This window comes from Saimiri boliviensis, chromosome 2 (genome assembly GCF_048565385.1).
Source record: "Saimiri boliviensis isolate mSaiBol1 chromosome 2, mSaiBol1.pri, whole genome shotgun sequence".
NCBI lineage: Eukaryota > Metazoa > Chordata > Mammalia > Primates > Cebidae > Saimiri > Saimiri boliviensis.
The window spans coordinates 87259234-87331322 of record NC_133450.1 but is presented as its reverse complement, the minus strand read 5'-3'; the positions used below and the strand labels follow the sequence as shown (position 1 = coordinate 87331322).

At 39.2% G+C, this 72089-nt stretch overlaps 2 protein-coding genes across 3 annotated transcripts; both read left to right on the top strand.

The window, feature by feature from the left end:
• Window positions 1–22207: 22207 nt before the first annotated feature.
• On the top strand, window positions 22208–50400 carry BNIP2 (BCL2 interacting protein 2). 2 transcript variants are annotated; one of them, XM_010339624.3, is made up of 11 exons: window positions 22208–22391; window positions 29638–29744; window positions 32228–32295; window positions 32761–32937; window positions 34639–34815; window positions 38183–38285; window positions 39625–39756; window positions 41208–41294; window positions 41630–41728; window positions 42471–42506; window positions 46646–50400. In XM_010339624.3, the coding sequence occupies exons 2-11, from the start codon at window positions 29695–29697 to the stop codon at window positions 46695–46697; spliced, it is 981 nt and encodes a 326-aa protein (XP_010337926.2). In that variant the 5' UTR covers window positions 22208–22391; window positions 29638–29694; the 3' UTR covers window positions 46698–50400. The 2 variants fall into 2 exon arrangements, with proteins under 2 accessions (XP_010337926.2, XP_003929040.2); XM_003928991.4 differs by lacking the exon at window positions 42471–42506 and having other exon boundaries at window positions 22210–22391.
• Window positions 50401–51744: 1344 nt separating this feature from the next.
• Window positions 51745–70780, top strand: GTF2A2 (general transcription factor IIA subunit 2). Its single transcript, XM_003928992.3, has 5 exons — window positions 51745–52437; window positions 58557–58677; window positions 59778–59882; window positions 68104–68230; window positions 70494–70780. The coding sequence occupies exons 2-5, from the start codon at window positions 58606–58608 to the stop codon at window positions 70517–70519; spliced, it is 330 nt and encodes a 109-aa protein (XP_003929041.1). The 5' UTR covers window positions 51745–52437; window positions 58557–58605; the 3' UTR covers window positions 70520–70780.
• The last annotated feature ends 1309 nt before the right edge of the window (window positions 70781–72089 follow it).

Here is a 72089-nt window from a genome sequence, read left to right as displayed (position 1 = left end):
TGTGACCCAAGTAGCTGGGCAGGCTGATAAGACCAGACAAATTGAGCTGTTTTGCAGAATAATAAACTCCTTTTAGACTAAAATTGCTTGGGCTGGGCACAGTGGCTCATGCCTGTCATCCCAGCACTTTGGGAGGCCAAGGTGGGTGGATCACCTGAGGTCAGGAGTTCGAGACCAGCCTAACCAACATGGTAAAACCCCATTTTTACTAAATATGAAAAATTAGCCAGGAATTACAGGAGGCACGCACCTGTAATCCCAGCTACTCAGAAGGCTGATGCAGGAGAATCACTTGAACCCGGGAGGTGGAGATTACAGTGAGCAGAGATTGCACCATTGCACTCTAGCCTGGGCAACAAGAGTGAAACTGCATCTCAAACCATCTCAGTTGAGGGCAACTATGGGGGGCGGGGAGGAGCAGACAAGCAGGTGTTGGCTATCCAAATAGGGGCCTAGTATATCGTGTTTCTTCTGTAGTTTGCTGACCTAAGCCAATCTAAGGCACCTTGTCTTGAAAATGGACTACTGTATACATTATTTCCTTCACCCTGGAGTGTGGATAAAATCTGTGAATATGATGGGATATCACAATGATGATTAGATTATTGAATAGTTGACTCTAAGAGATTATCCTGGGTGGACATGACCTAGCCAGTAAGTCTTTAAATGGGATTTGGCTCTCCTCAATGTACTAAGAGAGAGATTGGAAGCATGAGAAAAATTATATGTGAGAAAGACTTTCCACTGCTGCCTTTGAAGATGAAAGAGATCATGTGTCACAGAACAAAGGTGACCTCAAGAAACTAAGAGTGTGTCTTAGTCGATGGCCAGTAAGAAACAGGAATCTCGGTCCTTAAACCACAATGAATTAAATTCTGCCACAACCACATAAACTTGGAAAAGAGTCCCAAGTTCCAGATAGGACCCCAGCCCTGTCAACATCTTGATTTTAGCTTTGTGAGACCCTTAGCGGAGAATGCGGCCACACTGCACAGTCTTCTGACCTACAGAGCTGTCAACAGATAAATGAGTATTGTCTTAAGCCACTATGCCGGTGCTAATTTGTTATGTAACAACAGAAAACTGTCTTAAATAGATTTGTTTAATGGCTATAATCAGGACCACTTGTAGTAGAAAGAATCTAGCAGACCTAAAATCAGTTAAAAATTGCTATAGTAATTTAGGATGAGATGATCAAGGTCTGAACTGAGGTACTGACAGCAGAATATAAAAAGAAAAAAGACGTAACGGATTATAAAGGAAGAGTCCATTAGAGTTGATGTTCACAAAAAATACAGGGGACAGTGATGAACTATGACTAACTTAATCATTGCCATAACAATGATTAACATAATTCCATAGAAATCAATCACGTACTTTCACTGATATCTTTCTTTTGTTTGTTTGTTTGTTTGTTTGTTTTTCGAGATGGAGTCTCACTCTGTCCCCCAGGCTGGAGTACCGTGGCACAATCTCGGTTCACTGCAACCTCTGCCTCCTGGGTTCAAGTGATTCTCCTGCCTCGGCCTCCCAAGTAGCTGGGATTGCAGATGCCCACAGCCGTGCCAGCTGATTTTTGTATTTTAAGTAGAGATGGGGTTTCACCATGTTGGTAAGGCTGGTCTCGAACTTCTGACCTAGTGATCCACCCGCCTTGGCCTCCCAAAGTGCTGGGATTACAGGCATGAGCCACTTCACCACCCAGCCTTTTCTGGTATCTTTGTTGCTACCATCTTGGACTACTATTGAAATATTCCATTTGACTTTTGTGTGTATTTGTATTCTTTTTTCAACTAGAAAACAAGCTCCTTGTGTACAGAATTACTTTAATTTCTTTAAATTCCCCATGGAATCAAGTGTCATACATGTAAAACGATTAAAGTACAACCTACCTTACTGCATATCTATTAGACTGCTTCGAGTGAAAACAAACTGACAATATTAAGTGCTGACAAGGATGCAGAGCAACTGGAAATGTTACTCATTGCAGAGGGAATACAAAAATGGGATAGTCACTTTGGAAAACATTTTGACCGTTTTCCAAAGGAAATAGGATTTAAATATATACCTAGCATACAATTCAGAAATTTCACTCGTAGGTATTTACCAAAGAAAAGCAAAGACATAGATACACACAAAACTCTGTACTTAAATTTTTATAGGAGCTTTATTCATAATCATCAAAAACTTAACCCAACTCTATGTCTATTAATGGGTAAATTATGATACATCCATACAATGGCATACTATCAATAAAACAGAATCAACTACTAATGCATGCAACAACATGTGTCTCAAAAAGCATCATGCTAAGTAGAAAAGTCCACATTAAAAAGACTACATGCTGTATGGTTTCAGTTGTATATTGTCAAAATGGCAAAACTGTAAGAACAAAGAGTAGATCAGTGGTTGCCGGGGGCTGAGGGTAGGTGACGGGTAAAAGGATTCTTGGGACAATAGACATATTCCCTTTCTTGATTGTAATGGTGATTACAAGACTGCATACGTTTGTCAATCATGGAACTGTATGTCCAAACAGGGTGAATTTAATAGATATAAAGTATACCTTGATGTCTGACTTAAGACAAAAAAAAAAAAAAAAAAAAAGAACTGGCTGGGCATGGTGGCTCACACTTGGAATCCCAGCACTTTGGGAGGTTGAGGCAGGTGGATCACCTAATGTCAGGACTTTGAGACTAGCCTGGCCAACAAGACCAAACTTCGTCTCTACTAAATTAGCCGGGCATGGTGGTGGGTGCTATAATCCTAGCTACTTGGGAGGCTGAAGGAGGAGAATCACTTGAATCAGGAAGGCAGAGGTTGCAGTGAGTCGAGATTGTGCCATTGCACTTCAGCCTTGGCAACAAAAGGGAAACTCCATTTCAAAATAATAGTAATAATAATATAATACGTCAATGAGCACTCTGTAGTAGTTTTAGTATCTGTCTAGTGAAACAGATCTCTATCTAGATCCTTAGGGCTTTCCAAGGGTGGAGTCACAACATAGTATGTAATATCCTCCCTTCTCCTACCTCCCAACCCCCAGCCTTTGACAGAAATATATATGTATTGAATTAAGTAAAATAATTTATTTTTACACAGAGAAATCTAACAAAACAACAACAGTGGTTGTTCTAAACAGGAAAAGAACAAGAGGAATGTTTCTTTTTTTATTTTTGAGATGGAATCTCACTCTGTCTCCAGGCTGGAGTGCAGTGGCAGGATCTCAGCTCACTGAAACCTCCAATTCCCAGGTTCAAGCAATTCTCTTGCCTCAGCCTCCAGAGTAGCTGGGATTACAGGCGCACACCACCACGCACGCCTAATTTTGTATTTTTAGTAGAGACAGGGTTTCACCATGTTGACCAGGCTGGTCTCGAACTCCTGACCTCAAGTGATCTGCCAGCCTCAGCCTCCCAAAGGGCTGAGATTACAGGCATGAGCCACTGCACCTGGCTGGAAATATTTCAAAAGGCCATGTTCAGGATGATGATGAGGTCTGCAGTAAGGAGGGCTTGCCAAGCCCATACAACATATTTATGCAGCTGTGCACCAGGGCTTCCAGTTTGGTTTTGGCGCCAACCGATAGCATCTTTTACTCATCCACTGTCTTTGATGCCATGTAGCAGCCCACTGCTTAAGTTCTGAAAAGTTTAGAACTCCAAACACAGAACTCTGGGCAATTTTATACCTTTTTTTCACATCCTAGAGAGGTTCTTGCCAATAGGTTAACATGGGTACCTGTGACAGGCCAAGCCTTAAGGTCTGTGGCAGCATTCCCATGGTCATCTTCTACTGATATAAAATTCACATACAACCAGTGATTTCATATTTATGTTTGACCTGACTTGAATGTTCTCTCTGCATAAACAGAGGGAGTAAACTATTGTAAGACCTGTCTCTAACCTTAAGGGAAAAGGGAAGGATTTACCCCATTCTTTTCTTGCAATTTCGTACAGAAGCAATACAAACTTCCTGAGACACCCACACGACACAGTTTAGAAAATAATGTCAAATGAGAGAAGTAGGTGTCATGGTGAAACAGAAAGGAACAGTAAAAATAGTAGTAGTGTTCAGCCGGGCACGGTGGCTGATGCCTGTAATCCCAGCACTTTGAGAGGCCAAGGCGGGCGGATCATGAGGTGAAGAGATCAAGACCGTCCTGACCAACATGGTGAAACCCCGTCTCTACTAAAAATACAAAAATTAGCTGGGTATGGTGGCGCACCTGTAGTCCCGACTACTTGGGAGGCTGAGACAGGAGAATTGCTTGAACCCGGGAGGCAGAGGTTGCAGTGAGCCGAGATCACGCCCCTGCACTCCAGACTGGCAACAGAGCGAGACTCTATCTCAAAAAAATAATAAGACTAGTAGTAGTGTTCGTGAAGGCATTCATACTGAGAGAACATTAGAAATTAAAGGTAAAAGAGTTCTATTTTAAACTGATGGCATTTTGTAAGTTCTGATTTACTCTATTGCTTGCGTTTCTTGAGTTTTACTTTTAAATTCAAGGAAGGTATACAATTTTTTTTTAATGGTTAAGCACTGCTCCCTTTGAGAATAAAAAAATTTGAGTTTTAAATTAATATTTTCAATATGTTGAAAGTGAACTACATCCTATATTCAATATTTTCTTTAAAAATGATTGTATATAACCAGCCATTCTGAAGTATAATAAATGATGTCTTCTAAATTCTAATAATGGTTGGAATTAGTTATGACCCTTTCTGTAGCAATAGGCAATAAAAAGGATCATATTTTCAGTATATACATATCATTTTGAAGACCCAAACGTTCAGAAGTGAGTCAATTTATTTAATTTATAGGTATATGAAAACCATTCTAGGAATAACATTTTATGATTCTACTCTCATCAATATCTGATACTCTAAATTTTCTTTTTAAGCATCTCCATTTTCCATTGTCATGTCTGAATTACCTTTATTATTGTATTTTACCTATTTCAATGTCTACTTTTTTCTTTTACAAATGAATTCACCAGTTGAAGTCAAAATGAGCCAAAAAGCCCTTAAGATTTAAGACACACTTTAGTTACCGTATATCATGCTATTAAGAAACATCAGATGTAGCGCCCTGTCTGGTAAGAATTATGTTTACATTCATCTTATCATTAAACAGGACTTCTTAAAAATTATCTTTTAACAGCAATAAAAATGGAAGTACATACTAAAATTGACTTTCTTCTTATCTTATTATTTTTTAATTTTGAAACAATGTGAATCTGAGGGACTGTGTTAAGGAAAACCGAGTCCACAAAGGGCGTGGTTTCAAAGGCAAGAACTTCCCAGCGCCAGGCCTCCATCCGCCCCCCATCCAGGAACGTAAAGTTCTTTGTCTAACATTTTCCAGTGGGCTAGGTAAAATTCTAGGTGTGCTCCTTTGTTCAAAAGGAGCAAAAAGCTCTGGGAGGAAGGGCCTCTGCTGTGGGCCTGGCAGCCAATCCAGCATCAGAGTCAAAAATCAGTCACACCAGAGGAAATCTGAAAAAACTCTTGTTTGGACGAGAGCATGAGTGGGGCAGGAATAATTCCAGGGTTAAAATCCACATGCGCCTTACCTGTGTGGATTTCTCCCTTGGATCCCCTCCCACGGCAGCATAAGAGTCTCTCTCTCTCTCTCTCTTTCTCTCTCTCTCTCTCTCTCTCTCTCTCTCTCTGCCTCTCTCTCTCTCTGCCTCTCTCCAGTTCGTTATATTCTAGCCATTGTGAGTGTTTATGATATCTTCTTTAACCTTTACATTGTAAAAGATCTAGACATTTGCCTTCAGTTTGAGTAGGTATTGATAAAAATGAGAAAGAAATACGATTTTATTTCATAAAGACTGAAAATTATCTAAAAAGTTCATTTATTGTCCATGGTTAAATATTTGACACATAAATTGCATATGTTTTTAATCACTTCATATTATTAATTGTGTTAAACCTTTTTTCACTCCTATAATTTCAGTTCTCACCCATCTCTTCAATGAATTTTTCCCTTTGACTAGTTTATTTTCACTATCATGTTCATTTTTCTCAAACCGAATTTTATATTTTCCATTATAGAATGAATAGAATTATCCTTGCTCTAATAACCTAAATCTTTTGCTAGTGTAGATATTATTCAGTGTGTTACAATATTTTGAGGATTATTAAATAACACAGAAATTGATTCCAGGTTTTAAACATTTTATTGGAAGGTTTGTGACACTGTACTCTGGTCTCAACCTACAATTTTAAAACTTGGAGCAAAATAACTCAGTATATAGATCAATAAATAAATCACCACATCTGACATAAATGCCTTATTTCTTATGAACACGTCTCATCTCCCATTAGATAATCCCGTTAGATAATCAGCCTCTTCGGGACACAGCCTAAGTAATACCTACAGCACCTAGCATATGCCTCATACATATTAGGAAATAGATGTGGGCAGGCGTGGTGGCTCGTGCCTGTAATCCAAGCACTTTGGAGGCCAAAGTGGGAAGATCACCTGAGGTCAGGAATTCAAGACCAGCCTGACCAACGTGGTGAAACCCTGTCTTTAAAAAAAAAAAAAAAAAAGCATTTAAAAGGAAATAAATGTTAGTTGGCTTTGTAAAACCAATGAATCTTTGCATTACATATTTATTTATCCCAAAATGAAAATGTTCTATCATTTAAGATGCACCGCTGCAAGGTTATTTGCACATCTTATGAGCTTTGCACAAGTCTAACAAACCAATTAAATTCACTTTCTATTGGGAGTTCCTGAGTTTACATTTCTTTGGTACATCCCTCATGAGGGACAGCGGGTCACTGCCCTTTTCTTATATTGCATGTCAGACTTCACAACATTGCACAAAGCAGAATGCATTTTTAGAAAATAATTTTTATTCTTTAATCATTTTGCTTTTGACATTGTTTAGACATTTCATGCTGGTAGAAAAAAATAAAATTATCTTAAATGTGTAAATGAATTAAAGGCCAACAAAAAAACTGTTCTCTATATTAGATAATAGGGTTTTAATGTATTTCTGCTGTCAGATTGGTGTATTTATGTGATAATTTTATGTGACAGTGTAATTAAATTGTAAAACAATTCACATTTCCTATGTATTTTATCTATTTATCATCATTTATTTCTTTACCTTCTTTTTCTGCAGTAAATATTATTGTAAGGAGAGTTAAATAAGTTAAACCAATGCAATTACTTTTACAGATTGAAATTAACTTCATATATCAATTTGTACACATTTATACAAAGTACCTACAACTTGCCTAGTATAAATAAATGTGTTTATTGGAGTATATTTATGATGTCACTGTGGTTTCCATGTTTGCCTTCCTTTTGAGTAATGATCTATATGTTTAAACTTGACATTTTAACAGTATTTTCAAACAATTTCATTCATTATCAAATAACCATTTACTACACTGTGGCAATTTCATACCATTTACTGAACCCTTTAGACACTCCTAAACAATGATTTATCAACCAATATACAGATTTTAATGCTTATCACAGCAAATGTAGAAAGTAACATTAAATAGTGACTTGACAAGAGATAAGTAAATTATCTTTTAAAAAAAATCTTGATGAGTCATGTTAGTAATAGCCAGTATGTCTTTATAGCTGCGCTGATATTAAAAGAAGTATATTAGATTGTTATATTCCTTATGTATTAAGTTGATTCATTTTAAAACCTATATGAACACCAGTTATATAACCTCAAGTGTTGATTTTAATGGAAAGAAAGAAGAAAGCATGTTTTAAATATTTTAGATATTGGCCTGCTTGATAGATTTTTGTATCTTGGCTTCCGCATAGGAGGGAAAATAGTCCAGCTCAAAAACTCGTCTCTGGGTTGATAAAATCGGGGATGATCCAGATGGACCGTGTTGTATGAGACAAAGGGCTACTTAAAATAATCCTATCTGCTTGCTGCACACGAGACATATCCAGATCATTTTAATCCTCATGAGGTCTGCTCATATCCTCCTTGCTGGAGCAACCGGCAGAAGTTACATGGTTGTGAACTTTTATGGAGGGGGGGAATTGAATTTCTCTGTGCAAAGAAGTCAAATCAGCGGCAGAATGTGTTATCTTTATGGGATCAATGCAGTTGATCCAGTGAATGGTACTGTAGTCCTGAGAAAATGCTAAGAGAAGGTTTAGGTTTATAAACAATTAACAAGGACAGAAAGGGAGGCGGGAGAAACAAGACAACTTCCTTTCAAGTAGGATCATTTACATAAAACATTAAACCTGATGAAGGTGTCTGTCAGTGTGTGGGAGGGTCTGTATTTCTTCAGTTATTCACATCCAGAATGAATTAACTTGACACTAATTGCAGAAGGATTAAATTTATTCAATCTTTATAGACTACTCCTTGACTATTAAAATTAAATGAAGATAAAAATGAATTATTCTTTCCCAGATCAAAAATGAAATACTACACCAATTTATAAGGGTGTGGGAGAAGAAGGGCAGTGAAGACCACAACCTGTGACTTTAAAAATAAATAAATAAACAAACTTAGGAAGCTTCATTTTGAATAGATTTATTAGTTTAACAAGAAGGTTCCTGTACTTAGGAGGCCCCTAGGACAGCTTTGGAAATATATTGTACCCTACCTAGAAGAACCTAAAAATATACGCATTTTTATTAATACTTTATATATAGCTGAGCCAAGAAATTCATTTGCTAGGGAATTTTTTTTAACAGTCAAAACACAAAAAAGAATTATTAAAATGAAAAAAGAAAAAAAAAGTAAGTTTCGAGTGATTACATTTCAGCATGTGTCCTCCAGGTTGGGTAGGGAACTGAGGCAAAAAGTCTTTTTTTTTTTTTTTTTGTCCGAGACGGAGTTTCGCTATTGTTACCCAGGCTGGAGTGCAATGGCGCGATCTCGGCTCACCGCAACCTCCGCCTCCTGGGTTCAGGCAATTCTCCTGCCTCAGCCTCCAGAGTAGCTGGGACTACACGCGTGCGCCACCATGCCCAGCTAATTTTTGAATTTTTTTTAGTAGAGGGGGGGTTTCACCATGTTGACCAGGATGGTCTCGATCCTTGACCTTGTGATCCACCCACCTCGGCCTCTCAAAGCGCTGGGATTATAGGCGTGAGCCACTGTGCCTGGCCAAAAACTCTTACAAGAAGAGTCAGTCTTGGCTGGACGAGCTGGTTCACGCCTGTAATTCCAGCATTTTGGGAGACTGAGGCGGGCGGATCGCTGGAGGCAAGGAGTCCAAGACCAGCCTGGACAACATGGTGAAACTCCGTCTCTATTAAAAATATAAAAATTAGCCAGGCGTGGTGGCTTGTGCCTGTAGTCCTAAGTGCTCGGGAGGCTGAGGTAGGAGAATTGATTGAACCCAGGAGGCAGAGGCTGCAGTGAGCAGAGATCACACCATTGCACTCCAGACTGGGTGACAAAGTGAGAATCCGTCTAAAAAAAAAAGAGGCAGCCTTATCGATGAAACTTTGAAGAAATTCCACGTTTTTTGGAATGGGCCTTAAAAATTAACAATTCGAGGCAATGCCTGAAACTGTCATCTGTTTCTTCATGTACTGTTGTCTGGTTTCTAGTCTTAGATAAGGTAGGTGGGAATCATGTGGGAGGGAGTAGGGGTAGGAGGATCTACAGATTTAATGCTCAAATTGAAATTTTAAAGAAAATTTGCTGATTCTGAGTTCAGGGCTCTATCACCTATACTGTGCAAACCTGAAAACTATAAATACCAACATACCTTGTAAACACTCAGATTTTTTAAGTATCTTTCCTTATTACCTAGCATGGAATTATGCATGTATTTGGATGGTCTTGTGCTATGCCGTTTTTTTGAAAAGGCGGAATATAGATATGTAAAATATAATTTTCAGATGCTTGTACTTAAATATCCACATCACATTTTGGTGAATTTCTAAAATTTAAGGAAATAATCATCCCAGATTTAGGCAAAATGCTAAATTAGATAAAATGAGTCTTAGGTATGTCAAAAATTACTGAAAAGGAAACAGAATGTCAGGGGAAACTAGGTAACTTGCCCAAGATCACAGAGATTGTAGAAAAATAAGGACTAAAATACTCCTCCTAACCCCAACCAAGTTCTCATGCCTTCCATTTTAGCATAAGGTTTATGTGTTAAGCCCTTCTATGAAAAAGAATCTAATTTTAACATGGATCAGTGTCATAAGCTAATTAAGGAAAAACTAATAATGTAATTTCAGGCATTAGTCATCTTACTGATTCACATCCCGCCCCCGTACCTCAAACTACACACAAGGCATATTAGATACAATTTTGTAAATAGTGCCTGGGTAAGACATTGTTAGATGGAATGGCATCTCATTCATATATGTGTGTGTGTATGTCTTATATTAAAATCATTCCTATTGAATGAGTAATCTGCTAAGAAATGAGTAAAGAAAATCTACATGTTAGAGATTAAGGATCTTTTAAAGATGATAATTCATACTAAACTTCTCATTTTATTTCTCCCTATTATGTATATACCTGAAATTGGAAAGTTTTCTTCTTTTTCCTATTAAGTATAATTTGGTGTTTTAGCAATTATATGAGGAGAAGGTGTTTCCCTTCTTTATCATTAGGGAACCATATATATGAGAAATAATGTTACAGTATTAATATTTTCTTCTCATTGTGATGAAATTCATTTTTAAAACTAAGTTAATACATTTTTATCAATTTATAGAGTTCCCATGTTTTAAAATACAAATAATCACCTAGTTTCTCTCAGCTCAGTAAGTTACTTTTAGAATGTAAACTAATTATTTTTGGAAATATACTTGTAGAACAATTTACCCATTGCAACAGTGAATTGGATGATGCCACCTTTTAATTTTTATGTTTGTATTATATAAAAATGAGTGTGTCTTAATACAGCTGTATCAGTGCTTTGTTTTGTTAAATATAATAAAATTTCCAGTTGACCCAGCAGTTACTTGTGTATTTTGAAATGCATTTGTTTTCTCTAAACAAATAAGATTGTGCTTGGACTCTAAAGATATAGAATGAATGATTAATGCTTTGATGAACAACAGTGTCATGTCATATTTTGTGTTATTGTGGATGAGGAGACTGAAATTGACTGCAAAATAGTTAGCTTTTGTCAATTCTCACTTCTACTTGCCCACCCAAAAAAGACTTTAGGAAATATTATCACTAAAACAATTATCAATCAAACAAACTGCTTTTTTCTAATTGAAGGCTATTGCTTATTCACGTTTTTCTAAATATAGATAACCATAGTGTTACTAACATTTCATATCCTGAAGAACAGAAGAAAGAGTGAAATCTACTTCCCTTGTCAAGATTAATCTTTATTTTAATTATAAACTGAGCATGCATATACTACGTATTAATTACTTTTGCATGAACATTAATTATTTAAGTGAAGAATAATTTTTGTAATGACCACTATTTAGTGTAGATGATCTTGTATACTACTCAGTATAGAGGATTCAGTGTACATGCATCTCTGTCCATCAGCTACCTTCCAAATGGCAACCATAATAGTAACCAAATGGTTGCCATGATTTTGCCAAAGTTTATTATTTTATATTATAAAATATATATCCTCAGGTAATTTTAAACTCATATTTGTAAGTTTTTATGATCACAAAAATATTCTCACAGAGGACTTGAATATGGACTCTAAGATTTCTTCACAATAGCCAGGCACAGTGGCTCACACCTGTAATACCAGCACTTTGGGAGGCCAAGGTGGGTAGATCACCTGAGGTCAGGATTTCAAGACCAACCTGGCCAATGTGGTAAAACCCTCTCTCTACTAAAAATTCAAAAATTAGCCAGATGCAGCAGCACACGTTTATAGTCCCAATTACTCAGGAAGCTGAGCCACCAGGAGAATTGCTTGAACGCAGGAAGCAGAGGTTGCAGTGGGCCAAGATTGTGCTATTGCACTCCAACCTGGGTGACAGAGCGAGACTGTCTCAAAAAAAAAAAAAAAGGTTTCTTCACATTGTTGGTTTTGATGAGTCATCTAAGCTAGTGTCAGCCTTTCCCAACTTCTATTGGATGAAATGCACACCCCTCCTCCTCAGCAAACCCAACTATGCAACTATGTCCAGATCCGAACTCTTAGTCTCGCTTCACGGCCTAGTTCGTTGAATGAGTTGAATCTCTAAAATCCTGTACAATAAAATCCTCCAAAAAATAAGCCTAGTTTTTCCCTTGAATAGTTATAATCTAACTGCATATGGAAGTATTTCATAGACATATATATTGCTGCTTCTCTCTTGCACACTCTGGGATGTGGAAGCATTGCACAACAGTGTTGTGTAATTGTGGACAGTCCAATTTGATTTTCTGACATCAGGAAGCACAAATTCTCTCCGGAACAATTTATTTGACTGGTTCTTTGTAAAAAGGAAACTTGTCACCATGCCAAAGACAAAACTGCTGCTGGGTTTCGTTTTGAGTTTTATAAAGTGAACAAGTGAAAACTATATACACGGTCATTTCAACTTGACTTATGAATAATTAAATGAATATATAATTGTATCCAGTTTTAGCCTCAAGCTTAACCAGCAAAGACATATTCAGTCCATGTAAAAGGGTTACTTCATGTTTTTTTTTAAAATGATGAGCAAGCTGCCAAACATCACTGAATGTATATGCTTGTAAGTGAGAATAACAATTTCTTATTAAATCCGACAGTGGAAAGTGAAGCAGCATGCAAGTTTTGTGCAATGTATCTTATACCTTTTAAAATTTGAATTTATACAAGCATTTCATCTTAAATATCTTCTTCATTCTCTCTCATCTTCTAGTCCAAGGTTGGGAGCAGTTCCAGTGAACATCATTAAGGAGCATATGTGACTGTATCTAGAAACAGAGTTTTACATGTTGAGATCCAGTCCTCCAAAGATACTTTGTTAACAGAACAATAAAGGAGTCTTCTTTTGCATTAAGACAGGGTCATGCTCTGTCGTCCAGGCTGCAGTGCAGTGGCACAATCTCAGCTCACTGCAACCACCATCCCCTGGGTTCAAGCGATTCTCCTGCCTCAGCCTCCTGAATAGCTGGGATTACAGGTGTCAACCACCACACAGGCCTAATTCTTTTTTGTATTTTTAATAGAGACAGGGTTTCACCGTCTGGAACAGGCTTGTCTGGGATGCCTAATCTCAAATGATCCTCAGGCCTCAGCCTCCCAAAGTTCTGGGATTACAGACTTCGGCCACCGCCCTGGCCCAAGGAGGTCTTATTATAGGAAAAATAATTACATGTGGCTCCAAGACTTTGGTGGAGAACTAGGCCAGTCTACTCAGTTGAGCAGGTCGTGCCCTGCACACAGCACTCAGCTGAGGGAGCACTCCATTCATCAAGCCACATGCTCTGGAGCAAGGCTTTTCCTGCCCAGCTGGGAGGGCTATCTTTAGAAGATTTGCACAAAGATGCCTATTGAGCTTTATCAGCTCCCTGGGGCAAGCTTTATCAGCCTCCTGGGGCAATGGGCTGAGCTAAACCAGAAGGGCTCAGCCCATTCTGAATGCTTCCCCATTACCCAGAAGGGATTCCCTGGCTAATTTGCAGCAAAGTGTCACGTGGGATGGCAGCACTGTGTGAGGAATTTTCCCATTCTAATAGATATCTTGATTTTTGCCATCTGCAAGGTAGGAATTATAAGACACATTTGGAGGAAGCCTGTGAGAGGAGATGCTTTTCATTATTTACAAAAATGATCTGAAGGAGTTCAACATGCCCTCTTAGTCCAAAGTAATAGCATACCCCAAATCCTCCATCTTCTGGGAGATGCTGTGAGGCTGGTTTGATGAAAGGAGGAAGGACTAGCAATGGAAGAGTGAAGCATAAGGAGACAGAAAAAAAGCTCCCCAAAAATCTGTGTGTGGAGCAGGACTTAGCAAAACTCACACTTCATGGCAGAGTGGGCCAGAGAGAGAAGGGCAGCAGGATATAAAATGTATCCAGGCGGGGCACAGTGGGTCACGCCTGTAATCCCAGCACTTTGTGAGGTGGAGGTGGGTGGAGTTCGAGTCCAGCCTGACCAGCATGGTGAAACCCTGTCTCTACTAAAAATACAAACATTAGCTGGGCATGGTGGAACACACCTCTAATCCCAGCTAGTCAGGAAGCTAAGGCAGGAGAATCGCTTGAACCCAGGAGGCAAAAGTTGTGGTGAGCCAAGATCACGCCACTGCACTCCAGCCTGGGCAACAGAGCAAGACTCTGTCTTGCTTCCCAATACAGAATAATTACAAACAAAAAAAGAGGAAATTTGGGGAGTGGGGGACCAGAAGAGTAATTAGTAATTCCTAAGCTATACATGTTCCTTCCCTATGGAAACTCTGTGCCCAGTAACAGAGAGAGCTTCCCAGAGAACAGCCAGTCTACTACTCACCCTGAACACTGTTATCATTTTTTCAAGAAGTTGTCAGAGGGCCTGTTCTCATCAGAGTCTGAAACATCACTTCCTGCTAGCACAGGTCAGATGGTGCCTTCTGCCTCCCCCTCTAGCCCTCACGTCCTTGCTTGTGGTCTTTCTTCACTCCCCACCCCTCTTGGCGTAGGCTCAGCACCTCTTCAAGTCCATGTTGGCTGAGCACTTTTTTTTTTGGTGTATGAAGTGTGACAGTGTATCATAAATACTTTCAACACACATTGAAGCATATATTCAAATGAGTGCTGCCTTCCTCAACGTCTGTCCTCTTAGGAGAACTTATCCTGCTAGGCGCATTGCTCATGTAAACAGACCAGCAGGCAGGCTTTGTGTGGGCAATGAGGCCATTTTATATCGTGATTGGGTGCAAGCAGGCTAAGTCGAAGAAAGGAGTTAGGCAGGGGGTGTAGGAATGGGGACTGGTTATGTGGGTTGGGGCAAATGGTCAGTTAAAGGTGGTAATCTATTTTAGAGAGAGGGGAAGGGTGTCACAGGAAGCATAGTCACAAGGGTAAGGGTTACCTATTACAAACAGGCGTGGTCATAAGGGTGGGGGTTATCAGTTGCAAGCAGAGGGAAGGGTGTGGTAAATTACGTGGTTACAGGGGTGGGGGACTTGAGAAACCTATGTCTAGAGGAGAAGTTTCACAAGGCTGAGCAGGAACAATGGTGGAATGTTGCAGGGGGAGAGCAATCAGTTGAGGCAGGAGCTAGTTGTTTCACTTCTCTTTGTGGCCATCTAGTTACTTCAGACTTTCTAGCTCCTGGAGACCATCAAGAGGTGTACATGCCGGTCACCAAGGCTATAATGGCCAAGCTTGGACTTGGAGGCCTGACACTAACACTGCTGCCACTGTGCAGGATACCATTCAGTCTCTTCTTTTGGAATGCAATTATTAATTCATAGGTGATTGCATTTCCACATAGTTCATTATATTGGCTGCAAATAAATCTTTACCATGAAAAAAATCCCTTTTTAATCTGGCCTTTGACTACTTCCTTTTTGTTAACGGCTGTTGATAGCCTCGCCTTCTCCCATTGCTTGTGCTCTGGTCATGCTGAACATTGCAGTTCCTAGAAGCCTCTGTGAATTTGCATATGCCAATTCCCTCTGCCTGAAAGATCATCCTCTTGTTACTAAGCTCAAGATTTCCTCCTTCAAAAAACCTCTACTGCCTTTACCTCCCACTCCGTAATCTGTTTAGCTCCCTTCAATTTAGCTGTACCTTGAAAGTACCAAGGTGACCTCAATCCTCCAAATGATTTATTGTCTTCATTGCTCCTCTCCCCAACCTGTTGATAAGCTCTTTGAAGGCAGATACTATGTCTTTTTTTCCTGCATCCGTTAGGCATGTCGCTCACGTAAAGAGACCATGAGGCAGGCATCAGGTGGGCAACAAGGCTGTTTCATTTCATGTTAAGGTGAAAGTGGGCCAAGTCCGAAAAAGGAGTTAGTCAAGGAGAGTAGGAAAGGGGACTGGTTATATAGGTTAGGCAAAATGGTCAGTTTAAGAGTGGTAATTTACTTCAGAGAGGGGAAGAGGGTTACAGGATACATGGTCACAAGGGTAGGGGTCATCTATTACAAACAGGCATGATTATAAGGGTGGGAGTTACCGGTTGCAAGCAGAAGGGAGGGTGCGGTAAATTACATAGTTACAGCGGTTGGGGTCTTGAGAAACCTAATGTCTGGGGGGAAGCTTTGCAAGGCTGAGGAGGAACAATGGTCAAACATTGCGGGGGGAGAGCAACCAGTTGAGGCAGAAACTAGTTGTTTCATTTCTCTTTGTGGCCATCCAGTTACTTCAGACTTTCTGGTTCCTGGAGATCATCAGGAGGTGTATGTGCAGGTCACCGAGGCTATAATGGCCAGGCTTAGATTTGGAGGTCTGAGAGTATCCTCAGGGAACAACAGCATTGATTTATAATATTGTTCAACAAAGATTTGTTGGCCAGGTGGGATAGCTCCCACCTGTATCCCCAGCACTTTGGGAGGCTGAGGCAGGCAGATGACTTGAGGTCACGAGTCCAAGACTAGCATGGCCAACATGGCAAAACCCTGTCTCTTAAAAATAAATAAATAAATAAAGATCCAGGTGTGGCGGCACACACCTATAGTCCTGCTATTTGGATCGTTGAGGCACAAAACCGGAAGGTAGAGGTTGCAGTGAACTAAGATCTTGCCACTGCATCTGAGCCTAGACTGCAGAGTGAAACCCTGTCTCAAAAAAAAAAAAAAAATATATATATATATATATATATATACACACACACACACACACACACACACACACACACACACACATCTCCAATGGGCATGGCAGAGCATTTTTAGAGGCTGAGGCAGGAGGATTGCTTGAGAGGAGGCTTCCTTGAGGCCAGGAGTTCGAGACTAGGCTAGGTAGCATAGCAAGACCCCATTTCTAAATAAATAGTTAAATAAGTAAATAAAGATATATCAAATGAATGGACACTTGAACGAAGTGAGTAATCTAAAATGAGAACTTCGAAAGTAAACATTCATTTGACTGAGTCCTAGTTGAGTCCAAGAATTACTGAGTTATTCAATAAATGCTTTTAGGCAAACTAGTCAGTTTAGTAAAGTTAGATTCCCTATTCATATCGTAAGCACATACACAATATTCCACTTGGATTTAATATTCATATGTTAAAAAAAAAGAAACTATAAAACCACCAGAAGAAAACAACAGTGACTGTATAATTTTAGTGTGACGAATGCCTGTTTAAACATAACACCAAAGCCAGAAACTATTCCAGAACAGGTTGATCATGGCTCTGAGCTTATGTATCAGCACTGCAATCTCTTTCCAAGTGCTACCTTCTATATAGGGTGTAGGGCTGGAAGCCACACTTTTTTTTTTCCCCCCAGTGAATTTTTCCCCAATTTTTAAGAGCTTAAATGTCTGCCTATTCAAGGAAACAAGTAATTGCAAAAGTACCCTAAGTCTTGTCCAAAAAGTCTGGTAACACAGGAAATACAGTGGTTTGTTTGTTTGCTAGTTTGTTTTTTGAGACTGAGTCTTGCTCTTTCGTCCAGACTGGAGTGCCATGCTGTAATCTCGGCTCACTGAACCTCCATTTCCCAGGTTTAGAGGATTCTCCTGCCTCAGCCTCCTGAGTAGCTGAGATTACAGATGTGCACCACCACACCCAAGGAAATTGTTTATTTTTAGAAGTGGGGTTTCATCATGTTGGCCAGGCTGAACTCCTGACCAACCTCAAGGGATCCGCCCACCTTGACCTCCCAAAGTGCTGGGAGTACAGGCCTGAGCCACCACACTCAGCCTATAGTGTATTTTTAATATCGTATTTTGGATTAACAATTGGATATATTGCCTTAGAGAAACTTACCTGAGTATGTGGAAGTCAAAGGAAAATATAATGAGCAATATTATTTCAAAATGTTACTAATACATTGGTTGAAAATAAATTAGTTCTATGTTTCTGACTTTTTGAACACTCTATGAAGTGTTGCCCAGCACTTTGAGAGGACAAGGCAGGCAGATCACCTGAGGTCAGGAGTTTAGGACCTGTCTGACCAACATGGTAAAACCCCATTTCTTCTAAAAACACAAAAATTAGCCAGGCATGGTGATGCACGCCTGTAATCTCAGCTACTTGGGAGACTGAGGCAGGAGAATTGCTTCAATCCAGGAGGCAGAGATTGCAGTGAGCCAAGATCATACCACTGCACTCCACTGCACCCCTCCTCCCAACCCCGAGATCTTACAGGGGTGGGGGAAGGGGCAACAAAACGAGACACCATCTCAAAAAAAAAAAAAAAAAATGTGGAACAAGGTCAGGTGTGGTGGCTCAAACCTGTAATACCAGCGCTTTGGGAGGCTCAGATGGGCAGGTCACTAAGGCTAGGAGTCCTAGACAAGCCTGCGCAACATGGCAAAAACCTGTGTCTCCAAAAATACAAAACTTAGCAGACGTGGTGTCACCTGCCTCTAATCCCAGGTACTCAGGAGGTTGAGGCACGAGAATTATTTTAACCAAAAAGTGGAGGCTGCAGTGAGCTGAGACTATGCCAGTGCACTGTAGCCTGGGCCACAGAGTGAGACCCTGTCTCAAAAAAAAAAAAAAAAAAAAAAAGCCACAATCTAAAAGGTCAGTAAAGGATTGTTTGATAAATAAATAAATTATCCATAACAAAAATAATAGCATTGGAATATATTTGACTTGAAAAGTAGTTCATGATGTATTTTATTATTATTATTATTTTTTTTTTTTTTTGAGACGGAGTTTCGCTCTTGTTACCCAGGCTGGAGTGCAATGGCGCGACCTCGGCTCACCACAACCTCCACCTCCTGGGTTCAGGCAATTCTCCTGCCTCAGCCTCCTGAGTAGCTGGGATTACAGGCACGCGCCACCATGCCCAGCTAATTTTTTGTATTTTTAGTAGAGACAGGGTTTCACCATGTTGATCAGGATGGTCTCGATCTCTTGACCTCGTGATCCACCCGCCTCGGCCTCCCAAAGTGCTGGGATTACAGGTTTGAGCCACCGCGCCCAGCCGGTATTTTATTATTTTTTTATAAATAGATTCCCATGTCTATCCACAGACTGTAGAAGGTGAAGCCTGGGAATCTGTATTTTTAATTTTTTTTTTTTTTTTTTCTGAGACAACTGTGTCTCACTCTCTCGCCCAGGCTGGAGTATAGTAGTGCAATCCTGGCTCACTGCAACCTCTGCCTCCTGGGTTCAAGTGATTTTCCTGCCTCAGCCCCCTCCCCCACCAGCAGCTAGGATTGCAGGCGCCCAACATACCCAGCTAATATTTGTATTTTTAGTAAAGAAGGGGTTTCTCCATGTCGGCCAAACCAGCCTCACACTCCTGACATCAGGTGATCCACCTGCCTCAGCCTCCCAAAGTGCAGGGATTACAGGTGTGAGCCACTGCACCCAGCCCATAATATATCTTAAATGAAAAGAAAAAAATGGAGATTATAAACCATTAAGTACATTATCTGATTTTCATAAAGATTTATATGTGCAATTTATATATAAAATATGTGTGTCTATATATATAATCTGAGATGCTATACATAAATATGTTAATGATTATCTTTTTGGCTTACCTATAGTTTGTAATGTTTCAACAATAAGTATAGATAATTAATGAGATTGGGATAAAAAAACAAATAGTAGGATGGCTTACTCAAAACCAAAGCAAACACTGATCAAGCTTATTAAATGATAAAGTTACTCAAATGAAGAAGGAACTAAAGATCTTAAAAAAAAAACCTCATAACTGTGTATGATTTCCAATGATTTTCTGCCACCCTGTGGGGAATTCTGCACATTGCAGAACTGAATAAGTGAAATATAAAATTATAAAAAATTCTGTAAGTCAAGATGAAATTTCTTGGCTGAAGAAGTTGTTTAGCTAAAACTTTGTTGACCAGTTTTGTTTTCTATACCAGCTATTTAGTGAAATTGCTAGAATAGGATAAAAATAATACCCAATACTTCCAATACTTAAATGTGATTATGATAAGCAAGGTCCTAATGCATATATACGACTTCAGCTCAAAAAAAAACCTTATGAGGTAGGTACTATTTTCTTCCCATTTTGTCAAAGAGACAGAGTTTAATCTACCAATGGTGGGTAAATTTTGCCAAAGCAGTGTGAAATCCAGGCAGAGTGCTGCATTTTAAGTCAATGATTTAAATTTTTGAGTTTCTCTGTTTCCCTCAGGCCTGATCTTTCTGTAATGGAATCACCCAGATACCTGACTGTTGAACATTTCTCTGGATTTATCAGATGAAACTTTGGAGAGGGTTTTTTTTTTTTTTTTTTTTTTTTTGAGACAGGGTCTCACTCTGTTACCCAGCCCAGGCTGGAGTGCACTGGCAAGATCTCAGCTCACTACAACCGCTGCCTCCCAACGATCCCCACCTCAACCTCCCAAGCAGCTGGAACAACAGGTGCATGCCACCACACACCCCTAAGTTTCTTTCTCTCTTTCTCTCTCTCTCTCTCTTTTTTTTTAAGATGGGGTTTCACCATGTTGGTCAGGCTGGTCTTGAACTCCCGACCTCAGGTGATCCGCCGCCTTGGCCTCCAAAGTGCTTGGATTTCAGGCCACCATGCCCAGCCTCTCTTTTTTTTTTTTTTTTTTTTTTTTGGTAGAAATGGCGTCTCACCATGTTGCCCTGGCTGGTCTCGAACTCCTGAGCTCAGGTAATATACCCACCTCAGCCTCTCAAAGTGCTGGGATTAGAGGCGTGAGCCAGTGTGGTCGGCAGAGTGAGATTATGATGTCCTCCAAACAAATCTCGTTTGGTTGAAGCTGAGTATGGTCTAATTTGAATAGTTTACCTTGAGTACTCTGACCATGGTCTGCAGACCTGGGCTTTTCTGAGAACTGTTTGTAAATAGTCTACAGAGAGATAGTAGAAAACTCTATAGCAATTTTCCGGATAATTTTATGGATGTCAACTCTAACGATAAAAAGTTTTCACTTGGATTTTGTGTGTCTTTTCATTTGTCTGTTTTATGAACTTGTGGTCCACAACTAATTGAAAAAATTTTTAAATTAACATATCATTCCCCACATTAAAGAGAAGACTGCTGTAAGCTGTTGACACTCGAAATTACCAAACTCCAAGGACGTTTCTGAGGCCTAGCTCCCCAAAATGAGGTCTCGCATATATTTCCTCCCCTTATTTCATTTCTTTTTCTTCTTCTTCTTCTTCTTTTTTTTTTTTTTTTGTTTGTTTGTTTGTTTTGTTTTGTTTTGTTTTGTTGCTTTTTGTTTTTTTGAGATGGTGTTTTTGGTCTGTTGTCCAAGCTGGAGTGCAATGGTGTGATCTCCGCTCAGGGGAAACCCTGCGTCCTGGGTTCAAGTGATTCTCCTGACTCAGCCTCCTGAGTAACTGGTATTACTGGTGTCCGCCAGCACGTCCCGATAATTTTTGTATATTTAATAGAGGTGAGGTTTCACCATGTTGTCCAGGCTGGTCTTGAACTTTTTTTTTTTTTTTTTTTTTTGAGACGGAGTTTCACACTTGTTACCCAGGCTGGAGTGCAATGGCGCGATCTCGGCTCACCGCAACCTCCGCCTTCTGGGTTCTGGCGATTCTCCTGCCTCAGCCTCCTGAGTAGCTGGGATTACAGGCAGGCGCCACCATGCCCAGCTAGTTTTTTTGTATTTTTAGTAGAGACGGGGTTTCACCATATTGACCAGGATGGTCTCGATCTCTTGACCTCGTGATCCACCCGCCTCGGCCTCCCAAAGTGCTGGGATTACAGGCGTGAGCCACCTCGCCTGGCCTCCTCCCCTTATTTCATCCATTTTATAATTCACATTATTCACATTATTATTGATCGTTGATAACTGCACCTATTGTAATGATACTGATAGTTGCACCTGTTGTCATAATATCGCTATTGGTAACTGCACCTATTGCATTATCATATTATTGATATTGATAATTTCACCTATTGTAATGTTCAGTAAAGACAGGCAAAAAGAAAACAAAAACGACTGAGACTACGGGGCAGCGTCCCAGCGCACAACAAGGAAGAAACGCCTTGAGGCGCAGTAAACGTCACCAGTAAGGAGTCGAAGCGACGAGTCTGCCCAGAGGCAAGGAAGGCTGGCGCGAGCGATAGCCCGCGAGGCCTGAGTGGGCCGGCGGATGCCGTGTGGGTTTCAGGAGGACGCCACGCCTCCGCCACCGCCTCCCTCGCGGCCGCGCCGGGAGGAGGTCGACGTGTCGTCACTTCCGCCGGGATCTCTCACTGCGTCCGGGTCAGCTGCTGCTGCCGCCGCGGTGCCGCTGCGGCCGGGGGATTGGGCCAGGGTCTCCACCGCCGACCGAGGGGAGCGGGCTCCGCTCGGCGCCGTTTTTTGCGACCTGGCCGTCAGCCCCACGTCGCCGGCCTGGAGGGGCGAGGAGGACGAGGGGGCCAAGGCTTCCTCCGGGGTGAGTGCGGCCTGGGAGGACTCGGCACGGTGGCCCCGGCGCCGGACTGGAACAGGCCTAGGGGCGCAGATTTGTCGGGCGCTTACCCAAGACGCCCGGGGAGAGGAAACGCGGAAGGTTATCCGTAGTAGGGGCGCTGTAGAACCTGCTCGGGAGGTGCTTCCTGGATACCCGCCCAGCTTAGGTCCCCGCCCTTGGCTCGGGTCCTGTTTGTGTTTGGCAGTTTTACCCCCCACCCCACCCTTTTTCCGTTTCTGGTAGTTGTGCTCGGGATAGAACCTTGTCCCTCCGCCTCTCCCCCACCTTTACCCCGGTGTGGGTGAAGTGGCTGGGCCACGATGCTTCAGTATTTATGACCAGCGTCCGTCCTGGTGCAGAACAAAGAAACTTGGACTTTTGGTATGCGTTGTAACCTCGGGGAATAGACACGGGAGCAGCATAAGTAATCAGGGCTTTAATAGATCTTCCCGAGCACGCTAAACCAAGTCTAGAGTGTGTACGTCAAAAGTCGAGTCCCCGCTTGGGTCCAGACACCACCTTTTCTGTTTAAATACCTGGCACAATGGTTTGGATGTCTGGATGCAGCTCTTGCTGCTGGAGAGTTACTTGTCTATCCCGTGAGCTCTTTGAGGGCACAGCTTTTGCCGTGTTCATCAAGATAGGCACAGTCTCCTGTTTAATCGAATGGATTATGTGATTGCATTGTAGTGTTGCTTTTTTCATTCTCACCTTCTCTTGATTAGGATCTCTGTCTCTTCTAATACCTGATTTCTTATTTTCAGTTAAATGTATTATTTTTCTAACATTTTACAGGAATATCTGCAGATGTGGAAACAAATACTGTAATTTGTGAATGGATGTTTCCTCAGAATTACGACTGACGTTACCCAATTAAGTTACCCCTGCAGACTAGTTTCTTGATCATTTTGCACATATTCTTCTTAGTTCTTGTTATTTAATGGTTTCTCTAAACTCTATTCCTAGTCTTCATAATCTGTAGTGCAGCCTAACATGGTTGGGCTTAGACAGGAAGTATGACAGATCGATTTCTGCACACGGAACTTGAACTGGATTATCATAAGTCAGTGCTATTACGGTCTTCAGGCATTACAAGATCTTTGAAGCTAAGTACAATCAAACTGAGCATTGCAGGCTTATTCTGTATGAAGTTGCCAGTGCATTGCAGACAGTGTGCTATATTAGAAGCAGTTCTGGACTAGGTAGGTGGACCAGGATGTGGTCCCTCACATGTAAGATAAAATGAAGATAACACAGGTGTCATGCATCGCAAAGTTACTGGTCGGAACATGAGATGATGGATATAAAAGGGGTTAGTAAATGAAAAGCACTGTGGAAAAAGTCTGTTCATTCTATCTTGAGTAATGCTGGTAGAAGTAACAATAGGGAGAACGGTGTCCAAGAAAGTATGTGTAACCAGACTCAGTAAGTTAAAGTTGGCTGGTAGTAGATCGAAGATGTCTTGTTACTACTTTGGGAGGCCAAGACAGCGGATCACCTGAGGTCAGGAGTTCGAGACCAGTCTGGCCAACATGGTGAAACCCCATCTCTACCAAAAATACAAAAATTAGCTGGGTCTGGTGGTGCATGCCTATAATCCCAGCCACTGGAGACACTGTGGCACAGCAATCACTTGAACCTGGGAGGCAGAGGTTGCAGTGAGCTGAGATTGCAGCACTGTGCCCCAGACCGGTCCAGCCTGGGCTGCAAAGTGAGACTGTGTGTCCCCTCGCCGCCACTCCCGCAAAAAAAAAAAAAAAAAAAAAAAAAAAAGTCATGTTCACATGCTGTGAAGCAAAATACTAGTATAATATGATGATAGTAATATTCCATGATTATAGTTTTAGGTTACAATTAATTTTTCTAACTACAACAAACTAAGATCTCAGCATTTTCAGTATGTTCTGCAGTGATAATTCAATAAAGGTAACTTTTGTAGGCAGCACAATCATCTTTTGCTTTGTGTTCACAATTTTGAGAGAAGTCATCACCATTCTAGTTTTTCCTCTTAAATTTTTTGTTAACATTTATTTTATTTTATTTTATTTATTTTTTGAGATGCAGTCTCACTCTGTCGCCCAGGCTGGAGTGCAGTGACGCAATCTCCGCTCACTGCAGCCTGTGCCTCCTGGGTTCAAGCGATTATCCTGCCTCAAGATTACAGGCAGGCACCACCCCACCTAGCTAATTTTTGTATTTTTAGTAGAGATGGAGTTTTACCATGTTGGCCAGGGTGGACTCAAACGCCTGACCTCAGGTGATCGGTCCACCTCAGCCTCCCAAAGTGTTGGGATTACAGGCGTGAGCCACCATGCCTGGCTTGTGTTAACATCTCTGATAGAGCATCTTATTTTATCGTTTAAAAACTATAAAACCCTCCCCTCGCGGAAGCAATGACAAGCAAGCATATAGGATTTTTCCAAGGATGTTTGGTGATCTCCTAAATGTACAAACTGTTCGTTAAAAAGTGAACATAAATGTTTAGAATGAAACCATTTTGTTTAAATGGGGAAGTGAAAGGCTTGTCTGAGCATTTCCATCTGCCTACTGTAATTGATTTCAGCATGAATAGTCGTTTCTGGCACCTATTACAGCAGCAGTGTAAAACTGCGTATAGCGAAATTATTGTGTAAAATTGTGTTGCAATCTAAACAGTTCTAATGTGATCTTTAAAAAAAAAAATTGTAGGGGCCGGGCGCGGTGGCTCAAGCCTGTAATCCCAGCACTTTGGGAGGCCGAGGCGGGTGGATCACAAGGTCGAGAGATCGAGACCATCCTGGTCAACATGCTGAAATCCCGTCTCTACTAAAAATACAAAAAAATTAGCTGGGCATGGTGGCGCGTGCCTGTCATCCCAGCTACTCAGGAGGCTGAGGCAGGAGAATTGCCTGAACCCAGGAGGCGGAGGTTGCGGTAAGCCAAGGTCGCGCCATTGCACTCCAGCCTGGGTAACAAGAGCCAAACTCCATCTCAAAAAAAAAGAATGCAGAAAAAAAAAAAAAAATTGTAGAGACAGATCTCACTGTGTTCCCCAAGCTAGGCTTGAACTTCTGGGCTAAAACCATCTTCCCATCTTGTCCTCCCAACATGTTAGGATTACAGGAGTGAGCCACTGAGCCTGGCCTAAATGATTTTAACATTTAATTTTTGCATATGTTGCTAAACTGCCTGGGGAAAGCTTCTTTATCCTGGTTGAGTTTACCAGTACTACTCCGCATGAAGCTCTACATCAGAAGGAATCCATTATGTCTTTGATTTTTTTTAACCTAAGATCCACTGTTTGAATTTATCTTTGACTTCGACAGATAAGTGGCATAAGTAAGGATGTCCCACCATTAACCAAGAGTCAATCCATTGAGAAATTAAGTTATTCCTGTTGCAACAGGTTATTTTAACAAATATCATCTTAAAGTGTTATTTCCCTTTCTAATTTACTAAAAAAAAAAAAACTGTATGAATAAGAAATGGGAAGCAACCACAGTTAATTTGTGAGTCAGCAGTATCCTGATCTTCTTCAAAGTGGTTGTGGTTGTATTAACTCCTTTCTTAATTTGTTTCCTGTTCTTAACAGCTGCTTGATAATAAAGGGCTTCCAAGATCAGTACTCCCTCAGTTGTTTACATTGTTTTCATCTACCTAGTGTACTGTCCCCTAAAATTTGTGATGAAATGGTAGAATAAATCTATCTGTATCTCTCTCTCCAAGTTCCATTTAACTAGATTAATGAATTATCCTCAAACTAAATACCCATGTTTGTATTAACACATGATTCAATATGATATTAAGGTAAAAATGGAATAAATAGGGTGAGATAGCTGAAAGACTTGGGCTTTCTGTGTTTTGAGAAGCTGTTTTCTTTTTTCTTTTTTTTCTGAGGCAGAGTCTCTGTCACCCAAGCTAGAGTGCAGTGGCACAATCTCAGCTCACTGCAACCTCCATCTCCCAGGTTCAAGTGATTCTCCTACCTCAGCCTCTCTAGTAGCTGGGATTATAGATGTTCTCCACCACGCCCGGCTGATTTTTGTATTTTTCATGGAAACGGGGTTTTACCTTGTTGTTCAGACTGGGTCTCATACTCCTGACCTCAGGTGATCCGCCCACCTCAGCCTTCCAAAGTACTGGGATTACAGGCATGAGCCACATGCCCGGCCCCAAGGAGCTATTTTCATAGAGATAAACTTGTTCAAGTGGTTAAGTCGCTGAAAGGCATGGTTTGTCTTCTGGAATTTCCCAAGATAAACCTTTCCTCTTACCAGTGAGGAAAATTATACCAACAGAAATTATTATTGCAGATGTGTAGGTTCCCACAGAATATTTTTGTTACATTTTTGTGGGGTAATAAGGTACAAATCCTACTTACCTAGTTTAATAAGCAAAATAAGCCTAAGAGATTGAGCAAAGATTTGTTGACCAGTGTCATACCCTACAGATATTATTCATTTAACTAATTTTTATAGGCTTGTTAGGTGCTAGGCACTATGGTAGGTTTTGGGAATACGTTGGTTGCAACTTTCAGTCTCTGCTTTTATTTTTGAAATGCTGAATATTTTTCTGAGTATTTGAGATATTTGAAAAAGACACCCAGATGCATTGGAACCCAATAATTTTCTGTGTGCTAAAAGAAAAAAAAAAGAAAAAGACACCCAGAGAACATGCTGGTATTTTTTTCAACACGCAATAAAAAGGTGTGTCAAGTTAAGAGAGAGCTTTTCTAATTACTGAATTTAGGAAAATGCCTCATGCACTTTAGAATGAGTACCAGAGTGTTAAGAAAACTTAACATTGGGAAATCCCTAAATTAAACATCTAGAAGAGAGTATCAGTTTTCAACCTTTAGTGATAGAATGCTTTGGTCTCACTTGAGCATTATAATTCTAGAATAATAAATATTTTCTCCATTTGGGCTTGTTGATTGTAATAGTGGACTCCTTTCTATTTCTGTCGTAACAGAGGGGATGGTTTGGTAAGGTTGGTGTCCCTCTTTTTGCTTATTTTTCCATCAGAGAGGAAAGGTTGCTATCCGAAAGCAATATATATATAAAGACATTATTGAAGATGTGTATTAATTACTTAACAGTATAGGTGACATATTAGAAACAGAGAAAGTGCTAAATAAGTCAAGATTATTGTATTTTAAATGCTTCTCATTAATTTGTCAAAATTGCCTGGATCATTGTTTTCCCAGAGAATTAAAAACCTTATTCCTATATATAAATGACTTTTTAAAGCATATAAGTTGATGTGGAAAAGACAGCATCTACCATTTTTTTTTTCTGTGCTAACAAGTGTATCATCAAAAAATTGAAACTTTTTGGGAATGTTTAAAACCGTCTCTTGAGTATAAGTAAAAAATCAAACAAGGCAGAGAGCCTTCCAGCCTTGGCAGAGATACAAATTTAGTTTACCTTGTGAAATCTAACACCTGAGGACATTTCCATTTTAATTTTGTTGTTGCGGAGCATAAGGCTTTTTTCTGTATAACTTTGTGCATCTTTTGAATGTTGTAATGATGTAGCATATGGGGCAGCTGTAGGACATGATGACGTTTTTCTTTTAGAAGACTGGTTGATGTGAATGGCTGGCATAATTGATTTTATTTAATAAATACCTTTTAAAGTCATATATAGTATAGTTTTAAAGATCAAATGGTGTAGAAGGACTCACCACGATGAAAAGTGTTAGTCATTTGTCCATTTCACCCTCTTTCATCTTCTACTGGTGTCAACAACTTTTCTTTTTTTCTTTGAGACTGAGTCTCTGTCGCCCATGCTGCAGTGCAGCGGCGCTATCTCAGCTCATTGCAACCTCCACCTCCTAGGTTCAAGTCATTATACTATCTCAGCCTTCCGAGTAGCTGGGTTTACAGCTTCACGCCACCACACCTGGCTAATTTTTTGATTTTTAGTAAGATGAGTTTTCACCATGTTGGTCAGGCTGGTCTCAAACTCCTGGCCTTGTGATCCTCCCACCTGGCCCTCCCAGAGTGCTGAGATTACCAGGCATCCAGGCATAAGCCACCACGGCAGCGTTTTTTTTGTTTTTTTTGTTTTTTTTTTTTTTGGACAGAGTCTTGCTCAGGCTGGACCTCGGCTCACTGCAACCTCTGCCCCACAGGTTCAAGTGATTATGCTGCCTCAGCCTCTGGAATAGCCAGGATTACAGGCGCCCACCACCAAGCCCTGCTATTTTTTTATTTTTTTTTATTTTTAGTAGAGACGGGGTTTCAACTGGTTATCAACTCCTGACCTCAAGTGATCCACCCACTTCAACCTCCCAAAGTGCTAGGATTACAGGTGTGAGTCACCATGCCCGGCCTGGTGTCACCCGCTTTAAACTTTATTTTTAGTACTGTTAGTGAGGCTCTGTATCCCTTAAGAAATACATTACTGCAAAACGTCTACACATATTTGTTAGTGCTGGTTTTTGAATAACTTTAGATGTCTGTTGACTTTAATGTAAATGAACTAAATACTCATTGATACCTCTTCTATGGTTTTTGCTGTTTCATTGTGTTGTTAACCAGTTGATCTTTACCATACCCAAACTTCTCTTTCTTTCTCTATCACCAGAGGGAATATCTCTAGATTTCTTACTTTTAAAATGAGGATATTGGCACTCACATCCTTCCTTGGAAAAACTTAAGACCAAAGTTCACGGCATATGTTAAAATATGTAGTTGCATTCACAAAGACATTGACCAAGTTTAGTGTTTGAAAATGTATGCGAAGCTATATGAGAAAAGCATAGTATAGCTGTGAAAGAAATCAAAAGATAGCATAGTTTATTTACTGGACAAGTTACTGAATAGGCTTCTTAAAGTAGCCCAGGAATTGTGGCATCAAACTATTAAGAAGAAAATATAGAAGCATACTACTTAACTCTGCCGAATCATGAGTTTAAATATTATTTATTTACTGTTGTTTACTTTCTAGATTCAACCTCTATCCAAGGAACAGAAAGTTTAATTATGAATCTGTAATAACATTTTTATTTCTTACCCAACTTCAAATTTTTTAATATCCATAGTATGAAATATATTTTAATTCATAACCTGAGACACTATACATGCAAATGAAAACAATTATTTTAACTGAACAGTATCCTTACTATAAAGTACTTTACCAGAGTCTGAATAGTCTCTCATTTAAAAAGATATAAAGTTATTATACCTTTTCGTTGGATAAAAAGTAAAGTGGAAATTAAGTTATACATTTTTCTCTCATCATAGGACATTGGCCCTCTGGATTATCAAGAGTTTGTAGTTGACATTGAATCCAGGCTGAGGATGGAAGGTGTGGAGCTTAAAGAAGAATGGCAAGATGAAGATTTTCCAATGTGAGCAGTGCTTTTAAATGAAAACAATTTTAGAACAAAACTTCAAAATTTCTTTATTGAGATGTCACTTTTTTTTTTTTTTTTTTTTTGAGACAGAGTCTCGCTCTGTCATCCAGGCTGGAGTGCAGTAGTGCAATCTCATCTCTCTGCAACCTCCGCCTCCTGGTTTCAAGCAGTTCTCCTGCCTCAGCCTTCCAAGTAGCTAGGACTACAGGCATGTGCCACTACGCCCAGCTTATTTTTGTATTTTTAGTAGAGACTGGGTTTCACCATATTGACCAGGCTGTTCTCGAACTCCTGACCTCGTGATCCACCCACCTTCGCTTCCCAAAGTGGTAGGATTACAGGCATGAACTACCGTGCCCCACCGAGATGTCACTTTTTAAGTGAATATTTGGCTTCTTTTTTTTTTTTTATTTTAATTTTTTTTTTATTGCATTTTAGGTTTTGGGGTACATGTGAAGAACATGCAAGATTGTTGCATAGAATATTTGGCTTCTTAAACTCAGTAATACAAGGTGATCATGTGATACTAGGAAGTAGAAGTTTCTTTTCAACAGTTAGATTGATTCTCTTGTATCTTACTTTCCAACCAAATATATATATGTAGTTTTCTATAATCTTTCATTTTTGTTTTGGTCATTTAAGTTTCCAAACTTTTATTTCCTTTTTGTTGTTGTTGTTGAGACGGAGTCTCGCTCTGTTGCCCAGGCTGGAGTGCAGTGGTGCGATCTTAACTGACTGCAACCTCCACCTCCGAGGGTCAAGCAATTCTTCTATCTCAGTCTCCCAAGTAGCTGGGATTACAGGCATGTGCCAGCACACCTGGCTAATTTTTTTTTTTTTTTTTTTTTTTTTTTTTGTATTTTTAGTAGAGATGGGTTTTATCATATTGGCCAGCTTGGTCTCGAACTCCTGACCTCATGATTCACCCACTTCCGCTTTTCAAAGTGCTGGGATAACAGGCACGGGCCGCTTCACCTGGCCCCCTTTTTTTCCCTTTAAAGTAGATCTGAGGGATTCCTCAGAGAAGGGGGTGTTTAGTTGTCTTTAAATTTTTTCTTTAATTTTATGACCAGCTGCAGCGGCTCACACCTGTAATCCCAAGACTGGGAGGCTGAGGTGGGCAGATCACTTAGGGCCAGGAGTTTGAGACCAACCTGGCCAACATGGCAAAGCGCCATCTCTACTAAAAATAGAAAAACTTAGCCAGCTGTGGTGGCATGCGCTTGTAGTCCCAGCTGCTTAGAAGCCAGAGGCACGAGAATTGCCTGAACCCAGGAGCCAGAGGTTGCAGTGAGGTGAGAGCATGCCATTGCACTCCAGCCTCGGTGACAGAGCAAGGCTGTGACTCAAAAAATAATAATTTTGTGGGATCCCTTCCACCCCCCCCAAAAAAACCTTACTAAGTAAATTAACAAGGATTTTCTACCTCATCTGGCCAGCCACCTTGACATGTTGCATTTGTATTTACAATTGTATTGGCACCAGGTAGGCTAATGAAAAGAGAGCAAAGGCAAACCTTATAATGAAATAGTGCTTCCATGCCATAGTGGCCAGAAGATACCCTAGTCCATAATCAGGTGCCTTAGCAGTTGGAAAATGGACAGCTGATAGAGACCTGAGTCATTGTTGCACATGGTGGTGATAGTAATAAAGGAATGCTGATCTCAGAAGAAATGAACCATTGTTACTGTAGTCTCATTGTGAGTAAAAATTGAGCTTCATACATTGCATCATATATCACATTATATTTGTGTGTTTCAGTTATAGTTGTTTAAAATTTTTATGTTTTATAATTCTATAATACCTATTGCATGAGGTATTTATATCTGTTTTTGTGTGTTACTTATATATAACAAGTGTATAAGTCAGCTGTGAAGTCTGAGAATTTTTAAAGCATAGCCAAGCACAGCAGCTCACGCCTATAATCCTAATGCTTTGGGAGGCCGAGGCAGAAGGATCGCTTGAGACCAGCCTGGACAATATAGCAATACCCGGTCTCTACAAAAAAACCTTAAAAATTAGCCGGGCATGGTGGTGTGCAACTGTAGTCCTAGCTACTCAGAAAGCTGAGGCTTTATCTTAAACACTGCTTAGGCTGGGCACAGTGGCTCACACCTGTAATCCCAACACTTTCGGAAGTTGAGGTGGGAGAGTCGTTTGAGCCTAAAAGTTCGAGGCCAGCCTGGGCAACGTAGCAAGACCCTGTCTCTACTATAAGTTAGCCATGTGTGGTGGCACGCACCTGTAGTCCCAAATAGGAGGATCTCTGGAGCCTAGGAGTTAAGGCTGAAGTGAGCCACGATTGCGCCATTGCGCTCCAGCCTAGGTGGCGGAGCAAGTCCGTCTCTCAAAAACAACAACACTGCTTCATTCCGTTTTCCACGTAATTATTTCTATCAGCTGTATGTTTAATAGATTGAACTTGAAAAAAATTCTGTCTTAATTTCTGGGTTAAAAAGTATGCCTGTGTCTTCTAGACCTTTACCAGAAGATGACAGTATTGAAGAAGATATACTAGCTATAACTGGACCAGAGAACCAGCCTGGTAAGTGCTTAACACTTTTACTTTCAATGAAGTGATGGACTTTGTGATTGTTTTTTTTAAACACATTTTTTTGTCCAAAAAAATCAACTTGAGTTTTTATTCCATTGTAGAAGTCAAGGTATAAGCTTAACATTGAGGAAAGCATTTTTAGCATGCTTTAAAAAATTAACCTCCCAAAACATACGCTTGGTTTTTGAAAGTTTTACAGTAAACAGGTGGAAGGAGATCATTTTTATTGGTAAGAGGTCTCTATAAAGTCTGCCTTTATTTAAAAAACATTGATAGTTTATTGATCTCTTGCCAACAATGTAGAAGCAGTAGTGATCCGAATCAAAATTTTGTAAATAGGTGCTTTGAAGTTATGTTGAATATTATTTTTCCCAAGAATGGAGTAGTTAAATTTTTCTTATTCATCTTTAGTATCTAAGCATTTTTTGGTTACATATCTTTATTTTCCAATTCCAGGTTCCCTAGAAGTTAATGAAAATAAAGTGAGAAAGAAACTAATGGCTCCAGACATTAGCCTGACACTGGATCCTAGCGATGGCTCTGTATTGTCAGATGATTTGGATGAAAGTGGGGAGATTGACTTAGATGGCTTAGACACACCGTCTGAGAATAGTAATGAGTTTGAGTGGGAAGGTAAATGTTTCACTGTTTTTAATCTGATCTTTATTAATGTATTAAGGGATTTTGCTTGAAGTGTATAATTCTTTCTGAAGTTCATTTATTTGTTACTAAGATATGAAATTCTGCTAACACTTGAATATTCTCACGGACTTCAGAACTGTATATAGTAGATTACACCAGCGGTTTTTTTCCTCCTATTTGCCCAGTGCTGTCATGTTTTTTTCATAGTTGCTTAAAAAATATTGCTTGATAATTATGGCATGCTCATTTTCCATCAATCAAGTAAGAAACTTTTGAAGCGATCTGTAGTTAACAGTTTGTGGGAAGGGAGTTCTGAAAGGCATTTTGGGGGTGACTTTTTAAATAGACTTGCCTGACATTGCTCTACTTTGTAAAGTGACCAACTTAAATTAATATATACTTTTAGCCCCCAGACCTAGTATTTCTTATTATTTGTAATTCAAAGGAATTGTCCTGGGTTTTACTTTGTGTGCTTTCTTTAATTAGAAAAGTGTCTACAGTATCTTATATTATATACACTTGTTATAATTTTTACGTATGGTTTTTCCATCTTGAAAATGGTTTTTTTTTTTCCCCAAAGTAGTGTTTAGCATTCGGTATTTTATTATAATAAAGTGTGATGTGCTACATTTTTGGTTTCTTTTTTCTTCTCTGTTTTACTGGTTCATTAAACAGTCCAGTAATAAGCAATGTTTTATAAAGATACTGAAATAGTTTTGTGCCTGTGTGTTTTGTCTCTTCTTTCTTTAATGCTGCTGTAGTCATTTCCCGGAAGGATATTTTCCGTTAACAGCTTTGTCTTGGAAACAACTAACATGCAGTAGGTTCCCCCTTCCCCCATCTTTTGGTAAGGACTATAATACTGGAATTTTGAAAATCATTACTAAATTAAAAATCAGCTAAACTGCAATCTCAAAACGTAAATTACACCTAATCATTGGTGCTTATGCTTTGGCTAATGCTAATTTAAATAGACTTCTGCATGTATACCTCAAAATTTCGTAAATACATATCTGCTTTATAAAGCTGATCAAATGAGAAGTGATCATTGAGTAGTTAACCACTTCCTATCTGGTATCACAGTTAGTTTATGTGCTCAGCAACAGCAAACTTGGCTCCCAGATAGCTTCTTGAAACAACTTATAGTCATAACTGCCAGGGACAGCACTGTCACAGGTTGAATCTGGAAAGGCGTTGTAAGGCCAGCGTGCTAAGATTTTGATGACTCTATGAATTAATATTTTCTGAACTTTGGTTATACATTGCACTGTGATTAGGTGTTTTTTTTGTTGAATTGGGCAATAAAAAAAGTTAAAGAACCATGATTTCCAAAGATTTAAGACAGCCTTATGTTAAAAATAGGCCTTTTCCTCCATTATGGAAGAGACGTTTAAAATTGCACTAATTGGCCAGGCATGGTGGCTCACCCCCGTAATCCAAGCACTTTGGAGGCCAAGGCGGGCAAATCACCTGAGGTCAGGAGTTCAAGACCAGCCTGACCAACATGGTGAAACCCCATCTTTATTTAAAAAAAAAAAAGAAAAAGAAAAAGAAAAAATAAATAAATAAAATAAAATTGCACTCACAGTATAATGAAAATTCTCTGAAAAACCTGGATAGTAAAGTGGTTAACGTATAATTTGATTTTTGTTGTATAACAATTTGTGATTGAAGAACTTTTTATTTTCACAGATGATCTTCCAAAACCCAAGACTACTGAAGTAATTAGGAAAGGCTCAATTACTGAATATACAGCAGCAGAGGAAAAAGAAGATGGACGACGCTGGCGTATGTTCAGGATTGGAGAACAGGACCACAGGGTTGACATGAAAGCAATTGAACCCTATAAAAAAGTTATCAGCCATGGGGGTAAGAGTTACTGATGATTTCTCAGATTGCTTAATGCAATATCAGATTTCTAAATGCTTTTAGAAACTCTGCCTAGAGATGTTATGTAATTTTGGAAGAATAATAAGCATTTCTCAATGTCAGTTTAGGAACATGACAGGTTTAAAGTACAAGAATAAAGCTACCATTTAAAAATGATTATATGCATACTGTAAGTTGCAAAAGTACAAAAGAATTTTGTAGGGAAAACTGTCAGGTTGGGCACAGTGGCTCAGGCCTGTAATCCCAGCAATTTGAGAGGCTGAGGCAGGAGGATTACTTGAGCTCAGGAGTTCAAGACCAGATTGAGCAACATAGACATTGTCGCCACAAAAAAAAAAAAAAAAAATAGCCAGGAGTAGTGGCACATGCCTGTAGTCCCAGCTACTTAGGAGGCTGGGGTGGGAGGAAAGAGAGTGTGAGCTTGGGAAGTTGAGGCTGCAAGTGAGCCGTGATCATGCCACTGCACTCCAGTTTTTTCTTTTGTTTCTTTCATTTTTTGACAGACCCTGTCTCAAAAAAAAATTTTTTTTTAACTGTCTGTAGGCCACCAAAAACTGGGACTGTCCTTTCTCCCTAAGTTATAAACTGTGAAATGCTCTGATCTTAAGTGTACAGTTCAGTGAGTTTTGGCAGATACATACCCATGTATATAACCCACACCCCTAAATGTATAGAACATTTTTAATGTCCCAGAAGAATTTTTTAATACCCCTTCCCAGTAAATACTCACATCCAGTAGCCGCTATCATATCTACCCCCTGATTAGTTTTGCCTGTTCTAGAATTTCATATATAGTAACTTAAATCATCGTATGCCCTCTTTGGTCTACTTTTTAGCATGAAGTTTTTGAGATTCATCCATATGGTTGCACTTATCCACAGTTCATTCCTTATTGCTGAGTAGTTTTCTGTTGCATGGAGAAACCATAATTTGCTTATCCATTCTTTTTTTTGATGTGCATGTGAGTTGTTTCTAACTTGAGCTATTATAAACAAATTGCTTTGAACATCCTTGTAGAAGTCTTTTTGTGTATATAAGTAAAACTTGGACTTTTAAACTTGTAAGTCTTAGTTTACCTTAAAACTCTGAACAAATTATTTTTTAATAAGAGAACTAGTTCACATTTTTATAGAGCACCCACTTTGCGTATTTATGGGGTATACAAAAATACAAGGTTTAAGTCCCTTAAGAAATAAGAAAAGCTTTAAAAGTTTAAGTTATAAATCCTTTCAGTCTAACAGTACCAAATATAGAAGTTTGCTGGCCGGGCGCGGTGGCTCAAGCCTGTAATCCCAGCACTTTGGGAGGCCGAGGCGGGTGGATCACGAGGTCAAGAGATCGAGACCATCCTGGTCAACATGGTGAAACCCCGTCTCTACTAAAAATACAAAAATTTAGCTGGACATGGTGGCACGTGCCTGTAATCCCAGCTACTCAGGAGGCTGAGGCAGGAGAATTGCTTGAACTCAGGAGGCGGAGGTTGCGGTGAGCCAAGATTGCGCCATTGCACTCCAGCCTGGGTAACAAGAGCGAAACTCCGTCTCAAAAAAAAAAAAAAAAAGTAGTTTACCTAGGTGTGTTGTAAATAGTGCTGGAATGTTACTGCCAAGTCAGAACACAACTCACTGTAGAGTATGTCATACTACTTTAAATTCTCCTAATGCAGGACGCGGGCATATGGGTCAAGCAGATTGATTTTTTTTTTGTAAGTTATTTCCACTTAATTTACTCTCTGCCAAATGCATTCCCCTGCTTATTTCTATAGTCTTCATTCATCTGAAAGCAAATCACATGAATATTTGTAGTTGCATTCTTCTGCCTAATTTAATCTTACTCAGATGAAGAAAATGGCATAATCTGGATCAGGAAGTCCACAGACATACATTATTGAGCTAGCTCGTAGGAATCAAATTATGAGACCTGATTTATAGCTTACATCTTTTATCTTTCAGAAATAGCACTTTTTTGTCGGGGAAGTAATCAAGGCCACCTTATCCTTTTGCATCATCACAATATATTTTGTGACTGAGTAATTAAGAAGGATAGTGAAGAGTCTGATGTTTCTGAAAAGTTCAAATCTTTTCATGTGCAAATTTGTAAACAATAGAAATGAAGGTTATAGCAGATGTGTTTGTTACTAATTACGGGCTTAATATCTGAAGACTGCAGTTGAAACATAGACATTTTAGCACTGTTTTTTGTTACTGAAAATTATGTCAGAGATGTAATTTAGTTTAGTTTTTTTTTTTTTTTTGAAACCAAGTCTTACTCTGTCACCCAGGTCGGAGTGCAGTGGTGCAGTCTCGGCACACTGCATGCTCTGCCTCCCAGGTTCAAGTGAATCTCCTGCCTCAGCCTCCCAAGTAGCTGGGGCTACTGTTCCACGCCACCACTTCCTGCTAATTTTTTGTATTTTTAGTAGAGACGAGGTTTTACCATTTTGGTCAGGCTGGTCTTGAACTCTTGGCCTCAAGTGATCTGCCCTCCTCAGCTTCCCAAAGTGCTGGTATTACAAGCATGAGCCACTGTGCCTGGCCTAATTTAGTTTTGATGTCCTAAATTCTACACAATGCTAGCATTTTTAAATACAAAACGTATGTTTTAAAAATCACCCACTTATGGGTCTGGTGAGGTGGCTCATGCCTAGCACCAAAGGAGGAGGACTCCTTAAGGCTAGGAGTTGAAGACCAGTTTGAGCAACACACTGAAACTCTATCTCTACAAAAATTTTTTTTAAAAATTAACCAGGCATGTTTGTGTGCCCTATAGCCTCAGCTCCTCTGGAGGCTGTAGGTGGGAAGATCTCTTGAGCCCAGAAGTTCAAGGTTGCATGAGCTGTGATTGTGCCGCTGCACTTCATCCTGGCCAATACAGCAAGACGCCTATCTCCAAAAAATATTTTAAAATTAAAAAGCACCCACTTTAACCATAAGCATGCATATATATATTTAATATTTAATTTATTATATGTTTAATTTATACATATATAAATTAAAAATTAAAACAAACTTTCAAATGTTGTATAGTATTGGTATTGTATTGGGTTATATCACTGCATTTGTCTACTTGATAAAATAGGGCTGGCATTTTAAGTATGCTTATTTAAGTGGTTTTGGGGTTTTTTTGTTTTTTCTGTCCATTGTCCTCTTTAAATTTTACTGTTCTCTTTTGGGGAAGAAGAAATTTAAAATTCAATGTAAAACCATATAAGATTTACAAAACATTTTAATTCATAAGTTTGTGAGAGGTAAACTCTTATTTATAAAATTTACCAATCAAACAGATGTCTTCTGAAAATTCCTAAGAGTAAAATCATGCTGGTGATACTGTGTTTGATGTCTTTCAGGATATTATGGGGATGGATTAAATGCCATTGTTGTGTTTGCTGTCTGTTTCATGCCTGAAAGTAGTCAACCTAACTATAGATACCTGATGGACAATCTCTTTAAGTAAGTATATATTTAACAAAAACATTTGGACAGAATTCTGAGCTAATTAGATCTACACCTTAAAAAACTTAAGGTGTGTAAAAATTATAAATATCCCGGTTCCTTGGGAGACTGAGGTGGGCAGATCACTTGTGTCCTGGAGTTGGAGACTAGCCTGTGCAACATGACAGAACCCTCTCTCTACACAAACAAAAAATTAGCCGGGCATGGTGGTATGGGCCTGTAGCCCCAGCTACTCAGGAGCCTGAAGTAGGGAATCACCTGAGCCTGTGAGGTCAAAGCTGCAGTGAACTGCGATTTTGCCACTGCACTCTAGTCTGAGTGACAGAGTAAGACCCTCTCTCAGAAAAATAAATATCCCAGTTCTGAAAGTTTCTGAATCTTTACAAGTGCAAGTCTGTGAACGATAGAAGTGAAGATTAAAGCAAAAGTATTTGTTACTAGATATGGGACTAGATGAGTCCTTATTCTCTGACATTATGAAATAATAGTTTTCCAACTCAAGAGAAAAATTGTCATTTTAAAACTGGGAAATAGATCTCAGATTAGTTGTTCCAACTTTTTTTTGTTTTGTTTTGAGGTGGAGTTTCACAGTGTCACCCTTGCTGGAGTTCACTGGTACAGTGATGGCTCCCTGTACCCTTGACCTCACGGGCTCAAGCCATCCTCCTACCTCAGCCTCCCTAGTGGTCAGTACTACAGGCACATGTCACCACATCCAGCTGACTTTTTTATTTTTGGTAGAGACAGGATCTGACTAGGTTGCCAGAGTTGGTCTCAAACTCCAGGGTTCAAGTAAACCACCATGCCCCACCTATCGCAGCTTTTTAATTTTACATTTGCAGGTACATTAAGTGTAAAGAAGTTATTTCTGTCTCAAAATCATGTGACTAAATTACATTCACCCCTAGAAGGCCAGTATAACTGAGCTGAATCAGTTCTATTTCCACAGGGTCATTCAGTTTCTCAGGTTAATCCAGTTTTTAAAAACTTTATTGTGGAAAGTTTTAAATATTCACAAGGGTAAAGAGAAGTAAACCAAATGTTCATGTATCAGTTACTTCAACAATTATCAATTTAAAGTTTGTTCCCACTTCTCCCCCCAGTATATACTTTTGAAGCAAATCCCAGAAGCCTATCATTTTCATCTAAAAACATTTTCATACATATCTCTTAAAAAGTAACTTTTTAAAGTAATCGTGATATCAGCTAATGCAGTTTGAGCGTTTTCATTGTTTGCTTTCATTGTAGAGGAGAGAAGGGAATTGTATAATTTAGAGAATCTAGTTCAGTTATACACAGTGATTTTTAAGGCTTAAACTTAATCTGTATTTTACAGATATGTTATTGGCACTTTGGAGCTATTAGTAGCAGAGAACTACATGATCGTTTATTTAAATGGTGCAACAACTCGAAGAAAAATGCCCAGTCTGGGGTGGCTCAGGAAATGTTATCAGCAAATCGATAGAAGGTAATACAAATACAAGTTGAAAGCTAGTCTGAAAAGTTTTTATAATGGCTTTAATAGATCAAACTTCGTTTTCTGTTGCTATTTAAAAACATTTATTTTTAAAATTTCATTTATTAATTTCATGACAGTTTCCTGTTTTCTAAAGATAGCATTTTAGAATGTTATGAGGGAAATCAATTTTGATTTTTCTGTAAAGAATAACCTTAATTCATAAAGTAGCTCTACATTTCTCCTTATTTATAAGGAGAAATTTTCTCCACATTGAACACTTTCCTACTGTTTACATCTTGGGGAAGGCTGGAGAATGTAGCATGTTTCCTATTTTATTACATTCTGAGCTTTGCCTAATTTATAGTGCTTAGCTTGTTGTATGTTTTTGTTTTTTGCTTTGTTTTGAGATGGTCTCACTCTGTTACCTAGGCTGGACTGCAGTGGTGCAGTCTCTGTTCACTGTAGCTGTGACCTCCCAGTCTCAGGTGATTCTCCCACCTCAGCCTCCCACGTAGCTGGGACTACAGGCGTGTACCACCACAGCCAGCTAATTTTTGTATTTTTCGTAGAGACAGCATTTCAACATGTTGCCCAGGCTGGTTCTCTAACTCCTGGGCTGAAACCATCCACCTGCCTCAGCCCGCAAAGTGCTGGGGTTACAGGCATGAGCCACAGTGCTCAGTCTTACCTTTCTTAATGATGCTTGTTTAGTTGTGATCTTTCTTTGGTTTAGAAGTGTGTTCTCTTGGGAGTTAGTCATCAGTACTTAATGGAAGGAGTGTGTTCTTCCAGTTGGTTTGATCTTGCCATGGCTAATTTAAATCAAGTCTGTACCATTAATAATTTTCTCTTCACATCTGAATTTGACATTGGGTAGCTCCTGTGATTATATAACTTGGTGTGTGAAATATGCGTAATACAATAAGTTTTTATTTCGTCTTTTACAAAGAAGATGTCTAGGATAATAACTTTAATTTTTAATCAAAACTTTAAATTCCATAAGAATAGGAGTTAGATCTGATTTGGTTTTGTTCCTGTGGTCATCTCCCCCATGCAGAGTTCTCTGCCTTCGCAGTGCTTTAAGAACTTAGCACCAGTTTCTCCCTAGTCTTGGAAAATGAGAAGAGTATACTTTTATATTCTTTTATATTGGCCTCTTTCCCTGGTTGACAGAGTCCCAAACACAAGTGAATGCGTATGCTAGGAGACATTCAATAACAGGCTATACTATGGACATAAATTTGGCCAAATAAAGTAAAATTCATTTCATAGCAGTAGGAGGAACCATGGAAATTCAACAGTGTATTTTCTTGTCTACAGGAATATCACACCTAAATGAGAACTCTTGGGTGAGATTTTTCAATTACTGCTTCGTACAAACTTGCACATATTTATTGATGTCTTGACTTTTAGCATTAGAATTTGTAGAGATTTTTAATTTTTTTTTTTTTTAACTCCAGGTTACGGAAAAATCTAAAATCCCTAATCATTGTACATCCTTCTTGGTTTATCAGAACACTACTGGCTGTTACAAGACCATTCATTAGGTAATTTTTGAGAGCCATTGACTTTAATTTTGTTTTTACTTCTTTTTTTTTTCCATTTATTTACACTTGACACATATTAACTATACGTATTTATGGAATACAGAGCTGTATTTTGATATGCGTATACCTTGTATAATGATCAGACCAGGGTGACTAGCACATCCATCACTTCAGACATTTATCATCCTTGTGTGTTGAACATTCAAAATGATACAACTTTTAAAAAAAAATTTCTTATATCCATTTGTATATAAGAAATTTTTGTATCTTGTAAACATTGTTTCCATTCTGTTTGTCAGAAATATGGAGGTAATTATTTTTATTTTCTTCCATAGCTCAAAATTCAGCCAAAAAATTAGATACGTCTTTAATTTGGCAGAACTAGCAGAACTTGTCCCCATGGAATACGTTGGCATACCAGAATGCATAAAACAGTATGTTTTGTTTTATTTCCTTAATTGTATTGGATCTTAATATTTTGATGTGCAACAGGTAATCCTTTTCAATACTCATTCTTTATGCATTATGTGTTACAACTGTGTGTGTGTGTGTGTGTGTGTGTGTGTCTGTGTCTGTGTGTGTGTGTGTCACAAAGAAAAAGAGGAAGAAGCCAATTTCCACATCATCCCAATAAGTTAGCATTTTCTTCAGGCTGTCAGTTGAAGAACTAGGAGAAATTATTTCTGGTTGTGATCCATGCTATACTTTCATAGAGTGGTTACAATCTAAGATGATTTTTCTAATTGATTCGTACTAAGGAACATTCTCCAAAGTTGAACATGGTGCTCAACAAATTTGAGTAAACTCATCATGCATAATCATTGCTAAACAAATGAAAATATTTAAGTCAACATAACCTTAATGTTTTCCAGTGAGTGAAATTTTGCTCTCTTTATCAGATTCACGTTCTTCCATGTAACTTCTTGGACTTGGTAGAAGGCTATTAGCATAAATACCTGGTATTACAATGCTTGTAGAAAAGTTTATTTGTTCTGCTCACCTGAGGTTTTAGTCTATTTAATGTGTGAGGGTCAGATTTTTACTTTGTACATCACGTATTAAGTATTTTTGGTTTTGCTGGAAAATTTAAATGAGTTTATTTTTAGTATCTTTTTTCAAGTTTTTTTTTCATCTTCGTAACATGTATATTTACTGAAATAACTCTTCCCTACAAAGGTATGAAGAAGAAAAGTTTAAAAAGAAACGAAAAAGGTATATGCACACCTTGACTGGGTTGCATCTAGACTAGTCCATTTGCATTGCAGACTAACTCCTCCTTATTGGTTGGTTAGCTTGTAGACAAAGATAATAGCATTTGTAAATATAAATATACCCCAACTTCCAAATACAGGGTGAACCCAGAGTTCCTAAGGCTGAATATGACTTGGATTCACCATGTTTTATTGCCTTATTTGATGCCAATTAGCAGTTAAAGACTACAGACCCTTGTCTTTCCTTCTTACTCTAAATACTAATGGTGAAAGCAGAGAAATTACTAAAAACGATATTTGGAACACCAAATACTTTTAAGACTTTATCTGTTTCACCATTTTCTTTAAATCGCTAACTTGTGCTTTTGAAATAGTTATGCATACGTTTTTAAAGTTATCAATTTATTTGCCTGGGGTTGTTTATTATATTTGCAATGCATATATTCTTTGGCTAACCAACATTAATTTCCTTTTACGCTTAAATTAAATGGCTTGCTAACCAGTCAAATTCTACATGTGATGAAATACCTGAAATCTCAATGTACCACTTAACAATTAAACACTCTGCTTTCTATTTTAAATTTAATTTTGATCACCTCTGCTTTGAGCATAACAAACTATTATCTATTGATACCTTGGCATAGATGATGCAAGGCAAGGGTATACAATACTTAAAATTTTATGCAATAATGTTGAAAAATGTAGAATTTGGAGCTAGTTGTCAAATCTTTAAAATATTGGCAGTTAAATTAGCACAACATAGTTTAATACAATCTAAAGAGTTATGGCGAGAGATTTATATGTAATTGTCTTGTCCATTCTGAGCAGCCAACCATAACTAACTGGAACATTCTTAACTTTGAACACATTTTGTTTCTGTTGATGAGTGCGAATTCAGTAGGCCCTGTGATAGAATCAGTTTTACATTTCTATATGACATTTCACAGTTTAACCAACACTTAAACATAGAAAAGTAGACACTGATCATGCTGATTTCTCATCTGTTTCTAGGCATTGCTGTGCATTTGCTAGACAAGTGGCTAAAATTAAAAATATGATTTGTAATTGTAGAATATTTTGAAGCTAGCTGCTTCATAGATTTCAAAGTGAATTGCCTTTGTTGATGAAATGTCCTGTATTAAGCCTTTTTTAAAAAAAGTTTTTAATACTGTGAAGAAGTAATTTAGACATCAGGAAAACTGTCGAATTTATACTTTTTATTTAAATGCATTTTTTGAAACCTGTCACTATTTTGTCTTGACTTTTTTTTTTCACTTGTGTTTAACCATAAACAATTATTACTTGTATCTTTTAGAAACTTTATGGTTTTTGTAGTTTCTTTCGTCTTAAAAAATAATAAATTTTTGTCAATCTGAAAATAAAATTTTAAATTAAATTTAGATAGAGAGGCCTGTTTTGTTTCGAGACAGAGTTTCACTCTTGTCACCCAGGCTAGAGTGCAGTGGCACAATCTCAGCTCACTGCAATCTCTGCCTCTTGGGTTCAAGGGATTCTCCTGCCTCAGCCTCCCAAGTAGCTGAGATTACAGGTTCCTGTCACCACACCCAGCTAACTTTTGCATTTTTAGTAGAAACAGGGTTTCACCATGTTGGCCAGTCTGGTCTCAAACTCCTGATCTCAGGTGATCTGCCCGCCTTGGCGTCCCTAAGTGCTGGGATTACAGGTGTGAGCCACCACACCCAGCCATGTTTTTAAAAGCATGCCTTGCAGAGGCTATGTGCAAAGGAGCTTATTTAAGGTGACAACTCCATGACATGATGAGTACTGGTGCTAAAGAGAGTATGAAACTATGAGTCCCCAGGCCGGGCGCGGTGGCTCAAGCCTGTAATCCCACCACTTTGGGAGGCCGAGGCGGGTGGATCACGAGGTTAAGAGATCGAGACCATCCTGGTCAACATGGTGAAACCCCGTCTCTACTAAAGGTGCAAAAAATCAGCTGGGCATGGTGGTGCGTGCCTGTAATCCCAGCTACTCGGGAGGCTGAGGCAGGAGAATTGCCTGAACCCAGGAGGCGGAGGTTGCGGTGAGCCGAGATCACGCCATTGCACTCCAGCCTGGGTAACAAGAGCGAAACTCCGTCTCAAAAAAAAAAAAAAAAAAGAAATGGCCAGGCATGGTGATGTGTACCTGTGGTCCCAGCTACTTGAGAGATTGAGGGGCAGGATTATTTGAGCCTGGGAGTGTGAGGCTGAACTGAACCATAATTGTGCCATTGCACTCAAACTTGGGTGACTATTTGAGACCCTGTCTCAAAAAAAAAAAAACAAAACAACAAAACTGTGTATTTGAGGCATGTCAACTACATTCACCTCATTATGCAAAACACTTCTTGAAATTTTACCTCTTGTAAAACTAAAACTCAATATGCGTTGAATAACATTTACCCATTTTATTCTGTCTTGAGCTCTTGAGAACCACCATTTCACATTCTGTTTTTATGAATGTGACTATTTTATATCATATAAGTGAAATGATAACATCCATCATTTTGTTACTGGCTTATTTTACTTGAAATATATTCTCAAAGTGTAAAAAAAAAAAAAAAAAAAAAAGAAAAAAGAAAAAAAAAGAAACTATGAGTCCCTGTGGCAGGATTTTGGGGAGCCGGGGAAGAAGGGGTTAAAGCATTTTATTGAGAGGCTTGTGGGGAAGAGGGTTGAAGAAATGCTGACAATAGTGAGATCCATTGTCCCTAGTGACAGAAAAAGGATAGCAGTTTTAAATGTTTCAAATGCATGTTTCAGACAACTCAATGCAAGTGTGGCCATGTAGATACAGAGTGTTAAAATGTTTCAGTGGAGTTTAAAAATAATTATGAAATTGGTTGGTAAAGATAGTTCAGATGTTAAGAGGATTTGATACATCCTTATGTTTAATGCCTTAGCAGAAATAATGTACCTTTCAAATTTTTGATAACAATATTTACAATACTTTAAAATGTTACTTTGCCTTTACCACAGACCAGGCTTTTAGGTCTGCTTCACTGATACTCAGGTGAGCACAGTAATGGGTGTTAATAATAAAAACATGAAAAGTACCTTTTTATATCTAATACCAGATTGTTTTCAGGGTCCCTGCATCCGCTATTCAGACCACCACAAATGTAATAGTACTAGACTGTTATCTTTGAAGGGTTATCTGCAATTATTGTATGGTAATTATGTAATCCTTCTAATCCCCACATGCCTAGATTTTGATATGACTGATGTGCAACCCACCACGAAATAGATTTTTTGATGGGTTTTTGTTTTGGTTTTTTTTGAGGCAGAGTCTTCCTCTGTCACCCAGGCTGGAGTGCAGTGGCACAGTCTCGGCTCACTGCAGCCTGGGTCTCCAGGGCTCCAGCATTCCTTCCACCTCAGCGTTCTGAGTAGCTGGGACTACAGGTGTACACTACCACACCTGGCTAATTTCTGTGTTTTGTGTGGAGACAAGTTTGCCGTGTTGCCCAGGCTGGTCTCGAACTGCTGGTCAAGCAGTCCACCCATCTCGGCCTTTCACAGTGCTGGGATTACAAGTGTGAGCCACTGTGCCCAGCTAGTAATTGATTTAAATTTAGATAGTTTTGAATATTAAATTCTTATGGCTTCATACTGTCAAAATAAGTTTAAGGCACTCACAGACTGGGTACCAGTAAGTTTTAGAGAATGATTATGGGTTCTGTAAGTATGCATTTTTTTAATCACTGGATTTTAACATATTGATTGATCAATTAGTGGAGTTATTGACTCTGTCATATTTTAGTTGACCATCATTTTTGAGCGAGTTGTTATTCCCGCCAGTCTCTTACCACTTGGATCCCTACCATGGCCAAGTTACAGGTCAAGATTTTAATATGCCATGTAATTTGAACTTTTAAGAAAGTTTATGTGCATTTGTATGTAAAGTGTTCTATAATTTTTAAAGAAACAACAGTCACATTTCTTGCAAGTGTCCTCGTGCCTTTAAAAATTTTCTTTTCTGGTTGGGGAACTGATATTTGGTAACTGGTTTTACTACGTCTGCTTCTTTGCAAAGCTTTGTCTTTAACAGAGTGATATTCTATGCTAAAATAGTCATTTTTAGAAAGACAATTGTTCAGTTGCTAGTTTCTTATTACATATATTCTTCATTAAACAGAGTTGATCAAGAGCTTAATGGAAAGCAAGACGAACCGAAAAATGAACAGTAAGTTTGGCATCTAGTCCAAACAAGACCGAAGAATGTGCTGATGAAGCAGTGCTGTTTTTGCATTCATAATGCATTTATTGGCCCATGTTTTTATGTAACCTGTTACAAGATTGACTTGACTTTTCTTAATGGACTTTTGTATTATACAAGGGACTGTTCACTGCTGTACTGGTTTGCAAATCTCTTGAATTTAGCTCTTTAATAGCTAACCGTATTATCATTTTATATTTTATATTGCTAAATGCAGAGAACCACACTTTATATACAACAGTTTTTGCATTTGTTTATTGAATGACGCATCATCTTCGGTGAAATATTTATATGCATAAAAGGCAAAGGAAAGAAATAATATATATTTTTATGTTTTTGAGCAATATTTTTTAATGTGTACCTGTCGTGTGGAAGAAATATGCAGTTAAATAAGACAATGATTTTGTAAAGTGCATATTAGAATTTTTGTTTTTGTAAATGGTTAAATACATTTCCTAGGTAACTTAGAAAACTAAGTTTGTCATAAGGCAACAAACAGTTAAACTGATTCTCATGAATACCCAAAGATCATGTACATAATCAAAGTGTATTAGTACCATCCCAAGGTTTTTTTCTCATTTAGCATATATCATTTCATAATTCAGCAAGTACAAATGCAAGCACATTGCACACTTTTTTCTTTTTAAAGACAAGTCAAAAAGCCATTTTTAGAACTAGAGGATTTAAGACATTAGGAATGGGGGTTTGTAAATATGTATATATGGGACATTTTATTTTCTGACCCAAAGTCAGAACTTTATAAAAATCTTGAGTTTGTTCACTAATGTGAAATAAGCTGTGTGTCCAGGGTATTGCTCCCCTGAATGTGTGTGAGTGCTGTGTAGTATTGCAGAGAATATGATGAGTTACTCACTGTCACAACTTTTTCTGTAGAAAACAGGGGCGGCTTTTTAAATTGCTCTCACTGTGGGCACTTTACCAAAATACTTCCGTATCAATTATTTGAACTCAGTAGTTGTTTGACCTAATTAGATGTGGTGTTTGTTCAAATTTCTATGAAATCATGTTTGACAATACTGTAAATTAGGTTAATTCTGGAAGTCTTAGAGAGCATCATTATATTGTGCTGTTTCGGATAACACATCTGATACAAGCATTTAAATGGTTTCATTTGGTAAGTACCATTACATTGAAATAAATTGTGTTTGTTCCTCCAAACAAAAAGCTTAATTATCGAAAAAATTATTTCTGAAACAACAGATTGATCTAATATTGTGTCATATACTTGAAAGACTCATGTACAGCTGGTAAGCATAATACCTTCCTAATCTGAAGGTTATGCTACTCCAAACCTTCCTATAAGGTATTTTACAAAAGAGTGGTCTAGAGTAGCACAATTGAAGTGGATGTGAGCTAACCTTTTAAGATTTCTTCTATCCTGGATTGAAAACATGTGGCTGTTACCATGCTCATGTAATTATAAGCCTCCTGTTACAAAAGGGAACTTTTCTATCTATACTTTTTGTCCTCCTCAGTCTTATCCTTGGCATGCTGACTTAAAACCAATTATAAGAGATGCTGGAGGATTCCCAGAATGAAACATTCCTCAGCAGCCTCCTGACTTAACTCGGATCCAGCAGCTCTTGGTAGATCCGGAACTAACATCATTACAGTGAATTGAGCCAAAACCATTATTGCTTGCTCACATCTTAGGAACACTTTTTGTTGAAGAAGCAAACTAACAATAACAAGTTAGGCATTCCTTCTGAATTTACCGTATGAGGATTACGTGTAAATGATTGTGACTAGATTCTCTATTTGTAGACCAGTTAACATAGTCTTTCATTTATGGATCTTTATCTTGCTCAAAGTGGGCTGAGGTTTTTAATAGGTGGTTTTCCACCACAGTAAGTACTTGGTTCTTCAGTCGGAAATATGAAGAATAACTTTGTTTTTTGTGTTTTTTGATTTTGCAGTCATTACTCCTAACTGTAGATATGTGTTGCAAAAGCAGTGTTTTTCTGAATTTTTTTTTTTAAATAGAAGCCTATATTCTGTTAAACATAAAAATTCAGAGACAACAGCGTTAACACCTGGGATATAAAGAAGAGGCGGTGCTGTGAATCACTAAATTAAAGGGATACCTGCTTTAACCTGTACCTTAATGGAAACTGGCATAGGGATGCACCCACAGTAAATGTTTTATAACTGTAAGATTTAAGATCATAACTAGTAGGTTAGAGGAAGATCATTTATTAAGTTTGCTATTTCTAATTTATAGCTATGTAACATTTTTCCAATTACTGCATTTTAATTTCCCATTACTAGGGTCAGAGTGTCTGTGATTGTACTGTTTTACCTTCCTGCTGGGATCATGGATCTAGCATACCTGGCTTAATTTGATGCTTTTGTCACTAGGCTCCAGGGGCCCCTTTTTTTAGTCAGAAGTTTTTCATGTGAAATAATTTGATTCTGTGTTCTGCTTGATCATACTCCTAAGCAGGCACTAACGGAAGGTGTTCTATTCACCCCATAATTTAAGCTTCACAGTCTTTAACTCAGAGGGAGAGACGAAGAAATAGGATTCTAAGTAGGGTCTAGTAGAGTCACTGGAAAGTGATAAAACTAGGAAGGGAAAGCCAACCTTTATAAAGGGATAAAAACATAGCAGTTACCTAATATGCCACTGTATGTGTGTCCTTCTTAAGAGAAGTACTATATATGACAGCTGGTAGTACCATTTCTTGTATCCAGCAGGAAAACCTGCAGGCTACACAGAAGATATGTGAATAAAGACTAGATTGAAGGGGAAAAGGCCGATAATACATACCTATGATGAGAATTCGTATTTTCTCTTTCTTTATCCCTTCATACAGAAGCAAGTTTGAACAGAGAAGGTTAGCCATTACAGCACTTAAAGTTTAATTTTGAGGGGTTTGTTTTTCATATTTCACTGCTGTTGAACATTGATATAGTTTTCCAAAATCAACATCACTAGTAAGGGCACTGAATACTGAAATCTGTTGATTGGCAAGCATGTATCTGTAGCTAGAATTTCTTCAATTGTAATTCCAGAACTTAAAAAGGTAAGAGATCCACTTTTTCATAGAGGCCTTTAAAAAAAGACTATTTAACATTTCTATTTGGCTGTTTTTATGTGAAGGCTCAGGGAATTTGGAAATATGTTTAATACAGAAGTGGCTTTTTATAGTTCTTCAAGTGATAAATTAACATGACATATCAGGTAGAACAGGCCAGTTTGCTGATGAGGTTGGTAGAGATGGGACAGTCGCTTCATCCTTCCTTTTTCCATGTCATATGCAGAGAAGTGTTAATCTTGCTCAGTCAGATTGCAGTAGGAGAAAGGCTGAAAATAGAGATTGCTACACCATTCTATTTAGTTTTCATACCTGTTTTTTCTCCCATCCTATATGGACATTTGAGAAATGGATTACAAATCTGAGACAAATGGAGTAAAAAGAGGCAATAATGTACTTATAAGTTAGGCCTATTTTGCTGTTAAAGAGTCTGTCTTGTTTCAGGTAATCAGAATTGTGTGGTGTGAGTTGCTGGGAGAAAGCGTCAAGAACTTAGACTTTAATGGGAAGGCCAACTGTCAAGGAAAGTGGGGTATTCTCTACTCAGTGTTCTAAGTTAGTACAAAACTGGCGAGCCCCTCCCTTGCCCCCCACCCCCACCACCACCCTTCTTAAGATTCTGCATCAGATCAGTGCACAGACCCAGTAATGTAACTTACCTTGGAAGTTCTAAATGATAATTGAAAATAAAGTAGTGTGGTATGTTGAACAGTAAGGAGTGACACTAAAATTTGAATATAACAGTGTGTTGCAACTATCTATAATAGACCTACCTATGTTTTGAGAACTAAGTAAAATGCTATGAAAAATTCACATAAATATGCACTTATGTGAATATGCACATAAAAATTCACATAAATCAAGCACCAAGTGAAAATCATTTTGTACTTTTAATGATATTAAGCTATTTAGTTTCAAATAGATGATTCTAAGACATCCTACAAGAAGTTAAAATATTTGCCTTTTGCAGTTTTAATGCAATTTGGCTAAGGAGGAACTTGGAAAATAACATCCATCAGCTACTACACTGCAGTTTTTGTATGTGGACTTCGTAAAGTTTATTGCCCCTTTAACAGTTGCTTGTTTATTTTCGTAAACCTGGCTAGTAAATATTGATGGTGTTCAGGGCCACAGACTTGCACAGCCCTTGGGGCACTATTCACACAGAACACAACTTCGAGTTTGTTAAGACACTAACGCACTTTGATATCTGTTTCAAGAATACTTTTGTTACCACAAGTTCATTGTTGTCATTTAGACAAAACTATTGTACTGTAATATTTTCCTACTGTTAGGAAGATGTTGCCTAGTCTAGTACTGTCATTTTGCATTGTGAGAAATTCAGTTCTGATGTCTGTGTGTGCAAGATATTGACGTGGTCCCTGTAAGAAATACTAGAGTTCGTCATGATTTACTAAGGAGATGTAATATTTTCTTTTCCTTTGACCTGTTAGGAATATAACTGTGTCTTTCATTTGTTGCACACCATATTTTTTGCAACATTAATGAATTTAAATAAATTAATTGGAACGTTTGTCTTTGCCTCATTTTATCACATTTTTCTGTCTTTCATTATGCTACGAAATTTTTGCTCTGAATTGTCCTGTAAGTCTCTGAAATAGTTTCAGGCCTTTCCACTTGTTACCCTTTCTAGTCTGAGTGCTTCTATTGTTTGAAGAGCAGAGAGTTCAGCCTGCTTTCATTATTTTAATATCAAAACAATAATGAAACTGTGTTTCTTAGTTGACAATTTCTGTAGTTAATGGGGAAATCCAAGGATGAAAGTTTATGGCTTAAAATGAAACCATGGCATAAATAAGAACTTATTCATAGACCTGCTTGGAGGTTCCAGCTGATGGCACTTTGTGTTGTTGGTTTTGGGGTTTTTTGTTTTGTTTTGAGTTGTGGGTTTTTTTTTTTTTTTTTTTCACTTACTCTTTAATCAGTATTCAGTTATTTTGTAGGATAAGCTGCTCTACACATTACTGCTGCGTTTAAAAGTCAGTATGCCATGCACCCTGACACCTAAAACAATTTGTGATTTTGCAGACTCGAAATGTAGACTGCAGTATTTCTCTTGCAAATTTTAAATATAATTTCTCCCAAATTGAAAATTTTCATGAACCAGTCACAAACTGAAAGCTTTGCTTGCTTAAATGAATCGCAGCCCTGTTTCGAGTGGTAGAGACCCTGCTATAATCTTTTCAGAATTCGTCTGTGACGTCTTTTCAACAGTCTTACCCTGAACACACTTCCGGCGTGAAATATGAATACCCTACATTTCTTAAATTGTGCATCTAACAGTGGAGAAGATTCGTCTCTAAAATGATGATTCCCTTAGGAAGGATTTCGTGTTACTCGAGCAGTGCGCCTGCCCACCACCTTAGGGCTTGAGGCTCCAGCCCGACGGCCCTCCTTTCACCTCCTTGTCCTTCCCTCGCAAGGCTTGATTGGCGGGCGAGAGCAAGGCTGGGCGGGGCCTCCCGGCCCACCGGCGGGATGTCACTTCCAGGTTCAGCGAACACTTCCGGGTCGGCGGCTTAGCTCTGCGGCTTCTGCGGTGGCTGAAGAGGTGGTCGGAGAAGTAGGAACCTCCTGTTGGGCTCGTGGCGGCTTCTGTCCGCTCCGCGGCGGGAAGCGCCTTCTGCACAGGTAATGGGTGGGCTGGGCAGGGATAGGGAGGCGGGCAGGCCCGCGCTCCCTGCCGTCCCCGGAGCCGGGATGCGTTGGTCGGGTCGTCTCTGAGGGCCCTTGGCTCCTGGGTTCGGCCCGTTGTCGGCTGTCGCCGGCGAGGCCCTGCGGCCGGCACCGGAGAAGGGTGGCGAGGCGGCGGGGACGCTGGCGTCCTGTGGCGGGAGGCTCTTCGTGCACTGGGGGCCCGCAGAACCCCCCGGGGGAGGTCTTCAGCCCACCGCCGCGTTTTCAGCCAGGTGAACGTCTTAAAGCATTCGCCGGCGCCTTGTGGGTTTTGCGGAATTTCGGAGAGCATTTTTAAATGTCTGAGGACTATGCTTTGTTGCTTGTTGATTGAAGTCTGCCTTCCAACTTCCTTCGTGCGAACTCCGACAAAAGGAACGAATTTAAAGTGGGTGGTTTAATTTAAAAAAAAAAAAAAAAAAGGCAAGGACGAGTTACTTCCGAATTTGTAGAATTAAAATTTTCTGAATTGCAAAACGAGAAGGGAACAATAAATTTCTGTGGCTGATACCACATCTAAAAGAGTAGAACATTTTTAAGGAAAGCCGTTACAAAGGCTTTTAACAAAGAATTTTTAAATAATGTAAGAACATTTAAATCAGTAATTTTAACGTTTAAAAAACGCATAGCTATTTTCTAGATAAACTCTTAAATTTGTCAAATGGGACATGATGCTGTATGATGCTGTATTCCTACTTTGTAAACTTTTTGTCTTCCTATTGGGAGTCCTTGCCCTTTTTAACCCCCCTCCCCTCCCACACACACGTCGTACTTGTAGTTGCCTTCATTTATTGAACAGGTGATTGATTTGGCCCCCATTGTGTGTCAGGTACTGTTCTAGACGCCCAGTTTACTTAAGTGAACAAAATAGCTTTTGCCTTCATGGAGCTTACATTCGATTAGACTCAGTCTAATAAAATGTAACTAACTGCAGAAAATTAAACGTAAAATAAATATATAATGGTGTTAGAAGGTGATAGTGCCATCAAAAAATTGAGAAAGATAAAGGAGTACGGGAAAGTTCCAGAGTGGAAGTGTGAACAATGGTGGTGGTCGGTGGAAGCCTCATTTAGTAGGTGTTATTTGAGCAAAGACTTGAGGGAGTCAAGAGAGTTCGCTAAATGTCAGGAAGAGCATTCAGGCAGATAGGAAAGCAGTTATAAAGGCTTTTAGGCCTGTCGTATTTAAGGAATAGCAAGGAAGCCCGTATATCTGGAGAGGGATGAGCAAGTTTGTGGGGTGGAGGGACAAGAAAATAAAGTCAGATCATGAGTAGCTGGATTATTGTAAAGACCAATAGGTGCCACGGGAGGTTTTGAATAGAGGAGAGGTGTGGTCTTTTTTCTTTCTTTCTTTTTTGGGAGGTGTGTTCTTACCGAAGTTTTAGAAGATCACCTTGGCTGTGAGTTGTGATTAGAGTGTAGGGGTGAGTGAAGAAGCAGGGAAATCATTTAGGAGGTTTTTGCGGTAATCCAGGTGACAATGATTGTGGCCCAGGCCAGGGTGATAACAATAGAGATGGTGAGAAATGGTTAGTTTCTGAATGTATTTTGAAGGTAGGCCTTACAAGATTTGCTAGGAACTGGATATGGAGGGTGAGATCGAGGGAGTGGACAATGACTTCAAAGGTTTTGCCCAAGCTCATATAAGTATGGAGTTATTTAAGCCAAGATGCAAAAGATAACAGTAGAGATGTTGAGTAGGCAGCTAGATCCAGGAGTGAGAAGTTCTATGCTAGTGTGTGAATTTGGGGATCATCAGCAGTGGTGTTTAAACCATGACAGTAAACGTTATTAGCAAGGAATGGGTGTAGACAGAAAGCAGCAGAGGACCAAGGACTGTGTCCTGTGACATTAAGAGTTTAGGGAAAACAGAATCAACCAGCAAACAATATTAAGAATGATGAACTGGTGAGTTAAGAGAACAATCCAAAAAGGATAGTGTTCTACAAGCCGAGCTAAGATCCTTTACAAAAGAGGAGGCAGTCATCAGGTGTGTTATATATTCTGGTTGAGGATAGAGGATTAGCTTTAGCAATGCCGTTGATGACCCTCAGCAACCTGTTTCTTTAGAGTGCTGAAGGCAAACATGAGCTTAAAATGGGAAAAAAGGAATTGGGCGACCATGAATACAGACAAAACTACGGAATTTTGCTGCAAAGGGGAACTGAGAGATTGGGTGTAGCTGGCAGGGTGAAGTGGGTTGAGGGTTTTTTTGTTTTGTTTTACTTTCTAGGGTAGGAGGAGTAGCCACCTATTTGTTTGCTAATGGAAATGATCTGCAGAGAGGGAAAATCTGATGGTGAGCGGTAGAAGTGACAACTGAATTGTCAGAACAATATCCTTGAGTGAACTTGAAGGCAGTGCTTAATACGAAGGTAGAAGGATTGGATTTTTGTAAAAATATGTATAGAGTTCATCTGCAGTGGCGGGGAGGCAGAGTATATGGGTACAGGTTGGGCATCCCAAATCCAAAATGTTCCAAAGTACAAAACTCTGAGCACCAACATGACACTCAAAGGAAATGCTCATTGGAGCATTTCAGAGCTTGGATTTGGGGTACTCAACCCATAAGTATATATGATGCAGATATTCCAAAATCCGAAACACTTCAGGTCTCAAGCATTTCAGATAAGGGATGCCCAACCTGTATAGCTATTGGCAGGGCACACAATAGGGCACAAAATAACAATTGTGTGCCCTACCGATAGCTATACAGGTTGGGCATCCCTTATCTGAAATGCTTGAGATAAGTAAGGGATGCCCATTCATCCCTTGATGTGGCTGTGAGAGTCTGGAAGTCACTGCCTCAGTTTCCTCAATAAAGGGGGAAACTTTGTATTGTACTTAGATATATTTCTAATATATTAGCACTTTGAAATACCTGTGAGTAATTCTTTCAACAAATTGAATACATACTACCTACCTTGTTCTAGATGATAAATAACTGAACAAAAGTCCCTATCTTCAGTGGGTTATCTGTTTTAGTAGATGGGGACAGAATAAGCATATATATGTCAGCTTCAGTTATTGGTATGAATGAAAATAAAGCAGTGTGAGGAAGAAGGGAGGTAATTCTTTCTTTTTTTTTTTTTTTTTTTTTTTTTTTTTGAGACAGAGTTTCGCTCTTGTTACCCAGGCTGGAGTGCAATGGCGCCATCTCGGCTCACCGCAACCTCCGCCTCCTGGGTTCAGGCAATTCTCCTGCCTCAGCCTCCTGAGTAGCTGGGATTACAGGCATGAGCCACCATGCCCAGCTAATTTTTTGTATTTTTAGTAGAGACGAGGTTTCACCATGTTGACCAGGATGATCTCGATCTCTTGAGCTCGTGATCCACCCTCCTCGGCCTCCCAAAGGGTAATTCTTCTTAAAGATTGATTACAGAAGGCCTTTCTGATGAGGTATCATTTCAGTCAGAGCTGAATCAAATGAGGGACTGAACTATGCAGATATCTGGGAAGAATACTGACAGCAAAAACAAGAGCTAGCACAGGCTGGGTGCAGTTGCTCACACCTGTAATCCTAGCACTTTGGGAGGCTGAGGTAGACAGATCACAAGGTCAGGAGTTTGAGACCAGCCTGGCCAATATGATGAAACCCACCTCTCTACTAAAAATAGAAAGAAAAAAAAAAAATAGCTGGGCATGGTGGCGCATGCCTGTAATTCCAGCTATTAGGGAGGTTGAGGCAGGAGAATTGCTTGAACCCGGGAGGCGGAGGTTGCAGTGAGCTGAGATTACACCACTACACTCCAGCCTGAGCAATAGACTCTGTTTAAAAAAAAAAAAAAAAAAAAAAAACTAGCCCAAAGACCCTCAAGCAGGATCATGCCTGCCATGTCAGAGATCAGCTGGGGACCAGAATGACCAGAGCAGAGTAAGAGGGTGAATGGACCAAGATAGGGCAGAAGGTATTGGGGGGCCCAAATCACATGGGCCTTGCAAACCAAGGTCTTTGTGGTTTTCACTGAGATGGGATGCTGCCATTAGTGGTTTTGAATAGACTGGTGATGCGATTTGCCTTGTGTTTTAAAGTCTTAGTGTGGCTGCTATGAGGGTGGGGTTGGGATAGGCAAGAGTAGAAATAAGGAGACCACTTCATGAGTTGCCACATTAACTTTAGTGACAGATGATGGTGACTTAGGGTGATAGCACTGAAGATGGTAGAAGCTTTCAGATTCTGGTTATATTTAGGAGGAAGAGCTGAAAGTTGGCTGATGGGTTACATGCCAGGTAAGAAAAAAAGTAGTTACTCTTCATTAAGGTTTTTGATTTGTTACAGGAGGACTAGATTTACTGTTTACCGAGGTGGTTAAGACTGAGAACAGGCCGGGCGCGGTGGCTCAAGCCTGTAATCCCAGCACTTTGGGAGGCCGAGGCGGGTGGATCAAGAGGTCGAGAGTTCGAGACCATCCTGGTCGACATGGTGAAACCCTGTCTCTACTAAAAATACAAAAAATTAGCTGGGCATGGTGGCTCATGCCTATAATCCCAGCTACTCAGGAGGCTGAGGCAGGAGAATTGCCTGAACCCAGGAGGCGGAGGTTGTGGTGAGCCGAGATTGCGCCATTGCGCTCCAGCCTGGGTAACAAGCGAAACTCCGTCTCAAAAAAAAAAAAAAAAAAAAAAAGACTGAGAACAGAGCAGATTTGCAAGAGTGGTGTCAGGAACATGGTTTTTGACAAATCGAATTGGAGCTACCTACTTGATATTTTTATCCAGTGTCAAGCAGGTAGTTTTATATATGGGTACAAAGGGAGAAGTGAGGCCTGGAGCTATGAATTTGGGAGTCATCACTGTGGCAGATAGTAGATGGTATTCAAAGCCATAAGCCTGGATGAGGTAACTAAGGGAGTAAACGCATGTGGAGAAGAGAGGACCCAGGAAGCCTTAGAGCGCTTCAGCATTTAGAAGTCACCAGCAAAAGGAAACAAGAAATATAGTCGTATCCAGTGACATGAGAGAACTGAGAATGCTGTCTCAAAGCTGAAGAAATGTTTCAAGAAGGCCGAAAGGATCTGTTGTATCCAATGCTAGCAAGGAATGTAATGTGAGGACTGATGGCTGGCCATTCCTTTTGCTGAGTTTTACCTGATGATTTTTCCTCAAATATATTTTCCCCCATCCATCTCCAGACTGAAAGTGCCATGAGGTCAAGATCTTAACACCTGACATGTAGTAGAAGCTCAGTAAATATTGACTCTGTACTGCTGACACCCTTTTTGAGCCCCCATCCCTCATCTGTTTTTAAATCTCGCACTCAAGCCCAGGTGTCTGACCTTTCCTGCCTAAAATGCTTCAGTGGCTCCCCACTGCTTGCACCTATCCTGCCAAACAAGTCCATCTGTCCCACCTCTTTCAGCTTCATCTTACGCCACTCCGTCCCTGTTCATACTTATGCCCTGATAATGTAGAACAGTTTATTTTTCCCCACAAACATTTCATCCTTGTTCTATTCTGTCAGCCTGGAATGACTTCCCTCCCCTGCTTTCCTAAAGTCTAGCTTTAAAAACCTGGAAGCTTTTCTTGAGCTAACTCAGTCTACGGGCAGCCTCCATAGTATGCTTTGTATCTTTATCACAGTTCTTAAACTGAATTGAATCTTTTTTGTATGCTTGTTACCCTCTCTGGAGTATAAATTTTTAGGATTAAGGCCTGTCTTCAGTCATTTTGTTCCCCCTGGTACCTGTCATAGTGCCATCCTCTTGGTAGGCACTCTGTAAATACTGAATTTTGAGTGAACAGGGAAATAAGGGGGCAGACATGCAAATATGAGCTGAAGATTGCACCAGTGACTTCACGGCAGGTAGAAAGGACGGTACATGGAAAATTCTAGACTATGTCAGAAGACAGACATTTAAAAGAAATGGTAAAGACATTTTAATATGTCACAGGGAAAAGACTGGAAAATCATTTGTAGCTATTCCTTGTAATTCTAAAATGATTATGTAGTAATTTGCAATCACAAAGTGTTCTAGTTTTATATGAGAACATAGGAGGTAGACGATATTGATATACATAATTTATGATGTTATATTATGATTTTTTTTTAACAATTTTATATTAAATTTTTAGGACCTCAATGCAAGCTTGAATAAGAAAAACAAATTCTTCCTCATAAGCCATGGCATATCAGTTATACAGAAATACCACTTTGGGAAACAGTCTTCAGGAGAGCCTAGATGAGCTCATACAGGTGGGAGACTGAATTGAAAATCAAACATTTTCATCAAGATGGGTTTATAATAATTCTTGTCTTATCACTTATCTCAGGCAAGGAGATATGAGGTAAAATATCTTAGACTATTTGACATAGCAAGTCGATAACACTGACTGATGAATAACCTCAAATTCTTGTTTATTACACTGTCCTGACAACAGGACACAAAATATGATTGAATTATATCATTAAATATAACTAAATATGGGTATGTGCAGTGGTTCAGGCCTGTAATCCCAGCACTTTAGGAAGCCAAGGTGGAAGGATTGCTTGAGGCCAGAAGTTTGAGACCACCCATCTCCACCAAAAAATACAAAAGTTAGCTCGGTGTGGTGGCGCATGCCTAAAGTTACCGTTACTGAGGAGGCTGAGGTGGGAGAATGGCTTGAGCCCAGGAGTTTGAGGCTTCAGTGAGCTCTGATGGTACCACTGCACTCCAGCCTTGGTGACAGAGCAGGACCCTGCCTCTAAATAAATAAGTAAAGTTAAATCTTCAAAAAATTTTGTTCAACATAAAAATTGAGATTGTTGGTTTCCTACTTCTCAAATTTAGGGAAGAAAGTCATATTTTTTTGTAGCTTGAAGATAATTTTGTCCAATTTAATGAAGTCTTTAGAGATTTAGAAGTCTCAATTTATATTTCAATTTTAAGAGAATTAACCCTTTTATATCATTCTCCCAAATTAGAACATATTAAGTAATTCCAGTTGTGGGTATATTTTATGAGCTTCAATAAAATTTAATAGGGTTTTTGTTTGTTAAGATAGGCCCTTTGTGTTTAAAAGAAACACCTCTTTGTCTTCTCTTTCCAGCCACTGTGAAGGAAAGAGACAAAGTTTTGTTCTGGCTTTGTAACATCACTGCATGCTTTTAAGATTGTTTGCGTCAAGATAGTGCAAAAGATAACTTCCAGCTTTGCTGCTTCATCATCAGTTATGGCAAAGGAGATAAAGGAATTCCAGTTTAGAGGCTTGGGTTAACCTCAGTTAAATTTTAGATGATAATTAGTGTATTTTTATTTACTTTGTCTTTAATGTTCTTCCCTAAGGGGATTTATGACCTTTACCTTTTCTCAGTCTCAACAGATCACCCCCCAACTTGCCCTTCAAGTTCTACTTCAGTTTGATAAGGCTATAAATGCAGCATTGGCTCAGAGGGTCAGGAACAGAGTCAATTTCAGGGTAAGGATATTTTCCTGAATCTAGAAGCCTGTACCAATGGTTGTTAAAACAGTGTGTTTTTTTTTTAGTTATAAGAGGAAGAGGTGGCTTAATCAATTTTTGGAACTTGTTGTATAGTAACTGTACTTTTCAATCAGCTGTATACTAAGTCGATCAACTTAATGTGAGATACAGAGATGTTTTTAGATTTTTATTTCATTGTTTCACAAATCAGCCTTGATATGTTTGGGTAACTTCCCTGAAGAGTTACTGAGATTCCAAATACCTGAAATATTCCCTGCAGGATTAAAGGTAAGTGGTAGAGTAATCCTTACAGTTCTATTACGGTTTTCAAACTCTGGCCTTTCCCTGTTCAGAGAAGGAGAGTTATTTCTAGAAACTTCATGTTGTCTCCTTCATACTCTTAGGTAATTTGGCTGATAAAAACCTGATCTAGTGGTAGATAGCAGTCTATTCTGGTAGCTTGGTCTTACTTCAGTTACTTATACTTTGAACAGTCAGTCATCCAAAGCTGAATAAAGTTCTCTCTCTCAATTTCCTGATAACTTTAGATTAAGGGACCATTGAAAGCATCATAGTGCAAAAGAAATAATTTTACCATATTATGGTATTGATGGTGTCATATAGTATGTGGTGATGTGTAGTTATCTTGTCTATCTAATTTCATGCTTATATTGTACTTTAAGGCATAACCGATAGAAATATGGTTAAACGTAGGTTAAATATGATTAAAACACAAAATTTGAACATTAGGTAACATCTGCCTATTTTATTTAGTATTTAAAATATTCATTAAACAATTTGAGTGTCTGTTACATACGAGGCATGTTCTAGATACACAGAGATGAACAAGATAGACAAAGCCTCATTTGAGTTAAATTTTAGTGAGGGATAAAATCTGCATGTATTTTATAATAAAACAAGTCTCTTTTTTTTTAACCCCGCTGCTCCCTACTCAAGTCTCTTATTTATCAGTTTCATGTGCCAAAAAGTTTTGTGGAGTAAAATATACCTGTAAGACTATAAAATTTGACCAGTGGGCCGGGCGCGGTGGCTCAAGCCTGTAATCCCAGCACTTTGGGAGGCCGAGGCGGGTGGATCACGAGGTCAAGGGATCGAGACCATCCTGGTCAACATGGTGAAACCCCGTCTCTACTAAAAAAACAAAAAATCAGCTGGGCATGGTGGCGGGTGCCTGTAATCCCAGCTACTCAGGAGGCTGAGGCAGGAGAATTGCCCGAACCCAGGAGGCGGAGGTTGCAGTGAGCCGAGATCGCGCCATTGCACTCCAGCCTGGGCAACAAGAGCGAAACTCCGTCTCAAAAAAAAAAAAAAATTGACCAGTGGATTCTTGAATTACACAAACAGTAATGCTTGTGGCAAAATTAATTTGTGTTTATTTACCCATATGCAGAAGTCTGCCCAGATGATCCATGTTAATACATAAATTTTGCTCTAGTAATAAATTTGGTGGGCTACTTATCAAAGACAACATACTTCACAAGGCCTAACTAGTCTTCTAGGTGCATTATTGTAGGTTTCTAGTTTAGATTTCTTTAGCTAGAGTTAAAGTAATTTGACATTTACGTTTATCTTGTCTAGTGTTTTGTAAGTTTGTCTATATTCCAAAAGCTATAAATAATTGCTCTCAGTCTTGATAAGGACTTTTCCATTCTTGCTTTTTAGTTTTCTGCTGCTGCTATTCTAGCTCAGGCTTTCGTCACCCTACTCACGGGTTACAGCCAACTTGATCAATTTTAAGTCCAGAATGTTTGCAAATAACATTCTGTTTAGCTTAGTGTAGCATATGGCCAAGACAAAAGATAATACTTTTGAAATAACTAATTTTCAAAGCCATATTGCTAGATCAAAGTTAAGTATATATTTTGTATTTATAATTTGCTGACCTAGGAGTGAGTAAGCATCCATTAAAAGAATAGAATAATCCCCTATGGCATGTCAAATTGTGTTTTGTTTTAGATCTTTTTATGGGTTCCATGTAAGTGAAATTACTTAGAGTATTATAGTAGAAAATCCTCTAGAGTATGAGAGCTGAGGTTTTAATTGTTTCTGTGTTTTAATTTATTAGTAAAAAATTCTAGGCCGGGCGCGGTGGCTCAAGCCTGTAATCCCAGCACTTTGGGAGGCCGAGGCGGGTGGATCACGAGGTCGAGAGATCGAGACCATCCTGGTCAACATGGTGAAACCCCGTCTCTACTAAAAATACAAAAAACTAGCTGGGCGTGGTGGCGCGTGCCTGTAATCCCAGCTACTTAGGAGGCTAAGGCAGGAGAATTGCCTGAGCCCCGGAGGCGGAGGTTGCGGTGAGCCGAGATCGCGCCATTGCACTCCAGCCTGGGTAACAAGAGTGAAACTCCGTCTCAAAAAAAAAAAAAAAGAAAAAAGAAAAAAAAAAATTCTAACTATATGTATCTTGAAATGAACTAATTTTTAGGGAGAAAATATCAGATTGAACTAGTCTGTACAAGTAGGCTTTTAAAGATCCATTGTATGTTTTTGGGAGAATATGTGGCCATAGATAAAAATAATGATTACTTAAACATTGGAGTATTATACTTCAAACAGTAAACAAGCATTAGAATATTTAATGCCATCTCCCCAAAAATAAGATTTAGTGATCAAGAAAAATAGCCCTTCTAAAAAAACTGAAAGTTTCCCTGTTTTTTGATGTTTCTATAACAAACATTTCTTATATAAATTTTAAGATGTTGTTCTTAGCTGGCACGGTGGCTCATGCCTGTGACCCCAGCAGCTGGGGAGGCCGAGTTAGGCAGATTGCTTGAGGTCAGGAGTTGGAGACCAGCCTGGCCCCTGGCCAAGACAGCGAGACCTCGTCTTTACTAAAATGAGCCAGGCATGGTAGTGCACGCCGGTAATCCCAACTACTTGGGAGGCTGAGGCAGGAGAATTGCTTGAACCCAGGAGGCAGAGGTTGCACTCAGTTGACATCATGCCAAAGTGTTGCCCAGTTGTGGATACATGTAAAACAAAAAATGTATTTATTAAAGGTGCATTGAAGATAAAATTAGGCCAAATGATTCAGTATTATATTTGACCAAAGCCAAACATCTTATAGAAGGAACTTTGTGAATTTAAAGAATAAATCCAAAATTTCACTTTAAAAAGTATAATTATCCAGGCACTGCAGCTCAAGCCTGTAATCCCAGCACATTGGGAGGCCAAGGCAGAGGATCACTTGAGGGCAGGAGTTAAAGACTAGCCTGGGCAATACAGTGAAACCCTGTCCAAATACATAAATAAAAGGGCTGGGCACCGTGGCTCACACAGGTAATCCCAACACTTTGGGAGGCCAAGGTAGGTGGATCACCTAAATTTGGAAGTTAGAGACAGCCTGACCAACACAGAGAAACTCCATCTCTAGTAATAAAAATATAAAATTAGCTGGGTATGGTGGCATATGCCTGTAATCCTAGCTACTCGGGAGGCTGAAGCAGGAGAATTGCTTGAACCCGGGAGGTTGTGGTGACCCAAGATCGTGTCGTTGCACTCCAGCTTGGGCAATGAGAGCGAAACTCTGTCTTAAAAAAATACAGCTGGGTGTGATGGTGTGTGCCCATAGTCCCAGGTACTTAGGAGTCTGAGGTCAGAGAGCAGCTTGAGCTCAGGAGGTTGTAGCTGGCTGCAGTGAGCCATGATCACGCCATTGCATTCTAGCCTTATGTGACACAACTAGATCCTCCCTCAAAAAAAAAAAAAAGTATGTATATACACATATAGATTATATATTTATAATTATATAATATATGCACCCAAACTGAAAGATGTATATATTACGTAATGTTTATCTGATATATAATTATAGGGTATATATGTAATATATACTTATATATACATGTCTTAGTTTTTATACTAGAGATACTAAATGGATTCTGATTTTCAAATGAAGAGAGTGAAAAAGCAAGGTATTTAAATGAAAATTACACAGAAAAGCTTATTTCAGCATGTTAGAGATTCTAGATGAAATTATTCTAAAAAGATTAGATTTATATTATTTATTCTCTTAGGTTTAACTTTTTAAAAGCATTGTTTGGCTCAGAAGTTATCTAGCTAATGTGCTCTTTGATTATATTAATTGTCAACTTAATTTTCATCTGAAATTTGAAGGCATGGAATTTTTTTTTTTTTTTTTTAAGAGAATGGGGTCTTGCTGTATTGCCCAGGCAGGTCTCAAACTCCTGGGCTCAAGGTATCCTCCTGCCTCTGCCTCCCTAAGAGCTGGGATTACAGGCGTGAGCCACAGCGCCCAGCCTAATAACTTTTAATTAACATCTTTCGGTCAAGTTTTGTAACATGTTTGCAGTAAAATAAATGAAATATATACATTTATACTGCAACTAATGGAATTTTAGCATGTGCTTATATGGAAGTAGATTTTTCACTTCGGTCTACATCTACAATGGTTTATTTATATTTGAAAGTGAATACTCACTTACTGGCTTATAAATTCCAATGACTTGCTTTGTTCAAATTATTTACATAAGATTATCCAATGAAAGTAATTTACTGCAAGCTAAGCTATGAGGATACAAAAGCAAAATAATGATTTAATGACTTTGGGGACTTGGGGAAAAGGGTGTGACGGTGGTAAGGGAGAAAAGAGTACATATTTTTAGATGGCACGCAGTATTTTTTATGCTGAAAATATAAAAAGTAGCTGGTTGTGGTGGCGCATGCTTGTAATCCCAGCTACTTGGGAGGCCGAGGCAGGAGAATTGCTTGAATTTAAATGGCAGAGGTTGCAGTGAGCCGAGATAGTGCCACTGCACTCCAGCCTGGGTAATGCTTCAAGACTCTGAAAACAAAAACAAAAAAAGAAATATACACACTCTTTTTTTGGGAGATGGTGTCTTGCTCTGTCATCCAGGCTGGAGTGCAATGGCGCCGTCTCCGCTCACTTCAATCTCCACCCTCTGGGTTCAAGTGTTTGTCCCACCTCAGCCTCCTGAGTAGCTGGGATTACAGGCACCCACCATCATGTCCACCTAATATTTGTATTTACATAGAGACGGGTTTCACGCTGTTGGGCAGGCTTGTCTTGAACTCCTCAGCTCAGGTGATCCTCCCAGAGTGCTGGGATTACAGGCGAGAGCCAGCACACCTGGCTAGTAATAAATATACTCTTAAGATTATGGATTACACACAAATTCAGGATGCTGGAAATGAACATTGAGGTTAGCATCTACCTGTTCAGCTTTTAGAGGCTCAGACTAGCAAATGAGCAGATCTAATTTTTAAATAAATCTTACAGGTTTAGTTTTGTGCCTTTTTCCCTTAACGTGATGTCATAGATGGTTTTCCTTGTATTGATCACTCCACTGAAATTGTTGCCAAGTTACTTTTGCTAAATCTCATGCATCATTTATAATACTATTGATTATTCTTTTTTTTTAACACCCATATTTCCCTTGAAAGTCATACTGTTTGAGCTTTTCTCCTATTCTCTGGCCTCTTGCCCTCAGATTCCTTTGTAGTTATCTTCTGTCTTTGCTTATCATTTAATTGTTGGTATTCCTCAGGGTTATAGAGTGCCTTTCTCTCTTTTGTTTCATCCAACCCTCTGGCTTTGGTTAAAGTGAGTATCACGTTCCCATGCTTTCTCCTACATTCTACCTACTTATTGGACATCACGACTTACATATATCTGAAATTCAACAAAGTCCAAATTTAACTTTACTCCCAAACCAGCTTTTTCTATGAATGCATTGTCATTCCATCCAGAAATTCGGGAGTTACCATGGATTTCTCTCTTCTCCAACCCCACCATATTTACAGTTGTCCAGTCCTACTGGACCTATCTTTTAGAGGTAGGCTACCTTTTAGAGTCTCTGCATTTCTGTAGATCCCTTTACTCTTACTGTACTAAAGCCACTTGTACCTCTTTCATTCACCCAGCTAGCAGACATCAGCTTCATAGCTGGTCTGTCTTCCTTTAGTCATAATCCTGTCTAATCCGTTCTCTACATCATCACCAAAATTGCAAATCTGATCATGTGGCTTTGGCTTAAAATCTTTGACTGACTCCCAGTACTGTTAGGATGGGGCAAAGGTTTTCCAAGGTTCTCCTTTATCTTAGGATCTCCTGACATGATCTGTTTTCTGGAATGGACTACCTCATTCCACATGTTTATCTTCTTTTCCATTATCCCTTCTTTCCCTTGACTCTTACTCTTCAGGACTCAACCTTCACTTTTTGAGAGAAGCTCTCTGCCTTGTGTCCTCCATACTCTTGAGTGCCTTTGCTGTGCTCTCATTGTACCCAGTAACTTACTCTTTGATAGCACTGTTATACTGCATATCTATTTGTTTTAATGATCTCCCTACTAAACCCAGCTCGCCATTGGCAAGGACTGCTGCTTACCACTGTATCCTCAGAGCCCAGCATAGTCTAGCACACAGTGATTACTCATTTATTATATTCATTCATTAATTCATAGCCATCAGTTTTTTTCCATCAGTTTCCTTAATTATTCTCACTTGATAGACTATTTACACTGAATACAGTTTTCGCTATTAAGTAATATCTCAGGGAGCGTTTCTGTGCTTGAAACTTAGTTTCTAAATTGAAGATTTTAGTCATTTAAGTGTTGCATACTAAATTTCCTCTGTGACTGTATGTGCATGTGTGTGTATATCTCAGGTTTTCTATATTCTGTTGGTGTCTTTGCACGACTTTCATCACATTCTTTTTAAAAATTTCCAGCCGTGCGTGGCGGCTTATACCTGTAATCCCACCACTTTGTGAGGCCGAGGTGAGTGACCTGAGGTCAGGAATTTAAGACTAGCCTGGCCAACACGGTGAAACCCTGTCTGTACTAAAAATAACAAAAATTAGCCTGACATGGTGGCAGGTACCTGTAATCCCATCTACTTGGGAGGCTGAGGCAGGAGATTCGCTTGAACCTGGTAGGCAGCGGTTGCAGTGAGCCAAGATCACGCCACTGCACTCCAGCGTAGGCGACAGAGTGAGACTCCGTCTCAAAAAATAAAAATAGGTTGGGTGTGGTGGCTTACACCTATAATCCCAGTAGTTTGGTAGGCCAAAATGGGCAAATCACCTGAGGTCAGGAGTTTGAGGTCAGCCTGGCTTGCATGGGGAAACCCTGTCTCTACTAAAAATCCAAAAAGTAGCCAGGCATGGTAGTCTGCACCTGTAGTCCCAGCTACATGGGAGGCTGAGACAGGAGAATCGCTTGAACCTGGGAAGCGGAGATTGCAGTGAGCTGAAATTGTGCCCTGTACTCCAACTAATTATAAGAATGTGGCCTGGCTGTGGTGGCTGACACATGTAATCCCAGCACTTTGGGAGGCCAAGGCAGAAGACTAGCCTGGTCAACATAGCAAGACCTTGTCTCTATTTTTAAAAATAAGAAAATAGGCTGGGTACAGTGACTCAAGCCTGTAATCTCAGTGCTTTGGGAGGCCAAGGTGGGTAGATCACCTGAGGTCAGGAGTTTGAAACCAGCTTAGCTAAGTGGTGAAACGCTCTCTCTACTAAAAATACAAAATTTAGCTAGGTGTGTTGGCATTTGCCTGTAATTCTAGCTACTCAGGAGGCTGAAGCAGGAGAATCACTTGAACTCAGGAGGCGGGGGTTGCAGTGAGCCAGGATTGCACCACTGCACTCCAGCCTGGGCAACAGAGTGAGACTCCTTCTCAAAAAAAAAAAAAAAAAAAAAAGAAAGAAAATTGCACAGGCCAATAAATGTTGTAGTCTTAGTGACTAATATAGTAATGCATCTGAACCAAGTCACAGGATTAACATTGTTTCCAGGAGATCCCGGCTTTTGTACAACTTTGGAGAATTAACATATACAATGAAATATGTAACTTAAATATTTCCATAATATTTTGAATGAACTTTCATAACTTAGCCACCTGAGGGCAGTAGCAATACAAACGCAAGTTTTTTTTTCTTCCTGTTTCAGGTAAGTAATTTGCAGATGCATTTGCAGTGCTGAAAATACTGTCTACCAACTAAAATGGTTTTGAACTATTCCTTTAGCAGATTTGTCCTATTTTTTTCTCTTCTCAGCAACTAGGATTAAAATCAAGGAAAATCTTAAGCATTAAACTTCCGAACAATTTTGTACTTGGTAGCTAAGATCTCTTAAATTGCTTTGGTGAAAAATGTGAGGGGAAAAAATAACTTCATGGTATGTCTAAATGTTTTGTTTTAAAGGGTGCGCTAAATACGTACAGATTCTGCGATAACGTGTGGACTTTTGTACTGAATGATGTTGAATTCAGAGAGGTGACAGAACTTATTAAAGTGGAAAAAGTGAAAATCGTTGCCTGTGATGGAAAAAGTAAGTGTTTGCCTAAGTTCTTGGAAATCAAAGCTACTGGAAACCTTGATTTTCTGAGTCTTCAGAATGTCTGCACCTATATGAAAAGCCTAAGGGGGAAAATGGCCAAATGATCAATGCTCAGTTAGATCCCAGGCTTCTAGCTTAGCTAAATTGTGAATTACAAATCTCAAACAAACAGTGCTCGTATTAACTGTAGGTGGATACATTTCAAATGACACATAGAGTACTTGACACAGACTGAATTTGGGTTGGGGGAAAAGACTAGTTTAGGAACTTTGGCGTCACGATGGAAGATAGCCATTCCTCTAATCTATTACATGTATGCAAGTGAGTTTTTCACAGCAGACCTAGGAACTTCAGGTCCTTAAATGTTTCAAAAGCTATATACCTGTGGTTTCTGTTTGATGGTTAGTTATTATTTCCTTTTTGTGATTTATATTTTAAATACAAACTTTATAGTCTTCAACCACTTCTGTTAAAAGCGATCATTCCAGAAATTAAATAGAAAAGACTGCTGTTCTTTAAGGGGGGGATTTTTGAAAAGCAAGAAAAAGAAATGTAGAAAGTAATACTCTCCATTTCTCTGTTTAAATTGGATTTGTTTCATATATTTTGGATTTCCAAATAGCTAATTACTGAAGAAATATAGAGAATACCAAAAAACACATTATCTGTAACATTACCTGATGATGGTATTATAACTACCATGTTAAATGCTGTATACTTTTTTTTTTCCAAAAATGTATATGTAGATATTTGTAAATATATCATTTTTTACTGAGTTCACTAGTCTTAAAATTACACCTTTGGCCCTTTTTAAAGAAACAGTCGTCTCTTCCAGATATAAGAAGTCTCTGAACCTAGCAACAGTACTGATTGTTCCCATAGATTAATTTCTAATACCTAGACCTCTGTTAATGCTTAGTGCTGCTCAGAACTTTGTTACCTTGGAAATGTTTTGTTGCATTTTCCAGTAGCCACTCTTGGTTATTGTATTTAAAATGTGGGTAAGGCAAGTGAGGAACTTAATGTTTTAATTAATTTTGTTAATTTGCATTAATGTGAATTTAGCCACATACAGCTAGTCAGTGGTTACCATATTGAACAGAACAGATGTAGATTAGTAGACTGTCAATTGCACTCATTTGAACCATAAAAAAGTAAGTAAAATACATATTTTGTTCAGAGGGTTTTTTTACTGATAGGAGGTCCTGTCTGGTAGTCCTTTAGAGGATGTGGCTGTTAACTAAACAAGATTGTTTTCCAAACCCCAGTAGAGGAGAAGTAGCAGATCAGCCATATTTATATAAATGTATATTTATTTCTTTCCACCCCTTACAGTACAGTGTAGTAATTGATGGACTCAAGCTTACATTGTATTCCATTTACTTTAATGCAATGTTTGTTTGTTAGAAGTTTGGGATAGTAGGCTGGGCATGGTGGCTCATGCATGTAATCCCAGCACTTTGGATCACTTGAGGCCAGGAGTCCCATGCCAACATGGTGCAACCCCATGTCTACTGAAAATAGAAAAATTAGCCATGCGTGATGGGGCACACCTGTAATCCCAGCTGTTCCAGAGGCTGAGGCAGGAGAATCGCTTGAACCTGGCAGTCGGAGGTTGCTGTGAGCTGAGATCATGCCACTGCACCCTGTACGACACAGTTTGGGACAGTAAAGGACCTGGAAAAGAAATACGTTACATACGGTGGTTGTTTTGTTTCTTTTTGAGACAGAGTTTCACTCTTGTTACCCAGGCTGGAGTGCAATGGCGCGATCTCGGCTCACCGCAACCTCCGCCTCCTGGGTTCAGGCAATTCTCCTGCCTCAGCCTCCTGAGTAGCTGGGATTACAGGCACGCGCCACCATGTCCAGCTAATTTTTTGTATTTTTAGTAGAGATGGGATTTCACCATGTTGACCAGGATGGTCTCGATCTCTTGACCTCGTGATCCACCTGCCTCGGCCTCCCAAAGTGCTGGGATTACAGGCTTGAGCCATCGCGCCCAGCCTGAAATACGTTACATGTGAACCCAAGGCAGTTCAACTCTAGTATAGCAAAGCATCTTTTTAATCTCTGAAAAGGTTACTGAAGTTGTGAATGTATTTCCACTGTCACCTTCCCTCTCCAGCCTTGCCCTCTGTTCTTCCCCATCCCTCAAGCCACCACCAGGCTGTGTTCTCATTTTTTATATTCTTAAAATACTTATATTTAAAACTAAATTGCTCCTTGAATTTACTTTCTTTTCTTTGTTCCCTAGATACTGGCTCCAATACTACAGAATGAAAAGGGAAAAATGCCTTCTTTTATGCGATCTTCTGTTATTCATTGCTTTTGAAGATAAGCATGGAAGAGACTTTTTATTTATTCTAGAATTGCAGAAATGACTACACTGTGCTATACCAGAGAATTCCACTAGGAAGAAGCTTATAACTCTGTAGCCTCTTTATCATACAGCATGAAAAAACAAAACTTTTTTTTTAATGACAAAAGTTTTTGCCTTCCTACGAACCTTCTTCAATAAACTCATTTTACAACTCTGAGTAATAGGTGTTGAAGCTATAAGATAGCAATAGGAGGATAGATAAATACTAGATAATGCATTTTCTCTGCTAGGAACAAGATACTGTTTCATAAGTCTTAATGTCAATAAAGTCATGTGTTGTCAGTTGTAACTTTACCTGATGAAAGCATCAGCAGGGGCAAAACCAGGGTGGAATCAGTTTCCTTGTTTTTTAAAGTAAAAGCAGACCTAAGGATTGGCATGAAAAACCCAAGTACAACTTAATTAGGAAAGGTTAGATAATCATAGCAAAAACAAAACCAAAAAACTTTCCTTAGACCAGGTGACATGAGGAAGCGGGGTTAGGGTTGCTAGCATGCCACTGAACTTTTTCGCTAGGTGCTGGTCTCTCACACCTGTAAGTAATCCCAGTACTTTGGGAGGCCAAGGCTGGAGAAGTACTTGGAACCCCAAAGTTCGAGACTACCCTGGACAACACAGACGACTGTCTTTACCAAGAAAACTGTTTCATCTCATTCTATCCTGTATTCCCATATTCCCTTCCTAACCTCCACTACTACCCATTACATAGTCTGCTCTAGTTAAGCTTGAGGGGAAAAAAAAACAGACCTGTGATTTCTTAATGTTTGGTTAGGCTACGTCCTCCAATTTTCATGTCTGTACTGCCAGTTTAAAACATCCTCCAAAACTTAAACCCAGTTGTATCTCAATATTTCTTTCTGACCTCTTGCAATGGAGTCATTTAAATACATGAAAAGCCTGGGCATGAGAACTCACGCCTGTAATCCCAGCACATTAGAGGCCGAAGGAGGTGGATCGCTTGAGCTCAAGAGTTTGAGACCAGCCTGGCCAACATGAGGAGACCTCGAGCTACTAAAATTACAGCAACAGCAATAACAAAAGGCCACATAAGATGGTGCGTACCTGTGGTCGCAGCTACTTGGGAAGCCGAGGTGGAAGCATTAACACTTGAGCCAGGGAGGCGAAGGTTGGAGTGAGCCAAGATCATGCCACTGCACTGCAGCCTGGGTGACACAGTAATACCCTGTCTCAAAAATAATCAATACATGAAAAAACAAAAGGACAGAATATAAACCTTTTTGAGAGCAGTAATACATGTTTCTCCCAGAGGAGATCATGATAATCATTCAGATAAATTTATTTGGTTTCACAGCTAACGTTTGAATCGTTTTCTCCAAGGAAAACATTCACAAACTATTACTTAACTCATATATGCCAAGTACACTAGAAAACTACTATTGGAGTAGAACGTGGAGTTCAACCCAGACTTTTCCTGGTTTTTTTTGAGATGGAGTCTCGCTCTGTCCCTCG

Bases quoted from the DNA above. Each gene is read 5' to 3' on its own strand.
- BNIP2 (XM_010339624.3), top strand. From the start codon at position 29,695: ATGGAAGGTGTGGAGCTTAAAGAAGAATGGCAAGATGAAGATTTTCCA. The intron at 38,286-39,624 runs GTAAGTATATAT...TGTATTTTACAG, and splicing joins CTGATGGACAATCTCTTTAA to ATATGTTATTGGCACTTTGG. The intron at 42,507-46,645 runs GTATATGCACAC...TTCATTAAACAG, and splicing joins TTTAAAAAGAAACGAAAAAG to AGTTGATCAAGAGCTTAATG.
- GTF2A2 (XM_003928992.3), top strand. From the start codon at position 58,606: ATGGCATATCAGTTATACAGAAATACCACTTTGGGAAACAGTCTTCAG. The intron at 58,678-59,777 runs GTGGGAGACTGA...ACCTTTTCTCAG, and splicing joins GCCTAGATGAGCTCATACAG to TCTCAACAGATCACCCCCCA. The intron at 68,231-70,493 runs GTAAGTGTTTGC...TTTGTTCCCTAG, and splicing joins CGTTGCCTGTGATGGAAAAA to ATACTGGCTCCAATACTACA.